Source organism: Rhinichthys klamathensis, unplaced genomic scaffold, assembly GCF_029890125.1.
Source record: "Rhinichthys klamathensis goyatoka isolate OS25496 unplaced genomic scaffold, OSU_Roscu_1.1 h1tg000748l_1, whole genome shotgun sequence".
Classification (NCBI taxonomy): domain Eukaryota; kingdom Metazoa; phylum Chordata; class Actinopteri; order Cypriniformes; family Leuciscidae; genus Rhinichthys; species Rhinichthys klamathensis.
This window is the reverse complement of record NW_026607157.1, coordinates 598,578-670,666: the sequence shown is the minus strand read 5'-3', so window position 1 is coordinate 670,666 and position 72,089 is coordinate 598,578. Positions and strand designations below refer to the sequence as shown.

General features: G+C 41.2%; 1 protein-coding gene across 2 annotated transcripts; it reads right to left on the bottom strand.

Annotated features, from left to right (window-relative positions):
• Nucleotides 1-15,227: 15,227 nt before the first annotated feature.
• Nucleotides 15,228-56,620, bottom strand: slco4a1 (solute carrier organic anion transporter family, member 4A1). Of its 2 annotated transcripts, none has more exons than XM_056242725.1 (12): nt 56,418-56,620; nt 27,906-28,497; nt 24,292-24,664; nt 22,762-22,852; nt 22,074-22,195; nt 21,876-21,987; nt 20,410-20,564; nt 20,046-20,298; nt 17,930-18,092; nt 17,391-17,566; nt 16,463-16,676; nt 15,228-15,469 (listed from the first exon to the last, which is right to left on the bottom strand). In XM_056242725.1, exons 2-12 carry the CDS (start codon nt 28,311-28,313, stop codon nt 15,290-15,292), a joined length of 2,247 nt encoding a protein of 748 aa, XP_056098700.1. In that variant the 5' UTR covers nt 28,314-28,497; nt 56,418-56,620; the 3' UTR covers nt 15,228-15,289. The 2 variants fall into 2 exon arrangements, with proteins under 2 accessions (XP_056098700.1, XP_056098701.1); XM_056242726.1 differs by lacking the exon at nt 56,418-56,620 and adding an exon at nt 45,361-45,492.
• Nucleotides 56,621-72,089: the final 15,469 nt, after the last annotated feature.

Genomic DNA, 72,089 nt, shown 5'->3' with positions numbered 1-72,089 from the left:
TATTTTCTTAAGGCGATAACGCTTCCGTCTACTTAATTCCTCAACGAATGCTTTGTTCATTGCCATTTTACATGACACCAAAAATCGCTTCAAATCAGGCAAAAACGTCTCTATTTGTGGTTTACGAGCTCCCTTAGTACTATCTAGAAAGTCACTGATTTGCTTTACTGTGTAGTACAATCTAGCGTCAAGCGACTCCGATCTCTCAGCATCATCTACGTCAGAAGGACTATCTATACTCTCAAGATCCTGATCTGAATCATTTTCAGAAATAGCATATCCTGAACTCACATTGGACATCTGGGTACAGCTTTCTTCCTCAGCTTCCTCTCTTTCGCCTTCTGTTTTATCATCTTCTATAACTGTTTGCCCTTTTTCTGATTGTTTGTCCTCTTCATTTACAATCAGAGTAGATTTTTCTACACTTGCTAGATTTACAATCTCCTCACCCGTATCCTGATTTTCTACGTCTCTTCCTACATCAGTGTTTTCTTTAGGTGCTGTTTCAACAGCAGGAACAAGAACATTATTTTGTTCAACGTGTTGCTCAATTATTTGCGGATTAGATGACTTATCTGTTTGTTTTTTTGGACATGTTTGCCTAACATGCCCGTGTTCCCCGCACGCAAAACACCGCAAGTGATCCGAGCTAATAAAGATTGTATAATCTTTGCCTTCGTTTTTGAGTTTCACTGCTAAATTGAGCGGATCTTGTTGCTCATTCAATATCATGTACGTAAAGCGTCTAAAAGACATAACGTGCTTGATATTCTGATTTTTCAGACCCAGCGGAATCATTTTTATAGGTGCTGTTAATTTGCCATATCTTTCAAGAACGCTTTGAATGGTTTCGTTCTTTATGAACGGAGGAACGTTCGATAATACGATTTTCTTAGATGGACTCGATAACGGCAGTACTGGCACAAACGTATCATTCATCGTAATTCCGCGTTCAACCAAACCATCAACCATCTGGACATCGGCAAGAAAAACAACAACAGCTTTGTTCATCCTTGAAGCTGACTTGATATTTAACCCACCAACCTGTCCGCTGACTGCAACCACCACATCTTCCACAGATATTGAATCATCAGGTGTGCATTTCAAACCGTGTCTAAGAGTCAAGCGTGAGAAATCTCCGCTTGACCCCATTTATCTAGGTTTGCCGACCTCAGTCGGCGTTCAAAAATAAGTTTGTTACATAAACTAAACTCTTTAACGAAATCTTATAAAAAGAAAACGAAAAACAAGATTAAAGTAAACAAACTCTCATGTGCTCCCGAACTCTAATTCTTCCCACTACCCACAATCCCTAGCGAGAGAGAGAGAGAGAGAGAGAGAGGAACTGACTGTCTTCTTGACCCTCTCTAATCTTGATCACTCAGTGACATATGGAGAGGTTGTTCTGTGTGAGATTGACATGAAAGACCTGACCTTCACAGTCAGCTTCACAGCCACCAGAGATATCTAATAACAAAAGCTGCTTTAACAGAGGCCATATGAAATGGGTGTGTGTGTATATATGCGTATCTTCAGCTTAATTGAATTTCATTGCATTTAACTACTTTATCTATCTATCCATCCTACTAGAAATGTGACAGAAATGTTAAGAACAAAACATTGATAATTGTATTTCACATTCCCATTTCAAGGAAGATTTGATTTCACCTGACGTCTTTCTTACAGTTAATAGATTTAAACAATTCTGCAGGGAAATTGGAAAACTCTCCTGCTTGTTTAAATGAAATAGTCTGCTGCTTCTCCGTTTGATGTTTACTATATATTCCATTCTATAAGTGCTGGCTAAAAAGCCTAATCGTGTTGAGGGAGAGGGGCTGATATCTGTTCAATCACCCCTGCTCTCCACTCTCCTCCAGCAACAGCAGGGACAGTTTACACAGTCGGTAAAACAGGTGGCTGAGTGAATTATCTATAAAAAAAAAGACTCCATTTTGTGAGGTGGCCAAGGGGTTAGGACAGTTAGATGTCAGTCCAACCATACTGCTTCAATCCCCTAACACACACAGAGAGATCTTATCTGATTGTGTGTGAGTGTGTGTTTGTGTAGCCTATGTGACTTTGTGACTTCAGGCTAATGTTTCAGCTCTATCATGACAGCTGACAGTGAGAAATGTTTCAGCTTCTCACATACTGTTCATTTATATTCTCATTTCTTCTAGATCTCCTTGTAGCTCTTGAATCTCCTTGTGTGATATCCATGGACACACTAAACACTACTGTTCAAATATTTAGAGTCAGTAAGATGTAAGATATTTATACTTTTATTCAGTTAGGATGCATTAAGTATAGATCAAAAATCACTTTCACGTTGTTACATATGCGCTGGTTTTTTTTACCTTTATAATCCTGAAAAACGTTTTCCACAAAAAGCAACAAAACTGTTTTCAACATTGATAATAATAAATGTTTCCTGAGCAGCAGATCAGCATATCAGAATGATTTCTGAAGGATCATGTGGCACTGAAAAAGCCAGACGATTCCATCGTCATATTCTTGTAAAATACAAATTTCTCAGTTTTGAAAACCTGATAATCCACACAAACCTGTGTTTGATGTATAAGATCTTCCATGAAAATGCTGCTCCTCCACTAAAAGAGTTCATATCTTTGGGCTCTGAAAAAACAGCTCGAGCCACAAGATCTACAGTGCGAGGCGAATGCAGGATCCCTAAACGCAGGACCGCATTTTGAAACTATGCTTTTTCTTGTGTGGCTGCTCGTCAGTGAAATATGTTGCCTATTAGAGCTGATAAGAACGTCTCAGGTTACGACTGTAACCTTTGTTCCCTGAGAACAGGGAACGAGACAATACGTCATCGACGCTATATGGGGAACGCCTCAGGCGTGACAGGTGTCTGAAATCACTATCAAATCACGTCAATCACATTGACCGGCGACAGCCGTGAATCATTAACGTGAATGATTAACGTGCGACCTGGAAGTATATAAGGGCGCCTTGCAAACATGACAAATCACCTTATCGTCTGAAGGGACTGTACGGTAGGCAAGCCCCGAGGCATGGCAGGGAGACGTATTGTCTCGTTCCCTGTTCTCAGGGAACAAAGGTTACAGTCGTAACCTGAGACGTTCCCTTTCGAAGGGAACTCAACAATACGTCATCGACGCTATGGGGAACGAAATACCCACTCCGCCATGCTGAGGGGAGTGCATGCCCTCAGGCAGTGACAACTGTCCGAACCAGCAAATTCAAATGAAATGCTAGAACCACTCACCCTCAGGTCACACTGGGCTGTCAGTGACACCATTCCCTACGGTCATAGCCCAAACTATAAGCCTCACAGGAAAACCTCCATAAACATAGTTAAATGAAAGGGCTACCTGGGCCTGCTCAAAGGCCTAGGACCACAACTTCAATTAGAAGGGATCCCTTCTAGGGAATGTGGCTAGGTAACCCGAAGGAACGCCAGCCAATCACTATTCAGGGGAACGTACTCACCCCGAAATGCCACCAGGACGGCCTGACCTGGCGTCAGAGCATAGACACTTAGTCTGGCCACTTCCTGTCTGTCCGAAGACAAAGCCTCTGGACAATTGCCTTAGGTAAGGCATCCAACCCGAGGGACTGCGAAGCTGGCAGTGAACCGCTCGGCCGCTCTCAGAGACGGGATATCCCGGAGAGTATGACTCAGCATAGTGCTTTCCAACCCTTGCTAGCGAGGGGAGTTTCTCTACTCGATCCACGGATCAACCCAGTGTCTGTGTTTCAAAACACTGAGGAGGCCTGTGAAGGCCTAAGGACTGATCTAACTGGGAGGGCTCGCGAGAGGCCTACGACCGTCTGACCAGACTCAGGAGTCCGCATGCTCACAGTGACCCTCAATGAGGGGAGCATATGGTCCCCCTGGTAGGCAAAACCAGGCTGTAGGCAGGAAAGAGGTTCCGAGAGGGAACCAGTAGCAGAGAATGAACACTTTAGTCGAGCCAGGGCGCAAGCTCGCCTTCAGCAGCTGCCTGATAAGGCCAGCTGAAATGATAGCAAGAGGCCACTAGCTTCCTGAACCCAGCACCGCTAGGGAACCACTCACAAGGAGGCCTGGTGAGGCCTACTACCTGATAGCAACATTATGTGGTCACCGACAGGGAGGCCTAGAGAGGCCTACTACCTGATAACGATAGTACGTGGGGAACTCACCGTCAGGGAGGCCTGGTGAGGCCTACTACCTTATAATCACAGCATGTGGGAACTCATCTTCATTCTATCAGAGAGAGACCAACTACTCTACCCTGAGGTGGCTAATAGCCCAAAGGCTAACATAGTTATCGTTCTGGCCACCTAACGGGGAACTTCAGGGCCCTGATAATCCAAAAAAGTTCTCTTACCTTATTACCTTGACATGGCCCCATAACTCTATACAGGGAACGAGGTCTGTAAAGAGAAACATATTATTTTTTAATCACAAAAATTACTCTTTGAAAGGCCAGCAGCTCACCTGCGGCGTGCGAAGTGAAGACTCACCAGACAGTTCTTCATGAACATGGGGTCTACCAGCCTCAGGCCTGATGTAAGAAGCGTCTGGGGAGTCGGGGAAGAGAGGAAAGGGCTAAGATATAATCACGCCCTCAGGGAGGATGATCCATGACCGACGCAACGTGCGTTTGTGCCGGATCACCTCCCTCAGATCCCTCTTCTTGCGGGAGTCGCGCCTCCTCTGCGACCTACTACTCCACGGAGGAGGCGCAGGAGAGGTGACACTGGCTCTCTGACCTCATCTAAGGTCCTTGGACCATGATAGGCCAGGCCCTCCCATCTGTCTGGGCGTGGACACGGATATCATCGGTATGTATGTCCTGGATACAGCTGAGCGCGCCTTCGCCTCTCTGAACTTTCCAACCACCGCCAACATGGAGGTGCCGAAAAGCTCAGAGGGCGAAACCAGCGAATCGAGGAGAAAGCCATTCTCTTTCTTCCCGATGTCGGCCAGGTTCAACCACAAATGTCTCTCTGTGGCCAGTTTCGTCGCCATCCCGGAGAGCTATATATATTTTTTTATTTTTTTATTTTTCATTTGCGGCGCAGCTCAGTAACCGCCTCAGGGGCCCCACCCCCTGGTCGAGATCCCCCAGCAGATCGGCCTGCTGTACCTGCAACACCGCCATGATGTGCAGGCTAGCCCCGGCCTGACCCGCTGACGTGTCTGCTCTGCCATTCAACTGGCAGGGTTTGAGCTCTCAGTGTCGATTGTTTTCCCATCGACGCATGCCCACGCTCTCCTATCCTCTAAACATCAGCGAGACTAGCCTGCTGATGTTGGTGGATACAGGCAGAGTATGGGTTCTTCCATGTCCTCTCGATCTCAGTATGAGATCAGGAAGAAATGAAAGGCTCACCTGAGCTGGTGGTTCTATGACCGGGGAAAAAACGCTCTCATCGCGAGCGATTTCTCCCCCAACGAGCAGCCACGGCAGCTGCAGCCTGCCCGCGGCGCGTTCTATAACACCAACCAGCTCAGCATACACGGGGCAGGGTGGCTGAGAAGATACAGGAAAATATCTTATTATTACCACCCTCATCAGCCATCTCCTGTTTGTCCGGGAGAGCGCTTGCTGCCGGACTAAGTTTTCCCTTTTTTTTTTTTTTGAAAAACTTCATCCAATTGCAGCTTCTCGTCAGCCGCCGTATCGTCTGAGAGCATTACACCCCTCTCAAGGCGATCGGCGAGCTTCATCTGTGACATCCAGACACTAAACCCTCTTCTCTCGAGAAGAGGGACAGGCACGATCACAATTTGTACAGGCAGTTCAGCGTCTTCCTTCCCAGACCAAAAAATGCACAGTTCGTGTGTGTCACCCGGCTTCAGATATCTTGAGCACGGGTCTGCACACTTCTGAAAGCATTTCATAATTACCTGATTTTCAAAGCAGTTACAGACAAAACAGTCCCTGAAGACGAAAAGATGATTTGTCATGTTTGCAAGGCGCCCTTATATACTTCCAGGCAGGCCCGTCGCCAAGGGGGGGCATTAGGGGGCCGTGCCCCCCCAGATGACACAACGTGCCCCCCTAATCATATGGTCATTGAGCAAACTTACTATTGAGAGCAAAAAAACGTATCCACGTATTCCATAACGAAATGTCGTCAGCAGCATTTAGCACACAGGTGCACTAATCTCTGTAATTTTAAATAACACATTAGTCTTCAGAAATATCAAAATTAGTCGGAGCGTGTAAGGCTCTGCGCAAGGCTTACCTTCCCCTGGCCGAGCGGGCTTGTCGAATTTTCTGATTCATTTGCCTGCTAAAAACAGCCTACTGTTTACACGTAAAAAAAGGTAATTCTTCTCAGAATTGCGTGATAAAAAATCAAAATGGCAAGTTATAAAGTCAGAGTTGAGTGATATACAGTCACATTTCCGTGTTATAAAGTCAGAATTGTGAGGAAAAACTCTGAATTGAGAGAAATGCATGTGAGAATTGTGAGATAAAAAGTCGCAATTATCTTTTAATTTTTTTAATTCCGTGGCGAAAACAAGCTTCCATATTAGCTACTTACTTCTGATTGCTTTTAGAGGGAAAAGCTGTCCATAAATGCTGGTCTAGGATCAGTTTTCTCCGTAATAAAAGAATATTGGCTAAACTCCGGTGTTTTGAGCGGTGAGTGGATTAGTTCTATGCGCGTGGAAATCCTCTCGTTATAATAATAGGCTATGCAAATAAGGCATTATTGTGTATCAGCTTTACTGATAGCCTAGGAACTTTGTGAGATCGCGATGAAGTTGTATAACCGCTTTTTAAAGATAATAAAATAGGCGCTCTTTGCGAGCTTTCTGCCATGTCAAATCCTGCATATAGCCTAGTAAATGTTTTTAAAGGGGAAGCGCATATCCTCATGGTGTTGGTTCACCCTCCGCCTATGATCAGATTCAGAAACTTAATATTTTGTGTTTTGGTGTTGTTTAAATATAGAATTTGGTCTATTTCAGTTATATTAGACTAAATAGAGGATGTTATTGTTTTTGTGACTGTCTGTTTTGTAGATCTCATCATAAAAAGTGTGCCCCCCCATGAAAATGAAATGCCCCCCCATTCTATATGTTCTGGCGACAGGTCACACGTTAATCATTCACGTTAATGATTCACGGGCTGTCGCCGGTCAATGTGATTGACGTGATTTGATAGTGATTTCAGACACCTGTCACGCCTGAGGCGTTCCCCATAGCGTCCATGACGTATTGTTGAGTTCCCTTCGAAAGGGAAGCACAAATTCTTATACGTTTTCACGTCTGGCAAAGAAATGGCTTTTGTCAAATCAAATCTGCACCCACATGTGACCGATGTTGTGCATGTGAAGACTTGATTCTTTTAATTTGGCAATATTTATTTGGTCAATGTAAATTTCATTATTCATGTATGCATTTTATTATAACATCAGCCTGCCCAGGGACTACGGGTGGAAATTAGCTCTTGAGCTAAAACCTGGTACTATGCATCTCTCCCCTTGAGGTTAATGTTTATTGTACGCTGTCCCTGTTTCTCTAAATAAAAAAAAATAAAAAAATCTGGAGTAATGATGCTGAAAATTAAAATTTGTCATCACAGGAATAAATTACATTTTAACAGGGACGTGCAGATAGTTCTTCAGGGGCAGGGGCTCAAATGTAAAAAACGGGCATATATATATATATATATATATATATATAATATATATATAGAGAGAGAGAGAGAGAGAGAGAGAGAGAGAGAGAGAGAGAGAGAGAGAGAGAGAGAGAGAGAGAGAGAGAGAGAGAGAGAGAGAGAGCTGGATATATATGCTTTGCATCACAGAAATAAATTATATTAAAAAGTATATTAAAATAGAAAACAATTTATTTTAAATTGTAATTTCTTTTCTGTATTTTTGATCAAATAAATGCAGGCTTGATGCGCATAAGGGACTTTAAAAACAATTTTTTGCTGCGGGTGAGTACTTGGTGACAGAATTTTCATTTTTGAGTGAACTAACTCTTTAAGCAACACCATTGTTAATTACATCTTTTGTTTTATTTTCAAGTTCGTGGTCTGAATCATGTCGTCTGCAATGTCGATTCATCCGTTAACATCCCTAGTAAAGAATGAAGCTTTAATGATTTGAAAGTAATGGATTATCAGCTCATCATGTATCCCTGTTGGTGCATTCAGAATCAGATTCAGGTGTAGTGCTTCTAACGTCAAAGTAAATGCAGTATCAAGTGTGAGAGTTAGGGCAAATACTGCCAACACCAGTCTGAAAAATAATGCATCCCCCCCTTGTGCTTGCAGGTTCATTCTGAGAATCAACCCTGGTACCAAACACCAAAGGCCCAGATCATATGGAAATCTGGAAAGGTCCAAAGAAAAGCATCAGCCCGAACCCCTCAGTGTTTTTCATCAGAGAGCTTTTCAACTTTGACTGGCAATTACTAAAATGTAACACAAACTGACTTTTACTGTATTCTATTTAGTAAAATGTATTGCTTTTCAGTGTGTGTGCGTTTTTGGCATAATGGTCCCCAGACGATTAATTCTAAGGACTTTGGTAATGATGCCTTTTCTTCTTCAGCTGGCTTCTAGAGGTCAAGATTTGTAATTTGTACTTCTAAAAAGAAAATGTTCAACAATTAAAAATATAAGGACAAATGTTCATGAGTGATTGTGATTTTTGGGGGGTGGGGTGTTTTTTTTTAAATAAATGAAAATAAACTCTGTACCTACTGCAAATGACAATACAGTAAAAATACTGTAAATTCAAGTACAATTTGTATGGTAAAGCGTATTTCTATGATATATTAGACATTGTCTGTTCATGAAACGGTTTTAATATATAGGAGATGGAGAAAAATGACGTGGAATATCTCGTGCTTTTCCGAATTAGCCTTCAAAGCATGCCCGGTTTGTAAATAATAACCTCTGCTACTTTAACTATAATACACTGCTCATAACTTTCTAAATCAGCAATTGGAATAATCAGATGTGGACTAGTTAAAGGATACAATCGAAGCAGAAGTTAAACTAAGGTAAGAAAAACACAAACGTGTTAGGTGTCCTCACAAATAAACACGTTGGGTAAACCATAGACATAATAAATACATAGACGCCCTATTGGCCGCTGGAGCGTACGTCAACGGCGCCGCCATGTTGGGGATGGCAACTTTCCCATACCTCTCATACCGGGAATTGAGAAAAATGCATGTTTTGTGCGCTGTTTGGGGCTGTACACATCGACACACAATTGAAAACAGCTTTCGAGGAATTACCTTTCACAAGCAAGACTGAACGTTTGTTTTTGGTTGTATTTGGTCATGATTTAATTAGTAATAGTAACGTTCAGAGGATACATTTAAAAATACTACTGTTATTGTGTCACGAAATGTAGTTTAAATAGTTTTTCAGTCGACAATGTAGTTGTTTAAAGCTCAAATATGTGGTTTGTTTATAAAGATAGCGCCTATTTAAAAATTTGATCTGACGTTTTCGGAGTTGTAAGATGCGCTCAGCGCTCGTCTACCCCGCCTGGAACAGCCGTACCTCGGCCAGTGCTTCTCAATTTTTGCCGCTGACTCGGATGTCTGTAGTCTAGTGGTTAAACATGAGATATAATTCGTCTTGTGTATATCTAACGGGCGATCTTTGGTCTCATTAATCTATAAATGGTTCCCTGGTAAATCGTTTTGGCTGAGGGCAAATTGAAGTTTCATAACTTTATATTTAGGCTATTTTAACGTTGTATCCTGTTTGATGAATGTTGAATGTTTGACTGAAGCTACTTCTGTTATACTGATCAATAAAACTGAAATTTAACAAAAAGAGTTAAATATTAAAGTCACTATTTAACTTATTTTTTATTGTGTATATTCTGCAATTGATATTTCTTATTCTATTGCTATTATTATAGTATTATTAATAAACTATGCTATTATCAATATTTTTATGATTGTATTATTGTACTTATGATATTATATAATTATACTAATCATTACAATTTTATTTGCTGTATACTATTTGTTTATTTTATTGACTAAACTATTTACTATTAATTCTCACTTTATGTTATATTTACTATTTGCATTGCACTGTAGTTGTAACGTATTATTATAAAGGATCCATCAGTTATCTTTGTTATTGCTAAAATCTGGTCAATCACAGAAAATGCTTTTTCCACAATAAGAAAACTTATATCTCAGTATGGGGGTCTTCACCATTCTTATCCAAGAATAAAAAGCCAGATACAAGCCTGAGTTAATTGACCATTCTTTATTAAAAAAAAAATATTTTACAAGTCTAACTATCGAGATTTTAAATAACTAGAGATGGAACTTTTTGTACACCACATACAAACCACTGAAATCGGTTGATAAATGTAAAAACAGTTTGTTTTTATCCAGAAAAAACGCAGCTCCCCCGTTTACTTACATTTGATTACAGTGCAGTCTTGCCCTCAGCAAAATGGCGGACCCGTTGACGTATCGCAGCAACGTTCCAAAGCGGCCAATAGGGCGTCTATGTTTTTATTATGTCTATGGGGTAAACGATCTCGCACTAGGATAGGTAAGGGATAATCCACGGCTAGCCATGCATTAAAGGATTTTAATGCACGACGTAGAGGCGAAGAACCACCCGACGCGAAGCGGAGGGTGGTTGCCTCTAGGTCGTGCATTAAAATCCTTTGATGCATGGCTAGCCGTGGATTATCCCGCTTATACCTCGGTTATTTGCCAAGTTAATAAGAAGTTAAAGCTGTAACTGATGTTTACAATGCAATTTTTTAACAGACGTGTAAAAATGACGGTTATTTTCTTAAGTTACGGCTCGTTAGTTCTAGCACTCCGTCCGCTTTAAATAAAGTAGAGCCATCGGATTGCTTTTATTTGAATGAATTATCACATTTATTTAAATTCATTATTAAAAGAGAGAGACAGAGAACTGAAAGAGAAGAAAGAGAGAGAGAGAGAGAGAGAGAGAGAGAGAGAGAGAGAGAGAGAGAGAGAGAGAGAGAGAGAGAGAGAGAGAGAGAGAGAGAGAGAGAGATGCGTGCGAAAGTTACCTATGAGCGTCTCTTCTTTAAAGTCTACAGTCCCCTCATTGCTTAAGCATAGGCCTATATAGCTAACTTAAAGTCCCCGTGAACCGGAAGTTGCGGACGACTTTTCTCCAGTGTTGTGACGTATTTCCGAGAGAAACGGAATACTAAATGAGGCAAAATGGTGGGCGTGGCTTTTTTTCCCAACTAGCACCTGATTGGATCTAGAAAAGTAGGTGTTTTCATTCAGCCTGTCTACTGTCAGTTGGAGGGGCATGATTACGGATGTTAAGAAGACACCCAAACCGTGAAACCTACGTCATCAGGCAAGGTCCTCCAACGCAGAGGGGAGGGGAAATTTCAGATTTTGACTAAAGATTACGAAGCCAAAAAATTTTTTTGTGTGGATTGACTTGCATGGATGAATTGTTCACCACAAAACGATCAATTTAGGCAAACAAAGTAAGTATGGTCAATTTTGAATTCATGGGGACTTTTAATGATTCATGGATTTATTAAAATTATTTATGAATAATAGGCAACACTGACAGTGACAAGGAAAGCTTTATTTGAACTAATCATGTCATTTATTTAAATGAATTAGCTGTATGTCAAACCAAACTTTTCTTACGCGGATGATGAACGCTGGTGTCTTTTCCATTTTTCCTGTAGCGCTTTAAAACTGATTTAAAGACGGCATTGCTTGACTTGAAGTCTTTATCCCTTATGATGTTGTATTTTGTAATGTGACGGTTTATACCTGCTCTGAGACGCATCAAACTTGCAACACTGTATTCGCGTCCAGCGGTAGACTGAACAGAGGCATAAAACTCCCGAAATGTCTCATTTAAAAGAGTAACGTTAGGTCTCGAAATCACAATTGTTCTGTCTTTGGTGCAACAAGTCACTGAAAGTGTTAACTGCCCATTTAGTTGTCTTTTTCGTATTGACCTAATCTTTGTCGTCTTCGATCTTATCTAGCTCTGTCTTTTCCCTCAAAAAAAAAAAAAAGCCTAAAACGTATCTAAGTAATATACAGTAGGCTAGTAGGCTATTTCGTTGTCACCCTGCCTCTCCAAATGCATAACTAATGCAATAATGCAGTAACAGCTGAAAAAGTACTTGGGTGTGTGTTTTATTTTATATTTACCGGTCAATAATGCAATCGCTGCTGTCTGTCCCATAAGAACATGACAGCCCGCGTATGTTGTGGAACTTGGGGCTTACATGAACCACGTGACAGCCGTTACCAATGTTTATAGTAGCGGATTAATTTCGAACTGTAATCAAACTGACTGGAACTACCTGTGCATTAAACGGTTTTACTGCACACCTTCCAGCCAATCAGAATCGAGTATTTGAACAGGCCGTGGAACGCGTTAACACACAACCCATAGCAACGCGTTATAGTAACAACGACACCTCAGACTGACAAGAAACGTAGCCTACAAATAAACGTGAATTTAGGCTACTTTAGTTTTGTACACATTGTCATGTTAATTATAATCAAATGCATTTTGTTTTATTGACCACCATATTATCATTGATATTTGTTTCTAATTTTATTTTACAGTATGAGGATCCATGACAAAGCCTGTATCTTCTGATTTGATGCCATTCGTCCATTAGAATGTCAATTCAAACCTGCCTGTTGCTAATAATAAACAAGTTTTTCTCAACTGCCACAAAACCTCTCTATCCCCTTTGACATCACCTGCAAAAATACTTACTGTATAATATGTATCATTACAAAAATATTTACTTAATAGTATGGAAGGCCATTTCCGCCGCATAAAAAAAAAATCAGTTTGTTCATATAATATATTCCACTCTAAATGATTATCTTTTGCTTTAACATTTTGATTTACGTTTTACAACTCGAATCAAGATATAAATTGTAGATTTGATAATCTGCTAAGATAATTCCAGACACATATCCTGTGACATTTCACAATGACATTTTCCAGCAGAAATCCTTACGTTTTGAACATATCTTCAGAGCATAATGTTAAAGTGTCTTTAACAGTGTGATGATGCATGCTGCTGAACTAACCATATCTTGTATTATTATTACTACTATCTCTTTTTTTTTCTAAGAATGGCTTCTTGTCATTTCAGTTGCATTTACAATGTACAGCCAGTGACATCTAGTGGCACCAACAAATAATACAATGGCCAGACGCATAGGAGTAAAAAAGTGATCTTTGCTATTTGTTCAATTAAATGAGCAGAAGCAACGCAATTCTTGAACATTTTGTATTTTCATTATGTTCAATCTACTTTATATAAACTTTCATTTTACAAATGTATCCTTTGTGTTTGGACTACGTGAATATGTTTTATTATCATACATGCACAGCTCTTACAAGCGTTTTAAAAACGAGGTTTAAAAAAGGTTTTTAAAAGCAAATGATTGTATTGAGTTTTTTAAAACACAGAAATGTTATGATTGTGCACTTTCAGATTTCTAGTTCACTAATCAAATAAGAATATTTGTGTCATTTGTGCATGAGACTTTGCATAGAATATGTGTGCATATACAGGTATAGACAGAAATAAAATATTACAGTTTGCTTTTTTTGGTAGTTACTCAAAACTTTTATCGAAACTTCAGCTTAAAAAGTACTTGACAAAGAAAGTACCAAAACTAATTACATTGCAAGTGATTAGAAACACAGTGGTAAAAAAAGAAAATCAAATAAATATCAATGAAGACAAAAACAGCCCCACACACAAACTCCTTTTGTGACAAGACACATTTCTTTCGGTCATTGATATAAAAAATACACATGAACCAACACAAATTCAATACAAATATCATGTTACTCTTTGTTGTTGCATGTTTAGTTTCATTGTGCAAATCTTACATTTTTGAGTGCATCATTGTCATTCAGGGTTTGCCATCAGAGTCAATGTAATCCATCAAAATCCAACACATCAGGGAAAGAATAATAATAATAATAATAATAGATTTTGAGAGTTCTGATACATGAATCCTTACAAATTCATTTAATAACAAATAAAAACCTCAACATATAGTATCATTGGTGAGATGTCTTTAATAGCACTTGATATAAGCAAATTAGATATTAGTTATGCTTCTTATATTTGGATTTAAGCAGCTTGTGGTACTTCAATGTTCAACCAGAAAAAAATCCGACATACAAAGAGAGAAAAAAAATCCTGCTTGTTCTGTTACATTATGGACAACCAAGAAATTGTCTTTTAATGTTTGACAATATGTCATCCAGAAAATCAGTGCAAGAATCATTTTTAGTGTAATCTCAAAGTGAAGTGCTTTTCAGGAATATCCCATCTCGGGTGGTATTTCGCAACATGGCATTCAGTTGCAAAAAGTTCATTTTGTAAACCTGCTCCCCCTTCAACTCTCACTTGCATCTCTGTGACCTCACACTTCGAAGCCTCCCTGTCCTGCGCTACAGTATTTTGGCACATTTTAAAATGGTAAAAATATTCAGAATATATGAATACAAGAATCACAAGTTTCACATGCGTTACTTTGGACTAGAACTGCGTAAAATGGTGTTGCAGGACAACACTTGGTTTAATAACACTACTGTAAATGGTTCTGTCAGTGAAGGTAGTTTAAAGTGCAATTTAGAGAGATTTCAGGGTTTGTGAGTAGGGCATTTTTTATTTTTCTGCAATATCTTTCTAACTGTGCTGAATTATGCAAAACACTTTAAAGGCACAGTTTGTAACTAATTGTCAGTTTTTCTTAATGTATAACTGAGCAGCATTTCAATACACTATCTTTAGTACATATAACAGCTTAACACTTTGTCGTCATTTCTCCACATTTGCTGTAATTCTCTCTTACCGTTACATTTATATTAAGTGCTCTTTTCATATATTGTCCATGGCTTTTTCCTTGCAAAAAGGCTCTAATTTTTATACTTAAATTATATAAATAATTCTAGTTTATATGCATAATCTATTCTCAAATCAAGATTATGTTTGCTTTTGGTAGGTTCTGTTTATGTAACTCATACTGTATGCTCTGATTTCAGCTCTGACCTTTGGTCGTTCATTGTGACATAGATGCTTTCAGTTCTCAGGAGTTTTAGGCTGGTGGGCAATAAGAGTATATGAGAATATATCATAGATGCATGTTGGGAACAATGTACTCCCGGAGGGACGGGGCACAGTGAACAGTGATGGTGTTGACCTTATACACACACACACACACACACACACACACAGAAGCATACACGCACAATTTGAGGTGAGGTGTTTTTTGTAGACTCGACTGAGGTCATAATTTGGCATGCGGGTTTGAGATGATCTCAGGGGGGATGTCTTTGATTGGCAGGTCTCTGTTCTTCCCCCCACTGTCATGGCCTCCCACATCTGTGCTCTCACAGCTGCTCTGGGGAGACTCGGGGGGCGGCTGGTAGAGCATGCTGGCCATCAAGAAGAAAAAAGTGCCTAAAACCTGAGAAAAAGAGAGATAAGAGTTAAGATTAGATTGCCGTTAGGTTCATTTGAAAAGGTTTATGCGATTGATGTGAACCTGATCTAAAAGTCAACGGCTATTGATTATAAACAATAGGCTTCAATGGTGAGGCCGCATTCAAAATCTGGGATTAAAAATCTGAAAATGAAAATATTTATGAGACAGTAACATTTAAAATGATACAAAGATTTTTATTTCAAATAAATGCTGGTCTTTTTGAACTTAGTTTCTATACATCTATTTACAACATTGATAATAATCAAAAATGTTTATTGAGCAGCAAATCAGCATATTAGAATGATTTCTGAAGGATCATGCGACACTGAAGACTGGAGTAATGATGATGAAAATTCAGGGTAGGAATAAATAGCTTTTTAAAAAAAAAATTTTTTTATAAATGCACTGGTGAGAATACGACACTTCTTTCAAAAACATTTCAAAATCTTACCGACCCCAAACTTTTGAACGGTAGTTTACTGCATATATAGTTGTTTTTTAAACGCATTTTTTTCTAGAACACTTCTATGTCACAAAAATGGCGACAGATATTAAGACATTATGGCATTTATGTTAATTTTTCAATTCAACCTTTCACTCAAATTGTTCAGCTGATAATATAATTTGTAAAGATTCGAAAATATTTGTATTAAATTAGAAAAATGCAAAATGGAAGCATTTTCTCTTGTGGTCTCCGACTAAATGGCCTCCGGTAGAACATTGACGAGACTAAGAGTTTTGTAAAAGCTAAAGTATAACACATCAAGTGGGGACCAAAAATCTCTTTGTCTCTTCAATGTACCACTGAAGGCCATTTAGTGCTGCAAAATAAATGGCCTCCTGTGGTACACTGAAAAGTCAGTTTTAAGAGTTTCATACAAGCTAAAGTGTATTTAATATGGAATGAATCAGCACTGGTTTCTCATGGAACCTTATTTGCATAATTTCCACATATTTTCAAGTGTTTTTCTCTACCTTGTAGATGATGCCTGCAATGAGCGAGTACTGGCTCATGGCTGAGTTGTGGTACAGATAACAGGAGCCGTATTCCCCACACTGCTCTTCCCACAGCAGACAGGAGATGTCAATCACGGAGCCGAACGCTATGGGGCCTGGGATCCCACCGAGAGTCCTTACTACGATCCACTGGATCCCAAGCCCAAACGATCTCTGACTGTCAGGAACACACCTGCAGGAGAAGACAGTTACATTACAACATCTAGATTATAATGTATGCCAGATTAGAGATCCAACTATCTATTAGGAATGAAAAACTAGCTTACTACTTACTAGCTATTACTTATAATGATTTTTTTTCCAAATGTAACGTGAAAGAGTAGGCATTATTGCACAATACATTTGAAACAGTAGTATGCTGCATTGTGGCCACATGACCTAATAACGTTTATTTTGCATTTTTAATCTAAACTACTGTTGAAAAGCCAATAAATTTTTTTTTTCTTATGCTCACCAAGGTGGCATTTACTTGATAAAAATAAAGTAAAAACAGTAATATTGTGAAATATTATTACATTTTAATATAACGGTTTTCTATAATGTGAATATATTTTAAAATGCAATTTATTCCTGTGATCAAAGCTGGATTTTCAGCATCATGACTCCAGTCTTCAGTGTCACATGATCCTTCAGAAATCATTCTAATATGATGATTTGATGCTCAAGAAACATTTATTATCATCAATGTTGAAAACAGTTGTGCAGCTTCATATTTTTGTGGAAGCCGTGATATATTTTTTCAGGATTCTTTGTATAACAACATTTATTTGAAATTGAAATATTCTGTAACATTTAAGGCATCCTTGCTTAATAAAAGTATTTCATACAAAAAAATCTTACTGACCCCAAACTTTTGAATGGTAGTACTGTATATGCATTGTCATACCTGAGTGTGGCAGTAAGTGCAGGGATGCTGCAGAGGAAAGTGAAGAAGATGACGACGAAGAGGAACGTGAGGAAGGCTGGCATGTGATTGCAGGACGACACACACCTCCCTTCTTCAGCAAAACCTTGTTCTCCCCATGATATATTCCCTACCACACAGCTGCACCCAGAGAACACCTACAAATGTGTAAACACACACACACCAACAGGGACAAATTCATAATCAAGAATAAGACTCATTTTTATTCTGAGATCCTCTTATATGTAAAAAAAATGTTGTGCCAAATCTAGTTATCGTGACTAATTTTTATCTAAGAGTAAAACACATTTTTGCATCTTAGTTTTAACACTTCAGTTCAGTGTTATGTTCTGAAACTTACAGTATTCCTTCATTGTACAAGGTCATATTTGGGAGGATAAGACCCCTTTAATTAAATTACCTTACAAAATGTATGCAGTTATGTCGAGTTAATTGACTGATCGTGTTGTTAAATGCATGTACGTGACACTGAGAGAGTGTAGAACGTGAGGTTTGTGTACCTGTCTGCCTCTGGGGCTGTTCGTGTGGTTGAGGGAGCTGCAGCCGGCATGGCAGGGAGAGAAATACATCACTCCATTCGCACCACACACAGGGTTAAACAACTCCTTAACACAGTGACATCCAATGTTACAGCTTACGGTCAGATTGCCCAGATCCGAGAAGCTGAAGGGAGAGAGAAAATGTTTAGTTATACATTTTGTTTCACCTCAACCAATCAATAAAACACTGTCAGTCAATCCCCTCTTTCCTGCTCTGGATATTAATTTACACCATTATGCGTGTAATAAATCACTCACATGGCATATCAGACTTGATTGAAAAGGTTAATACCTACAGGCAGGGCTGCATGATAATAGTAAAACTGACAATCATGATTATTGTGCTAAAAATTATAATCATGAATATTGTCATTTTAGCAGTTTAGAAGATTATTGCACTTTTACATTAGCACAAATCAAGAAAATGTCAACCTGCATAGTACCATGTTGGCCAATAAATTAACACACTCTTTACTGTACATTATACAAAGTGGTACAACAAGAAGCTTCTCTTAAAAGCTAATCCAGTGAAATTCCTAATAAAAACGGTTTGATTATTCAGTGATTTATTACAGTTAATCACTGAGATTTGATCACAGATTTAGTCACAGCAAACAGCACAAATGACCATGTAACGACCATGTATATTTCTTGGTTGACCACCCACTTTCATTTGAGCAAAATATTGGCTATTTTAGAAGGAGGGACTTATGCTGCCATACTGCACGTTGCACTTTCTCTCATTCATAGTAATACAAGTGCAAAGTCTTGGTATATCTAAAGTCTTTAAAGGTGTAGTAAGCAGTTTTTGAAAAACGCTCTTGAAAGTGCATCGGACCATGCACAACAACAAACTTGTCAAACAAGCATGTCCACTAATGATGGGAGAAGAGAGAGAGCTAAGCAAGAGGGAGATTTGAAGAAAAGAGAGATGGCTGAGAGACATTACAAAAGAGAAAAGATGAGAGGAATATCACTGGAAATAGAAGGGGATATGGTCAGGGAAGAGCTTTAGGACCCGCGTTAATATTAGAAACTCTTTCCAGCACTGAAGAAACCGAATTGGGTAGGCCTGAAATCGGACACCAAGGTTGCGTTGTTTCTGCTCCATATGCGAGTAACATTGGCTTTGAGTGTGTGCTGCTGGCGACTAACAACGGACTCTTGCTTGTATATACTCTTGTGTACTGTATGTTCATTTTTTGTGCTTCCTTATCGTTCGTTTGACATCTTCGCTTTATTTTTCGCAAAGCATTATTTTGCTTTGCTTCTGCTGATAAAAGAGAAACTCTTGCATTGCGTGTTCATGCATTTGGGGGGCGGAGCAATGAAAGGAGGGGTGTGTTTGTTTGGGTTGATTTCAAATATCAACAGTGTTCAACAAGGATTTTGAAAAATCGCATACTGCACCTTTAAGCTTTGTTGCCAATGCAAGATAACACAAATGTCAAATGAAACGTCTTCAGGGTATATATAACCAACGGGTCAAATATTGCAGACGATTATTCTTAATTAATCTAGAGAAGCAGAAATCGTGATAACGATTAAAATATGATTTACTATGTAGCCCTACCTAGGTAACTAAAAGTTGAATTAATTAATAATAATAAAAAGATTGTCATTATTAATATCATAGAGACGTAACTCTTTTTTTGTTTTTCTTTTCTAAGATCATCTTTTTCTTTCTTTGTATTGTATTATTAATCTGACATTTCCAGACTTGCCTCAACAAATCAATAATAACATATCTGTCTAGCCCCTTTATCTTTATTGATAAAAACGGAATAAATCATGACAAAAACCTCCTGATGGGAAAAAGTCTCTATAGAATTTCCCAGTATTGAGGGAGAAGAAAAAACATAAATGTTTATTCAAAAACAAAGATGTATATTTCACATCAATTCATTAATTTAATTTTCCCCTCTTCACTTAATAGGAGAGTAGACCGCAGTCAGGAAAGCAGGACTAATGGGAAACAGGACAGAGTGCATTTTTTCATTAAATAATAAATGTGCTTGATTAGCAATGAAGTAGTTAATTTTGTTGATGCATTTCATGAGTTCAAAGTGTTCAGTACCTGCTTTTGTGGATTTCTGTCTGCAGGTAGGGGGCGCTGTAGTTGTTGTGTGTGAAGTTGCTGTAGTATGGGGTAGTTACTCCTGCCATGGGCACATTAGGACAGTGTACCAAAAATATGAAGATAGCCGTTAGGCTGACCAGTGCACACAGCATGCAGAAACGGATGATCCCACGGCAACGAAGGTTCAGCTTCTTTACAATGAAGCCGCCCAGGAAGGTGCCACCTCCACCAGCTGGTACCACCATATACCCTGGAATGAGAAGATGGAGTTAAAAACAACTCAGTGTATGTAGTTGTTTGTTATATTCTAAGAGTAATTTGAGCAAGAGGGTATGGCATTGCGTTTAATTGTGATTTTTACCAAACCAGGTTGCTGCCTCTGAAGCACTCAGACTAAACTGAGACTCCAGAAATTTGGGGCCAAACGTGGACATCCCAGCTATGAGTGTGGCCTCTGTGGCACCAGCAAGACACAAAAAGATGAAGGTAGGGTTTTTCAAAAGAAACAGCATTGACCTATAGAAAAAAAGAGGGAGAGAGAAAAATTACTCCTCTACACATTCAGTTGTCACAGTTCACCATGGTGTTACGATGCTCTCTACTTTTTATAGATGGATTTTATAGGTAAAGAAGGAATGGGATAGAAACATGACACAAGTGGACATCAGCAAGACGAGTCAAAAGAATATTCAAATCCCTCTTGTTGGATCCCAGGGACAGATAGATTTGAGTGTCATTAAGAAACACAGTATCTCTTTGCAATGTTTCAAATATAGACCCTAAAGGAAGCACACACGAGGAGAATAAAATCGCACCAAGAACGGAGCCTCGAGGGACACCACAAGTGAGAAGAGCTGCACCCAAAGAGAATTCATCACCAGTATAAAAAAATGTACATTAATATTTAAATAAGACTGAAACTATTTAAGAGCATTCCCCTGAATGCCCACACAATGCTCCTAACATGGGATAAGAACAGCGAAGCCAAATGTGTCAAATGCTGCACTACTGCACACAGTAGACTTGCCGAAATCAACAGGCAATAGTATGCCGTTTGAAACTTTTACCAATGACGTTACCATGGAGCGGTATTTTCTAAAACCTTTTTTTCATTCAAGCCCAAAATATACTTCAGCCGTCTGCGTGACGTAATTTTTGTAATCAGGAGGGTCCGCGAGCAGCCCAATTTTTGTGACCGCATGGATAGTGCGGCGCATGTGCGAGTGACTTGAGCGCTTTAAAAACAAAATCCACTAGATAGTGCTAATAAATAGTGTAGCAAATACACATTATTTCAATTCTGTGGATGACCATTTATGGATAACATACAACAGCATCAATTGATAGCATTGATTTGTGCTTTTGTCTTTTATTTCTTTCGAAAGACTCATTGGTGCAATTGTCTTTCAATGGCCTTTGAAAACTGAATGGAGGACAGGATAACAACTGAAGGAGGTTTTAATGATAACTAGTGGAAACTTGTGGCCAAATAAAAACCAGCAAACCAAGTGAAAAACGACAGCCCGATAACTTGTATGTGGCAGTTTGTTGGCTCTTTAAGGGTAAAGTCACAGTGAAAAGTGCTAATTTGAAAAAGTGCTAAATCCTCAATCTCAAGAAAATTATCTAGGGACCCATCGCCCATCTGAATTCGCTGAACTCGGCAAACTAGAAAACTACAGCCTCAGCTCCTTCCCATCAACCAAGTTTCTAAATATAAACATGGCAGTACACTTATGCTAAAAGGTGGTGAAATTTGTACGATTGTAAAACCACCAGGGGAAACCACTTTTAGCTCACTTCCTCTCTCCTGTCATGCGTTCATACCTGGGCATGTCCTTTACTGTTTTTCCAAACTGAGGATCAGATGCAGTGACTTGACTGCCATCCTTCAGCTGGTGGGCCTCTGAGACACGCATGGCCACATATCGCTGAGAGCCTGCAAGATAAAGGAAGTGAGACAGTTTTTCACACTAATACTATAATGTACTGCAGTCACTTGACTTCTGCGCTTATGGGTAGCACCTGGTAGCTGCCGTGGGTAACCCAGTATAGGCAGAGCGATAACCAGAGCCGCTGCTCCTCCTGCCAGGAAACCAATCCACCAAGCTCCCACCCACAGTGGGTTTTCAGGAGTCAGCTCTGTCCTGAGGGAAAGAGAGAGATTTTAGCATTAGAAAGTTTTACTGCTAATAAGACTGTAGAAAAATATTTTTGTTTTTTTCATGCAAGATTTCAGTTTGTATTGTGCATCATGGAAGTCATAAGATCCAAATCAATCCTAGTCTGTTGAAGAAATGTAAATTTAATTCTCACTAAACCTTTTTTTGCTTGCCTATCTAATATAATCTTAAAATCATTTTTTTTTCAAACTTCCAAATGAATATCCAATTTTCATTCACTACACACATACATTATACATTTGTGATGCCTAAATTCATTTGTAGCATTTAAAAAAGATTGATTTTAGTTTCTAGCTTTTTATTTTATTAGACAAAATAGTATACAGTTTTAATATTGAACAGTTATCAGCCATGGCATGAAAATTAACAGCCTTTTGGCCTTCGGTCCAAAAATATAATATAGGTGCCCTCTACATCGAATTGATGATAAATATAAAATCACTGGGGGGGGGGGGGGTTCTACTAGAAAGTCATGAGGATGAGTAAATTATGAATTTCTTTTCTGGGTGAACTACGACTTAGCCACTTACGTTTGGTCAATCTCTGTGTAAATGTTGAGAAAGAATCCACCCAGCAAGTATCCGGCCGCAGGTCCTACAATGGCGGCTGTGTAGAAGATCCCTGAGAAAACAAAAGCAGCACATCAAGTCTCTGTGGCTCTCTCCATTGCCCCTTGAGTCATTTAAAAGCTGGTCTGAGTTCACAGACTTCACACTGATTTATGTTTGTTTTCAATCAAAAGGCACAGTAAGATGCAGTTTGAAAGTTCCAGTGCCTATGTCTGGAGTGGGGGGCAAGCAGGGTAGCGATTGTCCTCAATGCAATGGCCTTTGATAACTGGACGGTGGGGAGAAAAACAATGGAAGGAGGTTTTATTTATGTCTGAGGTGGAAACTAGTGAGGCTCACTGATAACGACAAAAGAAAAGTGAGTAGGTGTGTCAAAGCCTGAGTTAGACAAAATGACAGGGTTCAGTGAGGGCAAATATGAATTATTGAGTGTTTTTCCATGTAAACTATAAGACAATTGATTTTTTGTGTTTTTTTCTCTTTTTTTAAAGAATATCGATCTGAGTGGTTGAATACATTTAGCTACACATTTACAAACACACCCTCTGATGAAATCATGTCCAATCAATTAATGGGCATGCACCAATATTAGAACCCTGAGAAATCTTTATTACATGTGAGCAAATTCGGTGTTATTTCTTTCCAAATTCTGATTTCCATTGTAATTTTTCTGAATCTCTGGATTCCGCTTTAATGCTTTTATTTAATTTTAAATAAACAAAAAGCATGTCTAATCAACTGATTTAATAATTGTATTACAATTTTAAAAACAATAGTGCCCTATGAAATCTGTTGTACAGTGTTTGTCCCAAACGCTATTTTAATTTTTCCTAATTTATCATCAAAAATGTTATTAACAACAAGTACAACTAAACATTTCACATGAAGTGTTGCACAACAGAGGTGTACTGTAATTTTGTAAATTCTGTTGATTGTGTGACTTTTCTAAAATATTTTAATAATTGTTTTATTTTTATTATTACTTTAAGTATATTTTACAAAACGATAGTAATATATTTGTCATAATTTCTTTATAGGGTTATTTTTATTTATTTATTAATTGTACAGACCTACTTTTTATTTATGTATCCAAATTTCCCCAAATTTCATTTTAATAATATAACAAATATATATAGGGCCCTACAGTAATACAATGCTGCACTATTCTGTCTAAAAAAAAATAAAAAAATAAGTAAATAAAAAAGTTAAAATACTGAAAACTAAAATAAATTGACTTAAATGCTAAAAGTAAATTTAGGCATCACAGCAGCGCAATGTACAGTATGAAAATGTATATTCCTTTGGAGAATTGCTAAAGATTACATTTAACAGTGTTTTAAAATTTTGTTATAAGTGAATTTTAGATGACAGAAAAGGGTAAACTAAATTTCAAAATAGGGGAAATGGGCAAACAGAATAAAATATCTAATATCAGTATATATATATATATATATATATGTTTTATGTTTTTCATGGCATCATCACACTCACCTATGTATACAGGTGCGTAGTTTGACTTGACATTCTCATCGAGGTAGGTGACCCCGAGGGTGTACAAAGGGGTTGCCCCGACCCCATGAAGAAACTGGCCCAGCATAAAGACGTAGCGGTACGCTGACAGCCCACCTTCCTCGCCTACACATGCCTCTGTGTGATTGGCCGAGCACAATCCCATGCGCTGCGGTACTCTCACCTCATAGGGTGGTGTGGTGAAATGGGGCAGGGCAAAGACCAGAGACCCCAGTGCCATGATGAGCACACCCCAGCCCAGCCAACGAGGCTTATGACCCGTACCACCAAAGTAGCTCACGAATGTCAGGCACACACAAGCAGCAATGTCGTAGGAGCTCGCGATGAGTCCCGCCTACAATGGCAAAACAAATAACACATTGTGTTATTAATAATGCTGCGATATACACTTTCAATCTAGCAATGGATAACAAGGCTGAATCACAATTTGAATACAATCTATTCTACAACGTGTCTTTTGGGCCATGCATACTTTTTGAACTATTATTACCTACAACCCATTGCGATATGCAAGATGATTGGTTTGCAATACTTCTATGATTTAGTATGAAATTTTAAGAATACATACATTACTGCTCAAAAGTTTGGGGTTTGTTGTAATATATATATATATTTAAAAAAAACAAGGGAAAAAAATAAATAAAGCAAGAATGCACTAAATTGATAAAAAATGACAGTAAATACTGTTCTTTTGAACTTTCTATTCATCAAATAATTCTGAAAAAAATATTACACTGTTTCCACAAAAATATTAAGCACCACAACTGTTGATAATGATAATAAGAAATGTTTCTTGAGCACTAAATCAGCATATTGGAATGATTTCTGAAGGATCATGTGACCCTGAAGAAGACTGGAGTAACGATGCTGACATTGAATTCAGCTTGCATTACAGGAATACATTCCATTTTAAAATAGATTAAAATTAGGGCTGCACGATTTGGGGAAAATGTCATATTGCGATTAATGAGGTCAATATTGCGATTGCGATATGCGATTGCGATATAATAAACAAATGGTTTCATGAGTCAACTTGCTTGGTTCTAAAGTAAAATGCACACACAGATTAGTGATCATTCTGTCTATTAATGTGTATTTCTCAACTCAAACTAGCAACAACAACTAAATGATTGATAACACCTATAATGATCAATAAACCATTGATGTCTGGATAAAAATGACGACACCCCCCACATTTTAAACGTTAATTATAGCCATCCAACATTACAGTAATTCCATCAATACAATTGAAAGCTATCAACTTTTAAAATATTTATTAGGCTTAAAAAATAATAATAACAGCTTTTAAATTAAGTGAACTTCAAACAATCCTCACATAAACCCATAATAAATGCCATATTTACCTGTGCCCTTCCTGTCTTAACAGGTAGGATGGAGGATTTATATACAGATTTATATACAGAAATTGAATAAAGTTATCAAACAGTCTGCGCTGCATGAATTATAAATTATATATAGACTAATCCTTATTAAAGCTACAAAACTTCTTTAGTCAAGAGCAGTGAGTAATTTTCTGTTCCCTTTGTTATTTGATTAACTTTCCCGACTGAATGCTTTATTCGCCGGTGTTCTGACGATTCATGCTACCCATCGAGATTTGCTACTTACTGGTTATGCGCATGTGCAGACTTTTTTAACAAAAGGTACATTTTCATGTGTTATAAAGTAATTTCCCTTTAAAAAATGATAACTACCATATGAATATTTGTACGGTCAGCCAGCTGAACAAGAATAACTGAAAGTTTCAGTTACTAAGGAAAGGTGTGCTTTGACCATAGACAGTATAAGAAATGGACAGAGCCATCTCATTGGAACTCAGTTGAGACAGTTGAAGCCCATTTTTAGCGATTTCTGAGCACTTCCGTTCCTGACGCGCAGACTCAAACCGACTCAAACTAAGCTTGATGACGTGAGCAACCTGTCTGACAGACGTTAATCTTCTAGTAGCTGTGCGTGAAAATTGCCAACGTTAATCTTGCAGAGACGGGGAACTTGAGCAAAGAGTTATTTGGCGTGAGTGAGCAGGAGTAAGTATTCCGTTGCCTTTATGGACTCATTATCTATGGGCTTCTCCCTTGACGGGACGTCCCCCCGATTGCCTGCGAGCTTCTCCTCCTGTCTGTACGGTAATTTCTGTACAGCGCGACAGAGAGTCGAGTGGTTATGACGCAATCGTTAGCCTATTTTTACTAAAACTGTTTCTACGGGGCCATAATGTAACATAGAAGGTAATGGAGCACTTTATACATTGTCGTGTTTCTTTAGAAATAAATAATGGACAAATGGAGTCTTTAAACGCCTCAGATGTAAAGTTATTCGCTGTCAAAGTGACGCCAAAATGAATGGGAGTCAATGGAAATGCTAACGCAAGTGAAGTTCTGCTACAACATGGCGGCTCCCGGCCGGCTTCAACTTCCGGTCGATGGATTACCCCCTTGGCTTTGACAAGTCAATATTTGATGATAATTTTTACTTTTCACACCGTTTTAAAAATAAAAACAGTAGTCTACAGTATACAGTAGCTACTCATAACTTACAATTGTATTGTATTATAATTGTATTTCATATAATATTAATCGACATTCTGTGATCGATTCGCACTACGGTAGCATTTTTCGACAAGGCAGCACAAATCGTCAGAACACCGGCCCTTTAAGAGCAGCCGTTGCTGAGACGCGGATCTCACACGCGCCTCATTCTCTCACAAGCACAACTCTTTCGTTCATCATAAGACTGCTCTTATGTTATGAAGATAATCGACAAAACGACATTTTGGCATAATTGTGTGTGTTATTGTTCGTTCAAGCTCGAAAGAGAACTGTATTCTGGCGCTGTCTGTGCATGCGCATTATACTGGCGCGCGTTTTTCTGTGAGTCACATTCAGGACATTCACAGGCAGCACGCTCTCTTTTGACTTCTTGTCGTGCACAATTGTTTTAAGGCATTTGCACGAATAAGAGCGGGATCATGTAACACTAGTCAAAGGATGACAAAAAAGAAGAGATGCTGTGTTCATATAAAATCGCGGCATTTTGCGTTATATAATCGCATAGGTTTGACATCGCGATTACGATTCGATTAATCGTGCAGCACTAATTAAAATAGAAACCAGTTACCAGTTATTTTAAATTGTAATAATGTTTCACAATATTACTGTTTTCACTGTATATTTTTGATCAAATAAATGCAAGACTTCTTAAAATCTAAAATTCTTACCAACCCCAGACTTTTGAACGGCAGTTCACTTGATCATCATTAGCACAATTAGTAGAAGTATGAAATTGGGATTTGACCTAAGGTTAAGCAATGTTTTTCATCTAGAAAGTACTATACTACAAAAGTGTTGCGTGTCAAATCAATATATTTAAATGTTGACTGAACATCCTTTAAAACAGTGAATGGCCAAGAGAACAGTAACATTTCATAGTTGATAAATATTCAATATTCAATCAATCGATACTAATACATTTAAAAATCTCATGCATAGAAACTTATATGGCACCAATATTTTATGCCACACTAACTTGACATTTATATTTACAAACAAATTGACCTGGTAGCTGCGCAGATCAAAACGTCTCTCGATGGAGGTGATGACGGTGTTGATGAAGCCGTTGATGATCATGCCCTGGAGGAAGGAGGCCACACAGAGGAAGAAGAGAAACCAGCGTGGGGTGTTGAAGGTCTGGATACACTGTGGGCTCAGTGCTCCCCATCCACACAGATTCTCGGAGTCCGTTGGGACAAACTTCAGCCCAATGGGTGGCTCTGTGAGCTCAAGCCCCAGTTTGCCTGTATTGTGGAACACAGTGAGTGCATCTCCAGATGGGCTACCAGGCACAGAGTCCCGGGACTCCACGGGGCTGGGATTGTCTGGACCGGGTCCCAGTGGACTGTCATGTAGGACCAAAAGCTCTTGCTTGGAGCTGAAGGAAGTGTCATTGTTTAACAGGTGGGGCATGGCCCCAAAAAGGGGGCGCTGTGACAGACTTTGTGAAGAATAAGAAAACTAAACTTTTCCACAGGAAACACTGTTTCTATTCTATGTGTAGTTGTACAGTGTTACGACGGCAGTGTTTGGACAATAATTCCTTTACAGAGTTTCTTAGAGTGGTGAAGTCATACAGATCTTGGAAAGCTTAATTCTGCAAAGAAGAGGGAGAAAGAGACACTCAATACGTTTGTAGTCAACTTCAGTAAATCCTCAGTAAATCATCAACTTGTTAAGCTCCAAAAACAAATCGAAAGTGATCAAATTTAAGACTTTTCTCTTTATTCAGTGAAGTCAAGTCCAAACGGACCCCAAAAAACTCTAATGAGCTGGGATTAGTTCTGCATGCCATCCTTGTTCCACAAAACACTCTTTTGGGGACAAACACCCAACATGCCAGACTCACACTGCACTCCTGTTTTTTGGCAGAGCCTTTCCTTCACCTTCTTCAGAGTGCAATGACCTACAGTAGCCCTCAGGACCGTTAGGAGATTTTGAATATTCCTTATTCAGACTTGAGCTGAGTAGAACTATGCAAACTAGAGAAGTAAAGCCTTCAGCGTGAGACCCACGCAATTGACACAATTTTAACACCACACATCCATATTCTCACGCAGTGAAAAAACTTTGCGGATACAAGATGACACAAGATAGAGCATGTTACTTTTGATATGAAACAAAGTCTCAAATTCTGTCAATTGTATGATGAAATAAAGAAAAATGCCGTTTTGTGTCTATAATGTGGCGTGACAGAACGCCTCAGTTCAAGCGGCATGTAAACCGATCATCTCTTCCTCTTTACTACCAGTTCACGAAACAAACCTGAATGAACATTAGAAGGTATGTTGAAAGATACAGTAAAACTTACTGAAATGTAGCCTATTATGTCTCATGTAATCACTCAATCAGTGTTTCAGCCGAGATAAGACATCCTTAAAACAGCTTGTAAACAATAGCTGTGTCACATAACGTTACATTTACCTCAGGTTAATCGATTCTTGGGCTCACAATTAGATTAAAATAATTTCTTGGTGTCACGATTCAATAAAAAATCGATTCTGGGGGCCGTGATTCAATAAAATTCATTTCTTGGGGTCACAATTTGATTAAAAAATCGTTTCTTGGGGTCACGATTCGATTAAAATCTATTCTTGTGATCACAATTCAATAAAAATCGATTCTTGGGGCCACCATTCGATAAAAAATAAAAAAATAAAAAAAAAATTTGGGGGGGGGGGGGGGGGACACGATTTCATTAAAAATAGTTTCTTAGCGTCACTATTCGATAAAATATCGAATTTCCGGTTTGAAAAATTTCGATTTGATTCTAAACTTGTTCTTTAACTTTATTTAATTTATTGTCCTTGAAGCCCCCTCCTTATACTGTATATAAGAAAACCTGTGCCACAAATTGATTGATATTAAATACAACTCATAGATGCAATTCAACTTTAAAGTTGTTGAATTATTATTTTTCAATCAACTTATAATATCTGAATATTTTATATTGAACTATTTTATTCATAATAATTACATTTTCTGCCTTTTAATTTTTCAGGAAATTGGTAATACTAGCTATATTGTTTAGATTTGTTCCCCTGGTACAGTTTTGCCATGTGTTTATTATATTGCATTTTTAAGTGTCACACTGACTTGCCTTGATTATCCACAACAATGAGGCTTGACACAGATAAACAATGAAATAACATTTAATAAACACTAGGAGCCAAACAAAGATACATACCAGAATGAAATGTTAACACATTAGAACAGAAGATAACTGAGGGTTTAAATACACAGTAGCAACAAGGGACAGGTGAGACTCTTATCAATTAAACAATTAGCTGTGTCTGAAATCGCTCCCTATCCACTATATAGTGCACTATATAGGGTGTCGGCCATTTTGGAGTGGTGTCCGAATTCTGAGTGAACGACATCATTGATCATTCCCTACATTCGTTCACTACTTTTACCCACAATCCTCTCTGATTTTGAGTGTACATCCGATGTACACTTGCTGAAGCACTATTTCCCAGAATCCAATGCGTAGAGGACTGAGCATGCTGAAAGTGCAAACCAGAGATTACTTTACAGCTTTTTTTCTACCTTTTTTTTATTTTTATTAATCATTACTTGAATAAAACATTAAAATATTGAGAAAATATTATATAGATGAATGTTAAAATTAAAATGAACTGATATTAATAGGGTAAATTATATTGGTATGTTTTTCTTTTTTTTTAAAATATATTATTTAGGCATTAGGCCTAACTCAATTTAATGTGTTTTACTATAAGCCAGGTGTTTTAATAATTTGTGGAATTGTTGTTAATTCGTTAAACTGTAAGAAAGGGATGACAATTTGGTGGATGATTTAAAAATATTCGTTAATCATCTGTTCATTCGAATGTAATCATAAAGGTCGCCTGAGGGCGCTCAACGACCGTCATGTGTGAGCTTGAGTTTCTAACAATTTCAATTGATGAAACTACAAAGCTGGCACGGAGGTATATATAATTACAAAATAAAGTCATTATAATTGTTATTGTTGTTAATATTATTTTATAAAGTAAGTAACGTAAGATAAAAGGAGTTTTATCACTACGTGTGACGAAGCCGTTTCTGCTACAGCTCCAGCTCTCTGACGCACAGTGAAATGAAGTGAGTGAATTCGGACGCTGACGGTTACATTCACTCCTTGCAGATATAGTGCACTCAAATGCTATACACTATATAGCTGTAAGAGACCGTGTGCGTCTGAGGCTGATTATGGATTGCTCGTCAACTGAGTCTTCCTCGATCAGAAGGAATAGGCAAATCCAATGATGCAGTTTTAGTATTTATTGAGGAGAAGTCAGGTACATGGAGATGATGATGGTTTACAGGTATCAATATGACAAAATAGGTGTGTTTGTAGGTGTGTGTGTGTGTATGTGTGTGGTTATCTGAAACAGAAAATACAATAAAATGTATATTAATAAACATGTAGGCTATGGTTACATATAGTTGCATAAAGAAATGACCCGCAGTAAGACCAAAATCCACTAGTGGGAGCTCTAACACTATAAATTAACTTGCATAGATGCCATAAATCTCCACATGGTGAAAAGTGCCAAAATAGGCGAACTATACATTAAATATAATATTTACGGTTATTTACAAGGCAATAACTAAAGTATATACAGTAAATGGCTACTTTATGAGCGCATATGGAGCGCCGTAGCGCATATGGAGCGCCGTAACGGCAACAGCCGTATAGCAGTAGTGAATAACACGAGTATAACAACTTCGCCATCTGGGCTAATAACTCTGCAATAAACGAGTCATTCATGCAAAATCCGTACTTACATCTTAAGGACGCACACAGCACTCATACACACAAGATTCGCGCAGGATAAACAAAGGATGGCAATTCTCTGCATCGTGAATACTGCTCCCATAGCACTGACTGGACTACACCAAAGTGAAAGCGCCTAGCGTAACCACGAGCGATCGGAACTACAACGAACGCATGCATTATGGGTAACGTAGTCTATGTCAGGGCACAGACTTTTAACAGCCGCCCCTGTATTTGACTAGCAAATACACTCATTCAAAAGTCAACTAGTTTGAAGGAATGCCGCTTGAATCCTCAGGCATTTCAGGGAGTTCCACTAGTTTGGTTACCGGGCGAATGTAGATACTGTCTTTAACCTTCACCTCCGCAGCTCGAACAACACCATCTGTCCCTGGGAAAACCTTGGTGATGGTCCCAACAAGCCAAAGTCCTCTGGGAAGGTTGGAGTCAATGATCATCACAATTTGTCCCACAGTAGCATTATTAGTGGATTTCCTCCATTTATGTCTCAGCTGAAGCCCTGGGAGGTAGTTCTGGACAAAGCGTTTCCAGAAATGATCACTGATCACCTGACTGTGTTTCCATCTTCTGTTGGAAAGAGCATCATGAGGGCCGTATACTGCCTGTGGTAAGGCAGCGTCGCGCCGCCCCATTAGCAGCAGGTTTGGCGTGATGGGGTCCGGGTCAGCCACATCAGATGAAGCATATCCGAGTGGTTTAGAATTAAGGAGTCCTTCAACTTCTATGAGAGCTGTTAGGAGCACTTCCTCTGCCACAACTTGGTCTTTCAGGACACCTTGCAAGGCTGACTTAACGGATCGGATTTCCCTCTCCCAAGCTCCCCCGAAATGAGGAGAGTACGGTGGGTTGAAGTGGAAGTTGATAGTCTGATTAGCCAGTTGCTGTTGCAACTTTGGTGCCATGCTCTCAAAGGCACTCTGTAGTTCTTTATGGCCGCCCCTGAAATTGGTGCCCCGGTCAGACCACAGCTCGTACGGCTTTCCCCGGCGTGCAATAAACCTGCGTAATGACATTAAGAAAGAGTCAGTATCAAGGCTAGGGATGAGATCTAAGTGAATGCATCTAGTGGTGAGGCATTTGTAGATGATTCCCCAGCGTTTCTCTCTCCTACGCCCAATCTTAATCAGGTATGGTCCGAAACAGTCTACGCCTGTAGACCAGAAGGGCGGTTTGTAGAGTCTCAACCGAGATAAGGGAAGGTCAGCCATCTTTGGTGTGGAGGGTGAGGCACGCCATCTCCTGCAGTCCACACACCGGTACTGATGTTTCTTAATGGCCTGGCGACCTCTGAGGATCCAGTAGATGCGGCGTAACTCTGCATAGAGTCTCTCTGTACCGGGGTGAAACAGCTGAATATCATAGTGCTTTATAATGAGCTGAGTCAGAGGGTGATCGGGTGATAACACAACTGGGTGGATGCTGTCAGGATCTACATCTGTAGCTTGACGCAGGCGGCCTCCCACTCTGACTAGTCCACTGAGGCTGTCATACTCAGGGGAAAGGGCGCTGAGACGACTGCTCGAGCGAACAGCGTTACCTGCTTGTAAGGCTTGGAACTCCTCTGGGAAGCTGTCCTTCTGCGCAGATTGAAGCAGCTGGGTCTCTGCCTTCAGGCGCTCACTTGCAGTGTAGGAGGTGGTAGCCGCCCCTTGCAGGGATTGGTGAGTGGCCAGAATCAAATCATCTAAAGATGTGTACTGTGTTGGATCTGGCAGACTTGATGATACATTTGTAAGGCCACAGAAGGCAGTCTTTCTGAGTTCTTCACTGCTACATTCTGGGAACTCTGTCGGGGACTTCGGCCAGGTGTCAGGAGTCTGTGTGAGAAAGTGTGGGCCCTGTGACCATCGGCTGGAGACCGTGAGCTCTGACAGTGGTTTCCCTCTTGTGATGTCATCGGCTGGATTATCATCAGAGTTCACATACCCCCACTGTTCCGGAGAGGTCAGCTCCTGTATCTCACAGATCCGAGTCCCCACAAAAACTTTGTACCTGCAGGAACTGGACTGGATCCACTGAAGCACTGTCGTGGAATCTGTCCACAGGTAGACTGAGTGAAGGGGTAGTGAAAGCTCAGTTTGGAGTACCTTGGCCAGTTGGGCTCCAGTGAGCGCAGCACACAGCTCCAGTCGGGGTATCGACACCTGCTTACGGGGCGCTACTCTGGAGCGTGACATGATGAAGGAGGTGGAGATGTGAGCCTGCTGCTCTATGACTCTGAGATAGGCCACAGCTCCATACGCCTTCTCTGAGGCGTCACAGAAGATGTGAGCCTCATATGTCGCACTGTTGCTGTTGTGAGGAGGAGCGTAACATCGGGGAATGGTGATATACTGGAGATAAGACAATTCCTTTTCCCATTCGAGCCAGGACCGAAGCAGGTTTCCTTCTATGGGCTCATCCCATCCTCTCTCTGTGCTCCACAGAGCCTGCACAATGAGCTTTGCTCTTGTCGTGTAGGGGCAGATATAACCCAATGGGTCATACTGACTGGCCAGTACTTTGTAAACATTGCGCAGCGTCACAGTTGTGTAGGAGACAGGGCGGTGCTTGTATCCCAGGATGTCAGTAGTGCAGTGCCAGCTGAGACCCAGTGTTGACTCCTGAGGATCAAGGCTTTTAAGGTTTAGCCATAGTTCACAACTATCTGACCTGGCCGTACCTGGCAGATGAGCGACCACCTCAGGGATGTTGCTTGCCCACTGGCGTATCTCAAATCCACCTTGGATAAGCAGCTCTCTCATTCTGTCAATGAGCAACTTGGCCTCTTGTGGGTCAAAAAGGGACTGCAGACAGTTGTCCACGTAGAAAGCTGTGTGGACAGAGTCGTAGACGTCTTTATAGGTGTCTCGGTGCCCCCTTACGTGGCTCTGAAGGGCAAAGGTAGCACAGCAGGGGCTACACGTTGTCCCAAAGGGCAGGACTCTCCACTCATATACATCTGGGGGCCTCTCTGTTTCACAGTCTCTCCATAAGAACCGCAGCAGTGGGCAGTCTTCAGGGAGCAGGCGGATCTGATGAAACATGGCCTTTATGTCTCCGCTCACTGCTACAGGATACTGGCGGAAACGCAGGAGTACACCCAGCAATGTAGGCCCCATGGTAGGTCCCGGCAGGAGGTACTGGTTAAGAACGGTCCCCTGGAACTCAAAGGAGCAGTTAAAGACCACCCGAGCTTTGTTGTTATGATGTACAATGTGGTGTGGTACATACCAAGATTCAGCAGAGCTATGAATCTCTTCGGGAGTCAGTTTTACAACATAACCAGAATCTATCAACCTCTTGATCTCTTGGTTATATGTGAGTGCCAGGTCAGGATTCCTAGTTAGCTTACGCTCAGTGGACCTCAGAAGGCCTTTAACTACTTCAGATGAGACATGCATCTGTGGGAAGTCCTTCTTCCTGAGCAGAGGGGTGGCATATCGCTCTACACCATCCACAGGTACTCTGATGGTCTTTGCCTCTAACATGGCTATGGCCTCTTTGTCCTCCTTTGAGCGTGTGACCTCCTTCCCAGGTCTATGAAGGGGAGCATCTAGTTGCCATAGACGCTGTACATCCTGTTGAAGGGCAATGGCAGGAGAAAGGCATGATATGTTCAGGCAGTGCGCCTCCCCCTGCTGTGTAGGCATACTGCAGCTCGGACCCTGGATGGCCCACCCGAGCTTGGTGAAGACAGCGACAGGTCCTTGGGCTGAGCCTCGCAGGATAGAACCTACAGGAGTTATGAGGTGGGCATTGTCAGAGCCGATTAACACAAGTGGCTGTATCTGATTGAATCCTTCAAGCTGCACTCGTTGTAGGTGATGATACTTCTCCTTTAAGAGCTCCACTGGGCATGACTGTTCAGCTAAGCTGAGCTGTTGGGCGGTGAAGGCACGCTTGATCTTATAACGTATTTCTGGCTTGGCCTTTGGGGACACGTGGAAAGAAACATAGCCTCCTTTAATATGGATCACATCTTGACGAATAGTACGCAGAGACAGAGTTTCTTCCTCCTGGATTAAACCTAACGACTTGACAGCAGCAGGGAGTATAATGGTTTTCTCTGAGCCATCATCAAGAAGAGCATATGTGTCCAGAGATTTCCTTTGATAGTGTAACTGGATAGGCACAACCTTAAGCATTACACGGCCAGAGTGACTGATAGGATCCAAAAACACTCGGCTGGTGCTCACTGTTAGGATATTCGGGTCCCTCCTCTTCGCTTCAGACAGGTCATGAAGCACTAATAAGTGCTGTTCTCCACAGGTGCTACACATCTTCTTCAGAGTGCACTGCTCGGGGGTATGTTTACGGCCACAGCGCCAACATTTGGATTTTTCCTTTATCCAAGAAGCTACAGCTTTGAGGTCTAGCTTCTTAAAATCTACACAGCCGCTGAGGTAGTGCTCAGTCCCTTCACAGTATGGGCAGTATGGCTTAAACGGCTTCTTCTTAGAGGAGGGATTAGGATTAGTCATGAGTGCTTTAGTGTCTATCTTTGGCGGTGTTTGAGCGGGATCAGAGCCATAATATATGGATGTAGACTTACACTGTGCCCTGGACCCTGCAGAGGCTCTGGGGTTGCCCCTCTCTGGGCGTGGTCTGTCTGAGGGCTGTGGCTGAATGGCTTGCCGTGATAACTGTAGAACTTGGGACTTGCGCTCGAGCCAACCGGAGAAGTCGTACATATTGTAGGTGCGACTGCTGCCAGTGCGTATGATGCCACGTGTGATGCAGTACTCAATGAAACTGTCTCTGTAGCTAGGCGGAAGCTTAGTGAGTAACCTATCTACGTGTGAACCACACTGGAGCTCACTGGCTGCTACATCGTCCATAGTACTGAGGAGGCCCACTAGGCTGGACACTGCCAGGGAGAAATCTTCAAAGGCTTGAGGTTCACCTGCTTTAATAGGAGAGCAGTTAAGTATAGCACTCAGTTCACTCTGGACTAATTGCCTGGGTTGCCCATATCTCTGCTCTAAAGCTTTCATTGCACTAGTGTAGGGAGTGCGGTCATGAATATAGCGTCTGGCCACTTGTAACGCACATGGATGCTCTAACTGATCTATCAGAATGTGATATTTATACTCCTCTGTGAGATGAGCATGTGGCCCAAGTAGGCTGTCCAGTCCTTTCTTCAGTAACACAAAGTCACTATCTCTACCTGATTTGAATGTCCTTAGTCTAGGTTTTGGGATGCCATATGAAGATGCTAAGAGCATCTCCATCAGGTTTGGCTGGGTGACTTCAGCTGCAGGAGGTACTGCGTCTTGTGCAGTACATGCAGCAGGCAGTGAAGGATAGGCAGAGACTGATGGATAGGCAGCAGAGTAGTAGCTGGCAGAATCAGGAGGAGGAGCTGCATAAAACTGGCTATAAGTCTGCTGTGCTGATATCCCTGGTGGTGGCTGATACAGTGACGCTGAGACTACAGGGAAGTCGTGGGATTGTGCAGAGAGTACCTGGGTGGAGCTGCCTGGAGGCTGTGAGTGTTGGTACCTCTGACTGTATAAGGGCTCAGCCTGACGTGGTTCAAGCCTCCTAAACTGTACTGATTGGGCTACTTGATTGACAGGTTGTAGAGCAGGCTGAATCACATGACTCATTCTGGGGGGCGGAGCAAGTAGCGGTGCCGGCTGAATACCTGGATGGGTCACAGGGATTCTCAACTGGGGAGCAGGCTGTGGCACGGACCAGGGTGTAGACTGACCTGCAGGCTGAAATGCAGTATTCACCCTGGGCTGCAGTACAGGCGGTGTCACTGTCGGTTGCTGAAGCACAGGTTGAGGTACTAGCACTGCGCCTGGTTGCTGTGTAGGTTGAGCTACAGGATTCGGTGACAGCGGGCCTGGCTGAATATTTGAAATAGGTTGAATAATAGGGCTTAAAGGTAGTGGAGCTGAATTTTGCAGTGGTGAAGATGCAATGTGTTCTACTGGCCTTAACAGGTTCACAGGCGTTCTAATGTCCTGCCTCACTGCTGGTGCCAGTACGTGTAGCTGATCAGTAGTATGGATGTTGCTCATGCTCGCACTGCTATGCTGTGGTGTTTGGAGTAGAGCAGGAAGTGAAGCGGCTCTATCTTGCTGTTGAGCATCACTCTGAGTAGGTAGAGGACTGCATGACACACATGATCGCTCCAGTTGTTCCACACGCTTTGTTAATGCACCACTGGTCTCCTTCATAGTGATTTGCATCTCATTCATCGTTTTCAGTACACTGCCCCAAGCTGCCTCCATTCTCTTCCACTTTTTCATCTCCTTCTTCTCCTTATAAGGTTCCTCTGAACTGCTGCTGCTTGAAGACTCTGTCTCCTCTGGATCAGGTAGGTCGTGCTCATACTCCGCCAGATGTCCCGGAAGCTTTCTGCTCCTTCTTGGACGGGAACTATGCTTTGGACTCTTCTCCTGAGGAAATTCATCTTGTGAAGTTGCCATCTTGTTGACTCAGCCAATAAACATCCGGCTCGAAGGACCACTTGTAAGAGACCGTGTGCGTCTGAGGCTGATTATGGATTGCTCGTCAACTGAGTCTTCCTCGATCAGAAGGAATAGGCAAATCCAATGATGCAGTTTTAGTATTTATTGAGGAGAAGTCAGGTACATGGAGATGATGATGGTTTACAGGTATCAATATGACAAAATAGGTGTGTTTGTAGGTGTGTGTGTGTGTATGTGTGTGGTTATCTGAAACAGAAAATACAATAAAATGTATATTAATAAACATGTAGGCTATGGTTACATATAGTTGCATAAAGAAATGACCCGCAGTAAGACCAAAATCCACTAGTGGGAGCTCTAACACTATAAATTAACTTGCATAGATGCCATAAATCTCCACATGGTGAAAAGTGCCAAAATAGGCGAACTATACATTAAATATAATATTTACGGTTATTTACAAGGCAATAACTAAAGTATATACAGTAAATGGCTACTTTATGAGCGCATATGGAGCGCCGTAGCGCATATGGAGCGCCGTAACGGCAACAGCCGTATAGCAGTAGTGAATAACACGAGTATAACAACTTCGCCATCTGGGCTAATAACTCTGCAATAAACGAGTCATTCATGCAAAATCCGTACTTACATCTTAAGGACGCACACAGCACTCATACACACAAGATTCGCGCAGGATAAACAAAGGATGGCAATTCTCTGCATCGTGAATACTGCTCCCATAGCACTGACTGGACTACACCAAAGTGAAAGCGCCTAGCGTAACCACGAGCGATCGGAACTACAACGAACGCATGCATTATGGGTAACGTAGTCTATGTCAGGGCACAGACTTTTAACAATAGCATACCTGTCAAGTTTTGGATTTGAAAATAAGGGAAATTTTCCGGCGCCCACCGCGAGCAGTCCCACCACCCCAACCAAGCTCCAGTATCCCTTACATTTTAAGACAGGTGTTATAGCCTAAATGAAAACACACACACACACACATATATATATACATATATATATATATATATATATATATATATATATGTATGGTATATATAGGGTATATATTAAGAGCATTTATTTAAAGGCTTATTTGCATATTTTCTGTTCATTTAACATTGCTTGTCTTTACATTTACATTTTATTTTCATTCCAGACATTATTTTCATTTCATATTGCTTTTCTTTTACAGTTTTTCTTTTCATTTGCAGTTTTTCTTTTCATTTCACATAACTTTTCTTTACTCTTTTAGTGAGTTATTGAACAAATTTGTTGCAGACTTTGTATTAACTGTTTTGGAAGGAGTGTATTTGTGGGCTGGGCCAGAGTGGTTAATTTTACATGGGAGTAGAGCAAACAGTTCTGTTGTCTAACGTCATCCTATTCTCTGTCACAATCTTTCGTACCATGCTAAACACCCTGTCTCGTGCTGACATACATCATTCCTTCCCCGTGTGAGATGCTAAAGTCGCAGTTACAAAACTTACAAAACGCGTGACTGTCCCCCACCCTGCTCCTCTTCAGAAAAGTAAATTCGCTATCCCATTCATCACGGTATTTAGTGAGGGTTTTGGTTTTTTGGCAGGAGTGCCTTGCTCTGTCATAGCGTCCATCATCCGACTCTGTTTTTGTTTGTTTTCCCCGCGTTGTCACTCATCATCTGACCTCACACACTAACCTCGCGACAACTGCCACCTACAGTACCTGTAGTTATCGCGAGGCTATAGTGACAGAGCTCAGATTGGGAATGTTTGTTTTTTTTACTGTTTTTTTGTATTATTATTTTTCAATAACGCAGGTTAAAATACGGGAGATTTACGGGAAAATCCTAATACGGGAGGGCGGCGGGAAAGAAGGGTAAAATACGGGACTTTCCCGGCCAAAACGGGATACTTGACAGGTATGCTATTGTGGTGGAAAATTTAAACTGAATATTAAGCTAAACATGTTTAACATTTGACCTTGTTTAACCTGCTAAATCTCTAAAACAATGTTCTAAGACGTTCTGTATTTTACATGAATGTATGTGTGTCGAACCCCTGACTGTGTGTATAAATAACAAATATGGGAAATTAAACTAGACAGATGACTAAGTTAGAACTTGTGATCAATGAAGTAATCGTTAAAACAAATTCTTCTCTACCCAGTAACAGAAGAGACTGTAAATGAATAACCAATCAAATTAATGTCATTATGCCATACCTCCCTATTGTATAAAAACTGTTGTTTCCGTGTTTTCGGTGGGATTCTCAATGGAAATTGTCTGAGATCCTCCGGCCTTGTTTATTCTTGGGAGATTCTCTGAGAAATGCTCGAGAACTCCTGGCCGTAATAAAGAACATTTAAAGGACAATTACTCAAGTCTGTCTGTCATTTAAGCTGCGCAGAAATAGAACAAGTAAGTTAGAAATATCGACTCAGTAGTAGTCGTCTGAAGACACTCTGGAGTATAGTATTTAGACTCGGCAGTAGTCGTCTGGAGACACGTCGGAGTATAGTAAGGGACAAAAAGGCTGTAGTCGTCTGGAGACACGCCGAAGGGTTAATGTAGCCAACGTCAAAAATACATAGACGTGCTAGCGTATAAGTTATACTAGAATAGCCAGTCTTAGGGAGACAAATCTAAAATAGTTACGTTTGAGGATAGAAAAATCCATCACACTATATAGGGATTAGTGAATGAGTGAACGAGTGAGGGGTTTCGGACACAGCCTCAGAGTCCCAAAATGCATAGACCAAAACAGTGACATTAAGCGGTTTGTTTAGCCTTTTTTTTGTGATATTTGGCAACCCTTCACCTGGAGCTATACACAAATCCAGCGAAACACGGAAGTAAAGCAGCGCCGCCATTACTGCGTGCCTTTGCTGCTAAGGAAGTAGCGGAAGTAGCGTTGGTCCCGTAGGCGGCTGTAGCAGATTTTAGCTGTACGAAATGTTATTTCTATGTAGTTTTTTTTAGTACGTATGCTGCCCAGTGATGCCGGGAAGAGAGGAAATAGTTCAGAAGAGAGTAGAAGGGGAGCAGCAGTATGCAAACTGAACAGCAGCTACTATTAGTGGAGTTATTTAATAAGGTATTTAAAATTATACACACCTTGTAACCACATTAGGGTAACATAGGTAACAAGATGAACCCCCCCCCCGCAGCTGCCATTTTGAAATCGAAAGCGAGGCTCCGGTGGGAAGAACCCTGGAAGTACAGATAGACAACAATGCCTTGGACTACCAACCTGAAGCTGCTGCTGTGATTTACACTATTGGATGTTAATATCCAATATAGGATATGTATATAGTTCGTTCCTGCTTCTTTTTTTACGTTCTGAATTATATATAAAAAATTATTTTCTTTATAAATGAATTTCACTGTATATGGGCCATTCTACAGAATTGGTGCAAACTGCTGTCCCTCATCCAAAAAACACATTTGAAAAGCATTTAATTATTTTTCCATTCTTGTTTTAAAAAATAAAAATATATATATTTTTTTTTTAAATGAAGTTAAAAAAAATATTTATTTTATATTTTATTTTTAAATCATGAAACTTTATCTAAAAAAAACGTGTCCTGCATTTTCATGTCACTACCAAAACAGTGAATGTTGTAGTCCATTGGCTGAGACTGATTTTAACCACACCCCTACATTTTTGATCAGGAAATATTCCTGTGTCCCTCTCTCTCATGTGCTATATGGTGAGTAGATTGATCCCATCATTTTGAGGTAAATGTGTTCTAAAGTCTAAAAATCTGTGTGTAACTTTAAGGAATGTCACTACCAAACTAATTTTTTCTGCTATTGAGAAACCTTTTTTGGATGTTATTCCATAAAATTTAGTTGTGTTCAACTGTTCTGACCAGTGATTGCTAACCATGGCCTGTTTAGCATCTTCGAGCTAGGCTCAAAAGTATCTAAAATTATCACTACCAAAACAGTCACAACCGAAACATGTCTTGAAGTTTCGGTTGTGACATTATTGTTTTGGTAGTGACAAAAGGGAACACATAATCCTTTTTTTGGAGGAATAAACTACATTTTAGTACAGTTATGCAAATAATTTCTACTGTACAGTAGTAATTAATTATGAATACAGTTATGCAAATAATTACTACTAACCATGTGCTGTAGTAATTGAAACTTCAAGACATGTTTCGGTTGTGACTGTTTTGGTAGTGACAATTTTTTTAGTAGTGTTTTAGTATGCAAGATTCTGTTAAAATTCTGTAATTTGACGAGGTTACAATTACTTAAGGTTGCAGTCCATGATACTAGCTTAGGTGTAAGGTTGTTGTCAGTAATGTTAATTTCTATGATTAACTTGACAGGGAGAATGAAATAAAACACCTACATGGCTAAAATAAATAGAAAAACTACGACAGAGAGAATTATTCTGAAATTAATGTTTTATACACACACACACACACTTCAGTGGTTCTGGAGATTTATCTGAATGACTCATAAACAAAATTTTGAAAATGTGAAAATAAAACAAAGTGGTTCTGAAACAGTCTACATTGTAAGTTGTTGTTTTTTAGGAATAAAAATCTATGAGCATACCTCTTCTCACTTGCACCTCAAGACCCAAAGTATAGAATAGCTCTAGGTGTTCTTATAAGATATTTACTGTCAGATGTGTGTCTGCTATATGTACTGACTGCATATGTGCATCATAGTTATTTATTTATATTAACATAAAATGTGGACAGTCTGATTCAGCATGGCAAACTAAGTATTGTGGGTCACTCCCAAAACATTACTGTCACTACCAAAAATGTGCAGTCACTACCGTAACATGGGTAGTGTTTTGTCAAAAATAAAGTAAATTCAATTATCAACTAAGATGTTATGATAGTGTTTGGTTCAATGTATATTCAAACTAATGAATCCTTAACTTTGAAATCAGTACGATAAACTTTATGCCTTCTACAAAGAAAGATTGGGTTCAAAATACAACAAATCTCATAAATTACACTTAAAATATTATTAAAATTATAATCTTTATTGATTTAAAAATATTTTTAAAAAATAGAAAAAATATGTATTTATAAGGTAGATGTAAACAAAATCTTAATAGGTCATTATAAGCCTTCTTAATAAATTATTTAATATTGTGTTTCGGTAGTGACAAATTTGGGGAGAAGGAAAATATTCCAGCATTTTCTGAAAATACAATATGAGAATTAACTGCACAATTACTAGAAAAGCGTACCTTGGATATTATACAATTTGCATACATGCAAAATTTGTGGGAAAAAAACAAAAAATTTCAAGATGTTTCCAACTCTGACTTTGCACCAATTCTGTAGAATGGCCCATATAGTCTAAAAAGTATGAAAGAAATGTATGTACATTTTTAGAATAACTAATTTCTACATTAAACACAACAATACGCCATCGCATTCGCGACTCTCCTATGATTAAAAGCAACACTTCCGGTTTTCTTCCCACCGGAGCGATTTCAAAATGGTGGCTGCGTGAAATCAGCATATAGGTAAGAGAGGCAATAGGGAGTCCTACAACTGTTAACATAGTATATTTGCAAATATGGGTTGACCCCCCCACACACACCTTAATTGTTTTCTCCTGACCATAGATGGCACAAAATCTCACCTCAGCACTTTTGATGAAAGGCTACACTATTTTTAATTGTGTCATTTCAGCTGAATATCAACATTTGTGGGATTTAGTCAAAACAGTTTTGAGGTTAACTGATCTAATTTTGTGTCTCTGGAAAATAGTGATTTATGAAATTGTATTATGTTGAATATCAAAGTTTTTTGTGTCTATTTGTAAATGAGGTATTTGTGGACACATCAATGTTTTTGTTTTGTTTGTTTACAGATAAGGATGCAACTGAAAGGCGCAAGTTATGCGCTGAAGAAAACATGTCTCAAATGCATTAACCTGTATGCTTATAAATCCATTTGTTCCACTTAGCTGCAATTTTCTCACAGCAGCTAACCTTCATTATTTTTCAGATGCATTCGCAACATTAAAGAAAATCTATAAACTGTATTGTCCCAACCTAGGGGGGGAATTACGTTCAAATTACGTTCTACGCATGCAGTGGTACACGTGTGCTGCATTCATTATGCCGAACCAAAAGACCCGTACCAAATATTCATATGATTGGGCATTTTCAGTTCATTCTTTAATACAGCAGAGTTGCACATTCACAGAAGGGATTATGGAATGGACACCTAACCTAAGTGGTTCTAAAAAATCAAGAAATGCTCTCATTTGCTTGCAAAAGATAGCATTTTTTAAATCTGAGAATCATGCATATATATGATACAAAAACTTTAACATGTGAAAAAGTATGTGGAAGGACACCACAAGCTCAAATTTGGCCTTGTTGTCTTTAAGAGCCAGACTTAAAAGTTCAAATTAAAATCTAATTACACCAACTCAATATCATTATCCTTATCCTTGGCTCAAGTGTTAACAAAAGAAACGACGCTGAGAATGCAACAGTGCCATTAAAAAGCGCAGGCGTACAAACGTAATGTGTGCTATTTTAGGCAAGTTTTACCTGCGTAAAACCATTAAGAGATTTTCAATCTTCTTTGTCTTTAACCCTAAGCTCAATTTAAGTTAATAATCTCATCCTGATTCTTAAAATGCTTTAAATTCACGCAAACACACACTACTATACAAGTATATATTATTTTACAATGTATTTCATACCACATTAGTCAAATTTAGATCTAGACCTGCCTGTGTGTTGGTTATAGTATATGTACGCAGCATTCCATTAGACACTGTATTTTTTGTATTATTATAATACAACAGGTCTAAATAAAATGTTATATTGTAATGTATTAACATTTTAGTTTTGCCTAGATAATGTGAACAATGCATTGACAAAAAAGTTCCTGTAAGTGCAAATGAACCTGGCCAGTCTACTCAGATTCAGATTTGATATAATTACCTGCAGCTTTGTGTTCAAGCAATGACATTGTAAAATGATTGCACAAAGATCACTCTAGTCTATAGAATTGCATTCGTGCACAAAGAGAGAGAGAAATGCAAACTTGGCAGACACTTTTATCTAAAGTACGTTCCAGAGCAATAAAGTTTTATCAGTACCTGCATTCCCTGGAAATAAAACTCATGACCTGAATGTTAAAAAACATGAGATTTGTTCACAAATGTATCACATATTACAGCCCAGAACTGCATTACAATTGTCACACTGAAATAATAACAAAAAAAAGTCACTTTGCCTACCTCTGTGCCTCAGATCACACTTCATTGGTCTAAAAGGGTCTGAGAGTTTGATTGTGCAAGAGAGAATAAAAGAGAAGAGAACAAGGAGCACAAGAGACTAGGAGCAAGCAAGACAGTCCCAAATGGGCGTTACTCCAGCCTCTCACTCCTTCACATCTATGACTGAAGGAGCACTGGCACTGTCCTGTCCACTGCATCTACCTGACATGATGATCAGCACCTCAAGCATCACAGATGTCTCTTCTTAACTCATTACACTTCATTCACTGCATGAATGTGTTTGTCCAGCATGGCAAAAGATCAGGACCAGTAGGCCCGGCCCCGGACAAATTTGTACTTGCTTTGCTAACACTGTAACTTGCCCTACCACAAATATAATCATTTGTCTTACGTTTCAGGTGATTGGCTAAAAAAAACACACAACCAAACTGAGCGTCCATGAGTCCTGTGCCAGCCGAGAATATAGGTGAATGGGAAAGCTACAGCCTTGATACATTCAGGGTTTTTTCCAATAACACTCTCCACATATAGAGAGGCATTGCAATTATTGATACAATGAGATCAGAGTTTGTTAACTGCACAAGCTCTTCATATAAGGCCTTGTCCATTTGAAAACGCATGTTTTTCTCTTCGTATTGGCCTTCCGTCCACATTGAGATGGCGTTTTGGTCAACGAAGACTGAGCTTTTTGAAAATGCTCTCCCAAGTGGATACATTTGATAAACGCCATTTTCGTGTTGTAGTGTGGACTATGAAAACGGAGGTATTTGAAAACGATGACGCATGTTTAGTCATGTGACACATATTGTACCAATAGATATCTATGGTTACACCGGCATTGTTGTGCCTGGTATATACTTTCATAGTGTTGCTATAGAGAAATGTCCATTTGTACAGTCTTCATATTGCATTCATGCAAAGATAACTGAAAGTTTACTCGCAACTGCTGTCCTGTGGCAAAACATGATGACGATTGCGTTTTAGACCATGCGATTTTGAGTGCAACCTGGACGCAACACTGAGTGGTGTGATATTTTGCTAATAAAATGCGAACTTTTAGTATGTTTTACACATTAAAGTGATTCCAGCATTTTCAGATGTTTCAATGGGGATGAGCAACTTCTGAAATATGCTTTAAAACGCTAGTGTGGACAGGGAGCGTTTTAAGATGAAAACACCGTTTTCAAATGTCTCCGGATTGATGTAGACTTAGCCTAAATCATACAGTGAAGCCAAACATTAGAATGGGGCAGATGGGTGTCATCACGGTTTATTGTTTAAGCTTTCAGTTAGTTTAGAAATCTTCAAGTTTAACATAAGAAAAACGAATGACCATGTCATTGCAATCCCTGATTTTCATATCTGACTCTGACTCATTTGCATGCATCTATGAATAATGAACACATGGTTGAAAAGTTGTGGTGTGGCTTTAGCATGATTAAGAGTATTGGTGGTGCAGCTGAGGCTGTGTGAGTGAATCATTTCTCAGCTGTCTTCAAAAGAGCTCTGTAGTTCATGCTTTGTTACAATGAGATTAATAAAAAAAGCGTAATTATTTGTTATCGTGTTCTATGAACTCTTTCATTTCTAATTTTAAACGTGTGATCAAACAGAGGGAAGGATAACATCAGTGAGAGTCTCAGGGTGGGAACATGTGTTTGTTGTGGAGTGCAGGTTCCTTCCCTTTTCTTTGAACCATGCTGAATGGTCATATGGTGAGATATAAATTACAGAAAAAGAAAAAAAACAAGGAAACAAAGCAAGACCACGAGAACGCCACTTTGACTAAGGATTTCGGGGAAGGAAGCGGTATCTGTAAAGCATTCACACAAACATCTATTTTTATAAGTTGTGTAATGGGTGATTCAGGTGCTGGGTGTAAGGGTTATGTTTAGTTTCATTGTGTTTTGGTTCGGTTTTCAGCAATGTTGTTTTCGTCAACGATGACGATAACGAAATGATTTCGTTGATGCACTTATTTTTTATGACGATAACGCGACGATGACTAGCTAAAAATGGCTCTAATTTGACTAAAACATGACGAGACGTTTTCGAGTTTTCGTTGACAAGACGAGACGGAACGAAAATGACTATAAGTCTGACGTTCACAATGCATGTCATTTCTGCCTATTTTGCGTGAAATCTGTCTTGAGCTAAAAAAGTATCAGCAATGCTGCCGCTTCCTATCATTGTTTTGGGTACCCATGCCGCGCGCGCACCAGATTCCACACAACAACACAGCTTAATAGCGAATAGTTCTGCGGCTAGTCACTCACCACACATCTTCGAAGGACCATGGCGGCGAAGCCAATAAACGGGCTTGGTGGTCGGAAACGACGAGATGATTTATGGACATACTTTCAGTTTCAGTATAATCCAGCAGCGGTTCTCAAAGTGTGGGGCGCGCCCCACTGCCGTGACAGGTCTCCTCCAAAACGGGAGGAAATTTTCCGTTTTATGCCTTTTTATCTTTATTCGTTCATGGCGAGTCCGCATCGTCAAATTCATCTTTGCAGTGACACCGAAAACACCAGTTTATTAATAAACAATTAAATGTCTCCTTGCTATTTTTTTACACATTCATAATCACTACTTTTGCCGGTTCTTTGTGGCAAGCTTTATGCGTGCGGTCGTGCACTTGAGTGCGGCTATAACGCTCAATATCCCGTATAGCCTATTTAAGTAATTAAATTAATATAAAGGGGCGATTTGTCCACTAATGGCTTAAATGAAGAACTACTAGTCGACTAGAATACAAACTTTAGTCGGAGGCAGCTCTTATTCCACATATTCTCGAACCAGCAGGCCATTCTGTGTTGAGCGCGCGACCCTGAGCTGAATGAGCGAGCGGAGGAATATTCAGAAATGCGCTCTTCGCTCACATGCTCTGATCGGAACAAAGGAATATTAAAGTAATTAATCATTAGTTCATATCTTATACACTGCCCATACACTACCCATCATTTTAATCCCATATCAAACACAGTATGTTATGTCTATTTTATCTATTTAAAAAAAAAAAAAAATATATATATATATATATATATATATATATATATATATATATATCACGTTTTTAAGTAGGCTAAAGGCAGAGAGCTGTGTGCATTCTTCTTCCCTTTGCCACATCATATCTCTGTGAGATGGGCTTTTCAGCTGTTTCAGTTTCACTGAAAACAAAGTACAGATCTCAGCTGAACATTGAGCATGACTTTTGAGAAATTGTGCAATTCAAAACAGGCTCATTGCAGCCACTAATGCAGGGATAAATAGACCTGTCTTGCCAAATGGATTTCTATTCTTTTCTTTTTTTAACAGATTGCAAAGTGGCACTTTTATTTCTTTTCTATTTTTGAACTTGATACCAATTTTGACACAGCCGCATTTTATTTTCTCTATTTTTTAAAGACTATTTATTTTTTACTAAAATTGACTAAAACTTGATTAAAACCTTTTTGCGTTTTCGGCGACTAAAACTTGACTAAAAACTTTTTTTGTTTTCGTCGACTAAAACTTGACTAAAACTATGACGTTTTTAAGTGACTAAAATGTGACTAAAACTAAAAAGCATTTTCGTCCAAAAGACTAAGACTAAGACTAAAACAAAAAGGGCTGCCAAAAACAACACTGGTTTTCAGCTGTGTTCCTAGTTAGTCTTCATGGTTGTTAATTTTGTACCACACCTGTTCTGTTTTCCCTTGATTACGCCCTTGTATATATACACGCCTTCAGTTCATTCTGTTCTTGGCCCGACATCGTTTGTGTTTGCATCTATGTTAAACTTGGTTGTGTTTATTTCCCCCAATAAAGACGGTTTATTATATTCTCCAATCGTCATGCGCTTTATTGCAGCGCTTTATGTGCATGCATGTAGGCTACAAATCATCAGATTCATCAAGGTTGCTTTAGATTAACAGCAGCAAACCATGAACCCTATAGTAGACAGTACAGTATAGTGCAAGAAAATTGTGATTTAAACTTATGATAATCATTATGATAAACATTTTTGAAAACAGTGAATTAAGAATATGACAATCACAAACCTGATAACTGAAATAGCAAGCATGTTTTCTCCAGCGAATAAAGCTCCATACAACAGGTTCATCTCTCTGAAATGATGGCAAAGCAGGTCAACCTATCAGAGTTGCTGTAATCCAGAACTATCACTGGCTGGAAAGCTATAAAAACCAGCCCATACCGAGGCTCAATACAAAACTCAATATCAGTAAGGAGATGATAGTTAAACAGCCTACAGCAGTGGTTCCCAACCTTTTTTTGTCTGAGACCCCCTTTTTCTCAAGAAAATATTTTAAGGCCCCCCTTCACATTTAATAATTATCGCTCTTGTAAGCTTGCAGCAAGGATGACAAAATATGTTGTTTTCAAACAAACGGTATGTATATACACAAATAATAGCCTATAATATTGAAAATACAATAACAAAAACATCAGCAGGCATTTTGTAATTTAAAAACGTAAGCCTAGGAGAAGCCTATAAATTGGCCCTATTTGAAATGCAAAAACAAAAATATTCACACTGGTGTGTAGGTAAAAAAAAAGAAAGAATATAGGCTATTACTAAATGACTGCTGTCTGGGGCCTCAATACTTGCATGTTATTTGTGAGGCTTTATCAATGTGAGGCTTTATTTTTTACGTTTTTGGCGCTATAGCGAGCGATAATAAACTTGCGTTTATTAACAGAATAATTCGTCTTTCGGAAGAACATTGTAGCCGGAACTACTTCTCTCTGTGTACGTCTATGACGAGTCACGCAGGTACTGGGCTACTCCGCAGCGGCAGCGATCCGAACCAGTGTAAAATGGTCCCAATGTAAACACTTATTATAGTTGTACCATAGTGGTTCAGGATAAGACAAAAACACGGATTGGAAAATGGATTCATGATGAACTCGCTCATTATATAAATTTTGTAAATTTTGAACAGAAAAAAGTTAAGGACTTTTATTTAATGCTCATTGCTCAAACCTTTCAAAATATGAAGCGACCCCCCACAGAGCTCGCTGAGGCCCCCTTGTGGGCCGCGACCCCCCTGTTGGGAACTGATGGCCTGCCCTACAGAATCAGATGCTAGAAAAACAAGTGGAAGTTTTGTAAGTTAGCCAGCCCAACAACTTAACCAAAATGTGGTTTTCTAGAAATCAGCCACCAAGTCAATATGCCCCCTTTTTTTCTCCATCTTTTTCCATAATCTTTCTAGCTTTCACTGAGCCCTGTCTCACCAGGGCTTTGCTGCATTGCCTTGTGGGATGAAGTGATGCGATAGGGCCAGACAAGGGAAGCCTCTGACCCAGCAGTGACTGCTGATCTCACTACATCCTGCATAGATAAGGGTTCCATTTATTTCATACATTGACCGCAATTGCAAATATAAAATCATGCATGCAAACCAGGAAACAATGTTAAATTATTAGCTACAAAACCATATCACCTGACCTGAACCTGTTTGGTTGGTTGGATAGATACATGATTTTCATTTACTACATGTGTGTTGTATATGTTGTTCTTTTAGTATCATGTGTGCAGCAGACTAAATGTCCCATATCTCCAGGGGCTTGTCTAATCATTTAGCTGTAAACCTGTAGGTGTAACCAAGTGGAATGAATGACCTACAGTAGCAGCCAATCAGCTTCTCTGCACTCCAGGTTTCGCCTCTGGCACTGGGCAATGTGGGTTAACAGACTGTCATAACAATACAGTAACAACATTTGCTTAGATTACCATGTGACCACATTCATTTCCAGCCTTTGACCCGGACTGTAACATAAAGGTCTACTCTGGAAAATTACATTTTTTTATTTATTTAAATTTTTAATACAGAAATATTTACTTGTTTTTTTTCTTCCTAGTAGAAATTATATATATATATATAAATATATATATATATATATATACACAGTACACAGTAGTATCGGTTTTCTCTATCAGTGTTTTGTAAGTAGGTTTTAAACAACCAATTTAAACACTAAATTTATTTAGTGTTATTTTAGTATCATTGAGATACTGTTATAGTTTAATATTTTTTTGTTTTGTTTTTTCATTTGAATTTTACTTAAATGTTTAGTAATTTAGTAATTTTTGATTTTATATAGATATATATATATAGTGTGTGTGTGTGTGTGTGTGTGTGTGTGTGTGTGTGTGTGTGTGTGTGTGTGTGTGTGTGTTTAGTAAAAGAAATACAACACCAGGTTTGATGTGCTTGTTTGTAGGGATGCACAATTTGCTTATATTTTTTATTATAATAATTTGAGCTTATAAACTAATATGACTAATAATAATTATTGTGATTATTATTATTATTATTGCTAAATAAAAATATTAAACAAAATACTTTCATTATAAAAAATAAAAAATAGAGTATTTAAGAATATAACAATATAATAATAATAATAATAATAATAATATTTTTATTTTAGAAAACTTATTTTTATGAAAAACTGCAGGGTTACCTGTTAACATGCAGGCAGCCTATGACTATAAATCATTAGAAAGGTCTGGAGGTATGCAAAATTCACGTCCCATGTTTTTAATATGAAATATGAGCCTCTTATGCATCCACTGTTGGAAAAAAAACTCCTGTACACTTCTGTACACTGGAGAAAAACATTTTTATACATTATCATATAATTTATAATATACATTTCTTTGGAGAGAATTATTGTTTTACCCATAATAGGGTGGAGTGAGCATATTAGACATAATAGAGAGTAGACGCCCTATCGACCGCTACTGCCTACTGGCGCGGGCGAGCCGTGGGGCCGCCATCTTAGACCGGTCACCCGCTCCGCTAAGTGGAATCTGTTTGGCAGGTGCAATGAGCTGTCAGCGCATTTAATTAATCATATCTCACTGAACACCGAACTGTTTTTCACGCTGTTTTTTTTTTGCTGCAAAGACTCATACATGTACTAGCTATGATACAGGACACATGGTACAAATTCACAAAATACAACCAATAGTGCGGTAATGTTAAATCTTACTTGTAAAAAGTAAATGGTCCGCCGATTTGAGCAGGAATACGCTGCACAGTGCTCTGGCATCTTAACTGCTGCTATGCAACGCAATTAGGAGTATGACCGGTTAAAGATGGCGGCCGCATTTCTTTATGCATTGAGCTCATTTTTTGTAAATTTGGAGTGCTGTCAGTACAGATAACAACGACAGAAACCGGTGTTGCCTACATTTACATTTACATTTATTCATTTAGCTGTGACGCTTTTATCCAAAGCGACTTACAATTGCTATATATGTCAGAGGTCGCACGCCTCTGGAGCAACTAGGGGTTAAGTGTCTTGCTCAGGGACACATTGGTGTCTCACAGTGGATTCAAACCCGGGTCTCTCACACCAAAGGCATGTGTCTTATCCACTGCGCCATCACCACCGCCTACACCGTGTTATCCTCTTTTTAAAATTTGCACCCTGTTGACTTAAACGGGAAAAGTTTTAAACCAGCTTTTAGCCTCTTAACAACCTTAATGTGTCATTACAAGTGCACAGCCATGTGAGTGAACACGGTGAATCTGACTGCAGTAAATGTGAAAGATATGAATAAAAATGATGTTTATTTAGCCAGCTCACATACCTGTATTTTCTTCCTGTTTTCGGTCGAAGTCCACAGTAGGCGATTGTCGAGTGCGCGCGCGCGATCATTGGTAACTAGCAGCTAAGCAGCAGTGGAGACTCAGACTGTCAGCTGTCAGCCGATGACGGTGCTGTGTGGTGTTCTGAGAATATCAGCTCAAATGGATAGTTCATCCGAATCAGATGTTGAACACACGGAGGAGGTTTGATCGCGCTCGCGCGAACTCGACAATCAACTACTGTGGACTTCGGCTGAAAACAGGAAGAAAATACGGGTATGTGAACCGGCTGAATAAAGAGATTATTCCTGCCTTCGTGAAAGCTCGGATCACAGTTGAGACTGATATATCAGCCCAGGCATCCACGATCCATTGGCAGATAGTGGTGTTAGTCGCCCGGCGCTGTCTCCCCGTCTTGGTGAACGTGTTCATCATCCATATATAAGGCGCTCCGGATTATAAGGCGCACTGTCGTTTTTTGATAAAATTAAAGGCTTTTAAGTGCGCCTTATAGTGCGGAAAATACGGTATGCCTAACAGAAGGTTTTTTTGTTTTGTTTTTGCCTCACAGAAGTCAAATAATTTATGACATTTCAGGAAATCCCCAAAGTGGAGGCAAAGCCTTCTCGTGTATTTTCATAATAATAAAATGTATTTATAATGCAAACGCATTGCTAAAAAAAAAAACCTTAGCCTTCGCTATTTCATAATCGCACTGAGCCAACTCGTGATTTCGGTTTAATTTCGATTAATCATGCAGCCCTACTTATAATGCACATATTAATGCCTTATTCGGCATGACCATATTCTACATCCCTTAACCTGAACTATTAAACGTAACCCCCACAACAACTAATTTACTTACTATATCAATAAGCAATAATTAGGAATTTATTGAGGGAAAAGAAAACCCCTAGTTAATAGTGAATATGTGTTCATCATCTAATAAGCAGTAATTAGTTGTTTATTGAGGGAAATCCCCTAGTTAATAGTGAATACTGTATGTGTTCCCTCATCTAATGTGTTAATCTAAAGTTTCCATTCATCACCACTATAGAAATGTACCATGCATCTATGATGACTCCTACTTCTTTGATCCCTGGAAAGTTGTGGAAACGTGTTGACAGTGTCTTTTCATAATGACTAAAAGGCTGAAAGTTAAAAGCTGATTACCAGTGGTCATAATATACAGTCTAAACTGGCTTACAGATTAGCAGAGGAGGTAGTATAGTGGGAGGAGGAGGGGCACAGAGAGTCAATAGGGATTTCAAATTAATTTAATATTTTAGTTGCATCACATTAGCAATATGTCAGGCGATTCATATTTCACTTAATCATTACTGTTGGATGGTCTCTGGAGGAGAAGAGTGTGTTCAAGGCTTAGCCACAAGGAGTGACTGTGATAAAGGGTAATCATATAACTGATTATGAACTATTTATCAACTATTTATCAAACATCGATAATGTACCAGCTAACATTAGTTCCCAGAACATTCTAGGAACATTCGTTTTTGGTTACAAAAAGACCACAGAAAACATTCTTAGAATGTTATTATTTTGGTTTCCCAAAAATTACCAAATAGGAACCCCTATGTTGACAATAAGAGAAAGTTTACCCCAAAATGAAAATTCTGTCATCATTTACTCACCCTCAAGTTGTTTTAAACATGTATGAGTTTCTTTGTTCAGTTGCTGGTCCCCATTGACTTCCATAGTATAGAAAAAAATACTATGGAAGTCAATGGGGAACATAAACTGGTTGGTTACCAATATATTCTTCAAAATATTTTATTTTGTGTTCAACAGAAGAAAAAAACTCATACATGTTTAAAACAACTTGAGGGTGAGTAAATTATGACATAATTTTGTATTTTTGGGTGAACTGTTCCTTTAAGTGAATGTTCTGTGTTTACGGTGTAGATAAAATCATGCAGGGTTCCCACTTCTCACTCTTTTTCAGTTATCATTTTCCAAGACTTTTCCAGGACATTTTCAATTTCACTACGTTGGGAATAAAAGACAAGGATAGCCATATATATTCCTCTCTCCATTCAATGTTTTAAATACATACAGTTAGTGGCCATTACTATTATTAACCATTAACTATATCAGAATCAGAATCAGAATCAGAAAGAGCTTTATTGCCAAGTGTGCTTGCACACACAAGGAATTTGTTTTGGTACTGAGGCTTCCAGTGGACATATACAAATACAAATACAACAAGAAACATAATACTACAAATTCAATACTACAAATTCAATAATACTATAAAATCAGTTTATTAATATGAGCCCTTTAAATGGGCTAGTTTATTTAACTATAATATGAAAATAAAAATATTAAATAAAGCCAATGAATTATTAATGCTAATAATAGTTAATAAGTATAAGTAAGTATAATACAATATAATATTATCATGTAGCCTTTTTTAAAAAAAAGACTACTAGTGCAGAAAGATTGGTTATTGTAATAATAATAATAATTTTCAGTATCGACTTGGTACCAAATTACCGGTAGTTTTCTCATTTCCCATGTGTTTTCCGGGACTGGAAAATAAGTGGATTTGAATACTTAGCTTAATCCCAATTACAAGTCATTCATGTAACACAGTACTGCGCTAGAGTGTGTTATGTCGTTTTAATTTCACAAATATAACCCATAACACGGAGGTTTTCACGTTGCATCGTTGTTCGAGAACACAAGACAGCATAATTATTTTAGTGCACAGTGATGGTGGGAATTCCGGCTCAACTCGGCGAATCGATTCTTTCGAACAGTTCGTTTCAAAAACGATTTAACGGGCTATACGTCACCAACGTAGTCCAGTTTAAGCGAGCCAAGATTCGACATAAAATAACGTTTTGTTCGTGATTCGGACATCGCAAAATGTTGTCCTCAAATATCTGAGCATGGTTGCGCTGTTCAGAGGAACAACGGTTAGAAATACATTGTGTACAGTGGCGCGCCCTTCGTAAAGCTTGTTGATCATTAAACATCACGCTATTAATATAGACAATTTGCCATTCACTGTAGGTTTCGACATAACACTTCAGAAATCACCGCTGGTCGATTGCAAAAAATATATATACTGTTAAACGCTATAACAATAATAGCTATATTTTAGGATGCCCATATGTGTCATCATGAGGTGACCTGCGGTTTGTGTTTATATGATCATGTGCCTCCGCACTGGCATAGCACTGGAAACATGTGGAGGAAATACGCAGTCCAGGCTCATTTACGAGTCTTTGTCGTCTGCACTGCACTAAGTCTGAGCGTTTAGTCCAGCACACATAAGTGAGCGTTTTATCAACCATATGGCTCGCTGTGGTTTGGGATACTGTCTGGCCAGTGCTGCTTTACTGTATCCTATATACCCAGTTATCATTACTCTCACATGGTGTTGTTCATTCATCCCTGTCTCAACATGGAAATGTCATGAAAGCTACTCACGTTAAAACGCTACTGAGGATTTAGACGACTTCTCCATTTCAGACAGATCGGTCAGTGCATTTCACGTTCGCGAGCATTGTTTCTCCCTCCGTAAATCCACGAATAAACGCTTAGGTTGAAGATGTTATAAAATGTTCAGCTCTCGGATTAAGCAGCTTTCACCCAATGAGAATCCGCCCCCCATGGCGTTATGCTGCTGGACCAATAGGTGTCATCCGCCCAAACGACTGCTCGTCTGACAACTGTCTTTACCGCGCTTAAGCAGCAGCATCCTCGGTTAACCAACCAGCAGGTTTGGTTTGACTCTGAGGCACGCAGTTCCCATGTCATTCGTGTTTTTAAATGTTGAATTAAAAAGGTTTTAACACTAAAAAAATAAAAAGGTAGAGGAGACAAATATGACATTAGCTATGCATATAGGCATTAGAATTTATAAATCGTTATGCCAATTTGCTATTTAGTGTATGATGATTTATTATATTTTTTATTTATTTATTATACTTATATTTTATATTTAAGGTGTGATTTAAATTTTACATTCAAGTCAATGTTTTTTGTGTCTTTATTGTGTTGCATTATTATTGGCTGCAGTTTATGGATATTTGAACTGTATTCAAACCATCTGCTGTAGCTACATATTTGAAAGGCTCCTTAAAATATATTGTTCAAAATGTTTTTGCATCCTCATTTGAAAAGTATGCTAATCTACACCATTTAATGATTGTATTCATTTATTACTTTGCAGTATAGCAAATTAATTGCCTGTTACCATTGTCATATGATGCAAGAGTATAATTATTTTCCACTTGTTTCACATCGGTGTTCTCTCATTACTGTTAATTTGAGTGTTGAACTCAAAATGTTGTTGCTTATTTTCTTAGGGTTATGGCCTGTTTATGTCTAACCGTGACATCTCTTTAGTGGTTTCACTGCTTCTGTCTCTTGCTTTCTTCAGGAAGTGAGCTATTGCAGTGTTTATATAACGGTGTGACTTGATGCAAGCAGGTGCAGGTTTGACTGGTTGGAGAATGTTGAGTTTTTCCATCAATATCTAGTTTGCATTGCAGAGGGGGAAAAAGAATGTAAGGGATTTTCGTTTTATTAGCAATTGCTATTGCATTGTACCACTGACACTGACAGGCAGGGGTGCAAAATACAAATACAGGATTTGCAAATTGTTATCTGAAAGGCATATGGACCCATGACCATTAACATTAATATAATCAAACAAACCAAAACTAAAACCAAAGAGCATAGTGCACCCCCGCTGATAGGACAACTAAAATAATGGGTTTATATGTGGCTGAAAAATCCAAAATATATGCACAATATACTGTATATGTTGACAAAAAGAGCTGAAATGTTTGATTTTGATAGTTTCGTCCAGCATGAATCGCATCCTTCGAAGGTTGCATTCAAAGCCGATTGCGTCACACCAGCGGGACGAAGGCTGTCCCATTTCGAAGGCTCCTTCAAAGGCGGCCGCGAAATGCGTCCTTTGTTTCCCGAGCATTGAAGGATACAACCGATGGATCCTTCACAGCCTTGCAAACCCCATGAATTCATTGCGTGCCAGTAACAACAGGAATTTTTTTGGAGAGAAATTGCCAGATTACACTTTTAAACGCAAGTACTGGGTTTCAACTTACTCGAATATCTAACGATACAAATTTAAAAATAAATATAGCTGCAAGCATCAATTATCAGGGTTCAGGTGCTTTAAGGCCTTTAAGCACGTGCATAAAAAAGGTTTTATGTTTTATTTAGCAAGCTTGTAAGCACCTAGATCAGAGATGGAAAAGACCATGCCAATACAGGCAATTTGCTATGGAACATCTGTTTTTTAAAGCTTTTTGACAGTTAGCCTATATTGTCAGATCTCCATAAAGTTTGCATGCTTGTGTAGAATCATGTTGCATATCATATAAAAATCACGGCTAGGAAAAAGTTTTGTAATCTCAGCTATAAGAGCGTTGAATTCCATCCATCCAAGACTCGCGGGGGCAGCAGCCCAAACTTTTCTTTCCCGAGCCACATTAACCAGCTCTGACTGGGGAATCCCGAGGCGTTCCCAGGCCAGTGTGGAGATATAATCTCTCCACCTATTCCTGGGTCTTCCCCGAGGTCTCCTCCCAGCTGGACGTGCCTGAAACACCTCCCTAGGGAGGCGTCCAGGAGGCATCCTTACCAGATGCCCAAACCACCTCAACTGGCTCCTTTCGACGCAAAGGAGCAGCGGCTCTGCTCTGATTGCTGAGCCACTAGGCTGCTAGAGCCGCGCATAAACTGAACGTGCATAGACAAGCCACTAGGCTGCGCAAAGCAGGCCCCCTAAGGACCGTTTAGCCGGCGATGGCGCGAGGCGAATTATTCAAGCTGAGACAATCACCAGATAGATAAAGCATACACCACCACCAGTAATTGCATAGGAATTTACCTGAATCGTTACTGCAATGCTTGCTGAGCTTCGAGAATGATCTTTAGATCGGATCTTATAAAACTCTAATGCAGAGGAAGACAATCTGCCCAGGATCTTAATATCTGAAGTGGAAAGCCACGATCAGCTGCTGTAGTGGCTTCCCAGATCCTGAAGGGATGACCAGTATATTGGGAGGGAGTTAGACTGCAGCTATTGAGGCAGAACTGACGAATCCTGAACCAGGTTAAAGAGTAGTGCTCCGTTAGTTATGATAAATAGAAATTTGATCATAGATGAGAAGGGACAGATTTTAATCCCAATTTATAAATTGATAATGTGATGCAAAGCCTTTATAGTCATTCTTAGAAGGAATTAGATAAGGAACGTAATTAGAAAAGACCATGGGGAAATCGGAGTATTTAGCTCCTGGAGTGAATCCCCTGGATGCATGAGCCATGACGCTGTAACAGACAGCTACAATCTGAATACCAATAGAAAAGAGACCATTGCAGACAGGAAGTAATAAAAAGGGGGTTGGATGAATTTTGCTTTTCTAACTTACTTAGTGTGAAATGTTGCCGTATAAGCATAACCAACATCTTCAAGGTTACAACACTCAAAGTTCAAGCAATGGGAGAAATTCATTTAAGAATTGCTTTTTAAAGACTACAACAGCGCTGAGAGGAGCTAACGAAATTCCTCCTGGGTTAGTGCATCACAACCTAAATTACATGAATCCTGCCCACGGGACATGATTTAAAGAAAATCGAGACAGAATAAGCTAATTAGTGACTAGAGACAGCTACGATGAGCTACGTAATTCATCAACGACCATCCGGAATGTTGTCTATATGTTGACACTTGAGTCTCTCCATCTTGAATGATCCCGGTTGAACAAAGCGAAAAGTTTAAAATTGTTGGTGAGAGGTAATCGGAGCTGCAAAACGAGCTGTTGAAACTCCGACCCCTGTGCTGGGAGTAGCAGCCCTGCCACATCCAGAGGGATAGACAAAACGATATGCTTAATCACTTCGAAATGACCATTCCAACATGCTATTCAAAATTATCTGTGGGCATTCCGAGCCAAACCCCATATACACACCGGAGACCCACCACATATTTTGCTGTTTTACTTTTCTTATTTGTGTGTTCTGTAAAGCACTTTGGTCTGTCTAAGCGGCTGTATAAATGTGCTATATAAATAAATGAACTTGAACACATATCCTGCGAAAAGGGCACAATTATACACATTTTTATCTTTGTGATACAAAGTGATTGGCAGGCGTTTATCGGAGGTTTACTACAGGTCTTGGCTATGCCTTAAGTAGCAAACAAAGAGAAGATATGGTGAACAGAGTTGGATAATTAGTATTAAAATACTTGCGTGAATTTGAATGCCTGCGAGCAAACTATGAATGGAAGAAATATTAAATTACGATTTCGTAATTGTAGACGAGGAAGGAACAATCGGCCGTGATGATGAGGATGTGAAAACAGGAATCTGAAAAGAAAAGCAAAACATTACTAATTTAACATAAACTCTGTTAGAAGAGGGCAGGGTGATGGATCCGGGTTGCTGAACGGCAAAAGCCGTCTGAAAGCCTGTAACAAGAATGAAAGCGCGTAGCTATGGCTTTGCATTGGCAGGAATAAGCACGACCTTAATTATGAGATTAAAGACGATTGATAGCCAAATTAACGTCTCAGGAATGGCATGATCGCCTAACAATAAGATCTGCCTTGATGACAACCATGCTTTGTTAGCACAACGATAATATATTTTGCGACCACGTCATATCTCTAAGGATGCTAACGACCGCTATAGAATGATTTTGTGAAGAGCGGACGAAACGAACCTTGAGTAAGCTTAGAAGATTCATCTAGCCTTTACTGATCTAGATATCTGAATCTGAGATTGGACGTGCACCCTTTGTCTAGTAGTGTGTGTTTTTTAATTTTATTTATTAAATTCTTAAACCGGCTAAATCTGACTTCTTAATACGGTACTTACCTGAAGTAAGGTGACGGCGTCCTGTCAAGAAGCTACTATCATTACCTAAATGATACTTGATCTGTTGTCTTGAGCGTAGAATCCTTTTCTCAGATGTGCAGCATATGCCTGACATGGCTCCCAAGTAGCTCTTTGCAGAAATAGCCCCATTCTTCGCTGGCCACAACAATAGTTGAGACTCTTGAATAGAAAGATACATGAACATGTAAATCATACAGTTGAGTTGAGCAAAGACAATGCCACTCGAGGCTCCTTCACTGATTAGTTCTGTTTGATTGGTTTGACTTGATAAAACTAATATGACTGTTAGTTCTACTGAGTTAACAGTTTTTGCTAAGGATATGTGGCCTTTGACAGGAGCATCCTTAGTTTGCATTTTTCTGTACATTAATGTGGAAATACCCATCACATAAAATATTTCTATCACACATATCAGTGGATTAAGTAGTCACCAGGAAGGTTGAATATTACAGCAATTGTACACATTTCCAATATTGTAGATCTAATTTCCATTAGGGGACTAATAATATGATTTTAAAGTAGCCTATGTTGAAAATAGTTGTTTGTGAAATTACCACACTTATGTAAATATGTAATTAACTGCCATTGTAGAGATATCCACTACAGAATGCATAACAGCCAATGAACAACTTGCTCTCTTTAGCTCAGGTTTATTTATTTATTTATTTATTTATTTTTAAACCAGTTACTCAGTTGTTAGTGGGTATTTGCAAACGGTATCGACAACGCTGATATTATTAGATCACTGTAGCCTACTGTGGAATATCGGTGACGCGAAACTGGTTTACACTTGCTATGAACATTTTCCCTTTAAGGCGAGCTATCGGGCCCCGTTGCAGTCTGCAGATCAGTAGTAATTATGAACACGTACGCCACCGTGGACTCCAATTTGAATTCTGCCGCTGGTGTAGGAAGCAACGGAGAAATACTTACCTGGATGAAGTTAAATCATGATAGAGGGGACATATTAACAGTGGCTGGTGGAAGCGCCTACCAAAACTGAAAAACCGACTTGAAAGCCTTGGAAGTGGAGCTTGAACTTGAACCAGCGAGAGAAGATCGCCTCTCGTGGCTTGCAGAGTTGATGATTCATGTCGGTGGATCGGTGATCTGCGGGATAATGCACCCGTGCAGACAGCGAGGTTCTTTTGCTGGACAAGTTGTTGAGGATGACATAGATCTCTTCCTGCCGGATTATCCTGGCTGAGCTGACGCTGTTGAGGCTTTTGATGACGGAAAATGGAAACTGGCTACCCAGGGTGTTTTAGGCCTAGAGAGCAGAACTTCTCATGAGAGACCTTGGCTGATCAAAAAACTCTCCGAAGACCACTGTGCATACGGGGAGATGCGGCACTAAACCATACTAAACGCGGGAACTTCGACGTGTAGCAGGAGATATGGCGGGACATATCCATCGTCTGAACTCAATAATAGTAAACAATATGCGTGTCCTGAAACATGTTGGCTGGCGACTCAACGAGAGCATGAATGAACGCGACTGAACGAGAGCATGAATGTAAGCGTCAGCATCTGCGAACTCAGACATGTGTAAGTACCCATCTTTTATACCACAATGTTAGACGCAATTGGATAGATGAGAAGGTAATGAATGACGTAACAATTGAGTCTTCCCGGCAGAACTTGCGCTAAAGCTTTCATTTCGTGAAGTTTTTAGTTTTCGTTAAGTTTTTAGTTTTCGTTTAAGATTTATAGGTTTTTGGTTATATTTTGCCACACCCATTTTTAAATGACTGTGTTATAGCAAAGGCTAAAGTTCAAATTTTTTTGATAATTATTGACCTAGAGAGTCAATAATTGTACTGCAGTGGTTTTATTGAGGTTGAGTGAAAAACCTATGACTATAGTCCTCAAAAGATAATAAAAAAATAATTGCAAATATCTAACAAAGATTCGATTGACAGCAGTGGTCCTAGAGGCAAAGTTGTTCAGAATGAGGAGTTCTAATCTATGGTATGAATATCGGCCCAGAAAACAAGGGACGTCCACCGGACGTTGCGATCGTCCACATTTGGTCCGTTTTATAACGTTCGCTGGCATGGATTGAAGTTATTCCTTAAAAACATCCCTTAAAGTAACTTTGATAATGGATTTTATGCAGAAACCACGTTTTTTTCTTTTTGCTGATTGACATTATTATGATTTTAGTGCAAATAAACCATGAAAAATAATAAATGGATACTATGAACAAATATTATTTTTCTTAATATTGGTTTAGAAACTACTCAATATTCTGTTAAACATGGCCTTTATAATGATCCTTTACTGATTATATTACAAAGATCCAATTAAATCTGCTTAGATTTGTACTATAATAATTGTATTGTAGCCTATTTAAAATGAATAAAAAGATCTGAAACCTTGTAATTGTTTTCATTAAATCATTTCCCCCCACCATTACTATTACTTTAAAATATTATCAATTTAATGTGTGCTTCATATTCTAAATCACAGTGCACATATTCATGCAATAGTGAAAGAATCCACCATTGTGCAGTTATATATTAAATTTGAATTAATATATGACAATGCTTATAAGTGGTTATTTTTCATGCAGAGTCTTTGAATACTCCCATATATAAAGTACTGTGAAATAAATAATTGTCGCATAACAAATCTCCACACAAGAACATTAAATCAAGGAAAAACAAACTTGACTGTACAACTACAGCCCAAATGGCAAACTCTTTTATTATTACTAAGGGTTCAAAATGTAAGCAATGTCAGTTGCTAAATCAGATGAAAGCAATGACTTCCTAACAGCAAGTGCAGGAGAGGCCAAAAAGGATGGAAACGAGTCCAATTGCTGAAATTGCTGGAAAACAAAAACAAAAAAAGATACAGGTAAGACATACATTCTCATGTAAACTTGGGCTATCACTACAACCATTATTTAAACTGACAAACTGTTGGTCAGGTTTCCCCCCCCCCCCCCCCCCCAAAAAAAATCAATCATAAAGAACAACAGTTTCATGCATCATAATGGATGGAAATATAATAATATTCCAATAAAAAAAATTCAGAATAATCTGTAAACCCAAAAATGATTTCCATTACACGAGAGTAGATGTTAAAACGTACTCGGTTACTAACGTAACCTCGGTTCTCTCTAGAAGAGGGAACGAGTACTGCGTAATATATTACGCTAGGGGAAAACCTCTTTTCCACAAGATATTGAAGCCAAAAATTATCCTTAATTTTTAATGAATGTAAAACGCGTTCCGGCAGCATGCAGACATAGGCAAGGCGGCTCGCGTGCCTATTGGCTGTCCTGCGGCAACTGCAGCAGCCCATCGAGAGAGGCCCTTTGGTGACGGTCCAATGGGGGCGCTTTGCGCCCACTGCGTCACCTTCCCGCCGAAGCGGGCGTGGCCTAGCCCTATAAATATAGCTCGATGGGCTGATATAACTGGTTTTTCATCGCCGAAGCGAACCAGAGCGTGTTGCAGGCACGGCAAGATACGCAGTACTCGTTCCCTCTTCTAGAGAGAACCGAGGTTACGTTAGTAACCGAGTACGTTCTCTTACGAGAGGTTCTCTTGTACTGCGTAATATCTTACGCTAGGGGAACACAGTGTAAAACGCCGTGCGTGCTGGGATCCAACACCCAAGTCCCAAGGGCAGGTGCCCTGCTCATATAGTGCACAATCACCAGGGACTCACATAGAGTCTGAGAAGAGAGGCTAGCAGCGTCATTCCCAAGAAGTTAGCATCCCAAAGGAGCTAATCACTGTCACAGTGTTACACACAGTCAGGGTGAAACCGTTCGGCCTGAACTGTGTAACAGTATGGGTCTTACTTTTGCCCATGGGGAAATTTTATTGGTCAGCGAGCGGTGCTCAAGCGATTGTAGTATTCTGCACCGAAGCAGCAGGGCAGACAATACTCGATTTTATACCGACAGTAGTTTAACCTGTAAGGCGGGAACCTCTAGGTTATAAAACCTTATAAATGTAGACGGGGAGGCCCAGCCTGCCGCCATACAGATATCCTGTAAGGTAATCCCGCTAGACCAAGCCCACGACGAGGCCATGCCTATTGTGGAGTGCGCTCTAACACCTAAAGGGCACTTAAGGTCCTTTGACGTGTATGCCAGCGCTATGGCGTCAACTATCCATCTGGATAGGCTCTGTTTCGATGCGGCTAGTCCCTTAGACCGGTGAACGAAACGAAAAGCTGCTCAGTCTGTCTGAAAACGGACGAGTGAGACACATAAGCTCTTAATGCCCCGACTGGGCAAAGGAAACTCGCGTCCATCTCCTCGTTATAAACCGGCAGGGCGGACAGGGAAATAACCTGGGCCCTGAACGGCGTGTTGAGGGATTTAGGCACATATCCGTGTCTTGGTTTGAGTATGACTTTTGAGTCATTTGGCCCAAATTCCAAACACGTCGCACTCACCGAGAGCGCTTGCAAATCCCCTATGCGCTTTACTGAAGCGAGAGCCATAAGAAACACTGTCTTGAACGACAGGTGTTTCATGTCTGACAGATGGATTGGCTCAAACGGGGCACCTTTCATGGCTTCCAGAACCGTGGAAAGGTCCCACATGGGGATTGAGGGGGGTCTGGGAGGATTCAGCCTCTTAGCTCCTTTTAGGAAGCGGATGACCAGGTAATTTTTCCCCAGTGACTGGCCAGTCGCGGGTTTTGTAAACGCAGCTATGGCAGCCACATAAACTTTGAGCATGGATGGGGTTCTGCCCTTATCCAGCAGCTCTTGAAGGAAGGAGAGCACTTCCGTAACCCCGCAGTCTAGGGGTGAAAAGCCTCTGGCTTTGCACCAGCCAGCAAACACCGACCATTTTGAGGCATAGAGTCGTCTAGTAGACGGCACTCTAGCCTGCGTGATCGTGTTTAGCACTCCCTCGGGGAGATTTGCGGGTACCCGTTGATGGCCCATGCGTGCAGGGACAACAGCTCCGGGCAAGGATGCCAAATCGAGCCCTCGGCCTGAGAGAGGAGGTCTTTCCTCATCGGTATTGGCCATGGGGCAGTGCTCGTCAGCTGCATCAGGACTGGGAACCAAGCTTGGTTTGTCCAGAGCAGAGCCACAAGAAGCACTGAGCATCCGTTTTCCCTGATTCGTTCCAACACCTGAGGCAGGAGTGAAACTGGGGGAAAAGCATAGAGCGGGCAGCGGGGCCAGACGTTCTAGACAGTTTATGTGTAGGAGCTTCTCTCGTTCTGACCATTGGCAGAAGAACGGTCTGCCCTCGTGCAGCGCTCCCCATCCCGAGGTGGAGGCGTCCGTGGACACCACCTGCACACTCGAGGAAGTCCCCAGGTTTACACCTGACTGGTACCAGTCGGTTGCTCTCGAAGGTTTCAGAGCTGTGACGCATTTCTGATCGACCTTGAGGCGAAACAGACCGGAGGCCCAAGCTCGAGGCAGTACTCGTGCTTTTAGCCATAACTGCAGTGGGCGCATGCGAAGCAGACCCAGCTGCAGTACTGATGATGCTGAGGCCATGAGACCCAGCATTTTCTGAAACCTCTTGAGTGGGACTATGACGTAGTGGAGTGGCAAGGTGGCTTGCCGAGGGAAAGACACACGCTCAAGAGAGGCTTACAGTGGAAATACACATGTGGGGGTTACTCAGAGGAGGAACCATGCACACGGAGGCACCTAGCCGACGCACAGGCAATAGACACTGGCGCCAGCGTCAACAGTGCTGGAGGAACTCAGGGCTTCAGAGGGGAAGGCTCACCTGAGGAAATATCGCACGTATCCAGTCCATGGAGTGGAATGGCGAGCAAGCGAGACACCTAACAGCTCCCATGTTAGCTTGAAAAAGACAGTACATGGGCGGAGACTGGCTCCACTCGGAGATTGTAGAATCTGGCGAATGTGTTAGGTGTCGCCCAGCCTGCAGCTCTGCAGATGTCTGTTAGCGAGGCGCCACGCGCTAAAGCCCAAGAGGACGCCACACTCCGGGTGGAGTGGGCGGTCACACCAAGGGGGCATGGTCGAGGCAGTACTCGTGCTTTTAGCCATAACTGCAGTGGGCGCATGCGAAGCAGACCCAGCTGCAGTACTGATGATGCTGAGGCCATGAGAGCCAGCATTTTCTGAAACCTCTTGAGTGGGACTATGCTGCCGTGCAAAGGCAAAAGACCGTAACTTCGTGTTTGGTCGAAAATTAGTTTTTTATATTTTTGGCACATTCAAGACCCCCTTTATCATGTGGATAAGTATCTTGAGTCAATTCCGTCGTTTTTTCGAGAAAATAATGGGTTGTCTTAACAGTAACTTCCAAAAGCCCGTGAGAAACCAAGGCAGAACACCGTAACGTCTCGGTTACGGATGTAACCCTCGTTCCCTGAGTAGGGAACGGAGACGTTACGTCGGATGACGGAGAATGGGGGTTTCGCTAGAAAGCCAATCCTCTTCGAGTATTAAAAAACGAGCCAATGGCAAAGAAATGCCATGGGTCTGCGGAATTTGCATAATGTATCTCCGCCTCACCGCGTGAGTATTTAAGGAGAGACACCTGCAACAGCAGATCATGTCTTCGCTGAGGAGCCGAGACTGAACTCAGGCGTCTACCCAGCGGTACAGCGGAAGTGGCAGGGAGACGTAACGTCTCCGTTCCCTACTCAGGGAACGAGGGTTACATCCGTAACCGAGACGTTCCCTTTCGTAGTCACTCCGAGTTACGTCGGATGACGGAGAATGGGGGTCCCCGTGTAATCACGCCACCTTCACAGCTGTCTTCCAGTGCCCTGCGAAGTCTGACCTCCCTGTCGTGATATAGGCACGGACGAAGGAGTCCTACTTAACACAGGAATACCAAGGTACACTGGGAAGCATATCTCAGGGGAGATATGCCGCAGCATGCCTACCCGTAGGGAGGACTTAAGAATACACATATGGCCCAAGGGGGCTACATATGGAGGAACACTGGAGTGACCAGCCCGTGGGGTGGCATCTACTTTCAACTCCAGGAGTGGCAAGGTGGCTTGCCGAGGGAAAGACACACGCTCAAGAGAGGCTTACAGTGGAAATACACATGTGGGGGTTACTCAGAGGAGGAACCATGCACACGGAGGCACCTAGCCGACGCACAGGCAATAGACACTGGCGCCAGCGTCAACAGTGCTGGAGGAACCTCAGGGCTTCAGAGGGGAAGGCTCACCTGAGGAAATATCGCACGTATCCAGTCCATGGAGTGGAATGGCGAGCAAGCGAGACACCTAACAGCTCCCATGTTAGCTTGAAAAAGACAGTACATGGGCGGAGACTGGCTCCACTCGGAGATTGTAGAATCTGGCGAATGTGTTAGGTGTCGCCCAGCCTGCAGCTCTGCAGATGTCTGTTAGCGAGGCGCCACGCGCTAAAGCCCAAGAGGACGCCACACTCCGGGTGGAGTGGGCGGTCACACCAAGGGGGCATGGTCGACCTTGCTGCTGGTATGCCAAAGCAATGGCGTCCACTATCCAGTGAGACAACCTTTGTTTGGAGAGAGCCTTTCCCTTCAGCTTCCCACCATAACAGACAAAGAGCTGGTCTGAGGTCCTGAAACACTGCGTCCTGTCTACGTAAGCACGGAGTGCGCGTACTGGACAGAGCAGTGCCAAGGCTGGGTCTGCCTCCTCCCGGGGCAGCGCTTGCAGGTTCACCACCTGGTCCCGGAAGGGAGTGGTGGGAACCTTGGGCACATATCCAGGCCGGGGTCTCAGGATCACGTGAGAGTGACCGGGCCCGAACTCCAGGCACGCTTCGTCAACGGAGAATTTCGTGCAGGTCCCCTACCCGCCTGATGGAGGCCAACGCAACCAGGAGCGCTGTCTTCATTGACAGGATCTTAAGCTCAGCTGATTGCAGAGGCTCAAAGGGAGCCCTCTGCAGGGCATTTAAGACCACTGAGAGGTCCCAAGAGGGAACGAGAGGAGGGCGAGGAGGATTCAGTCTCCTTGCTCCTCTCAGGAACCTGATGATCAGGTCGTGTTTTCCAAGAGACTTACCTTCAACTGCTTCGTGATATGCGGTGATAGCGGCCACATACACCATCAGGGTGGAGGGAGACAGCCTTCGCTCCAACCCATCTTGCAGGAAGGAAAGCACAACACTGATCGAGCATCTCCTGGGGTCTTCTCGGCGAGAAGAGCACCAGTTAACAAAGAGGTTCCACTTCAACGCATAGACATGTCTCGTGGACGATGCTCTAGCGGAAGTGATGGTAGCCGCCACCGCTGGTGGCAGGGTACTCAAACCTGCCTCGTCCCGTCCAGGAGCCACACGTGGAGTCTCCAAAGATCGGGACGAGGGTGCCATAGGGTGCCCCGTCTCTGAGAAAGGAGGTCCTTCCTCAGAGGAATTGGCCAAGGAGGTGCTGTCGCGAGGAGTATCAGTTCGGAGAACCAGGTCTTGGTGGGCCAGTATGGGGCGACCAATATGACCTGCTCCTCGTCCTCCTTGATCTTGCACAGAGTCCGTGCGAGAAGGCTCACTGGGGGAAACGCATATTTGCGTAGGCCCTGCGGCCAGCTGTGCGCCAGTGCATCCGTGCCGAGCGTGCCCTCGGACAGGGAGTAATACAGGGCGCAATGGGATGAGTCGTGGGAGGCAAACAGATCTATCTGTGCGTCCCCGAACTGGTCCCATATCAGCTGGACCGACTGGGGATGGAGTTGCCATTCGCCAGAGGTTGGCCGGAGCCGTGACAGCTCGTCGGCTGCAAGGTTCCGCACTCCTGGAATGTAAATAGCACGAAGGGACCTCAGGTGCTTCTGACTCCATAAGAGGAGGTGGCGTGCGAGTTGCGACATACGGCGAGGGCGTAGACCACCCTGACGGTTGATGTACGCTACAGTCGCGGTATTGTCCGAGCGGACAAGTACGTGTTGACCCAGGAGCAACGCGTGGAAGCGGTGCAGGGCAAGGCGTACTGCCAGCAACTCGAGGCAATTGACATGCATGAGGCGCTGGGGTCCTGTCCAGGAGCCCGCGGCTGCATGTCCATTGCACATGGCGCCCCAGGCCGTGGCAGAGGCATCTGTGGAGACGACAACATGCCTGGAAACTCGTTCTAGGGGAACTCCGGCCCGTAGAAAGCTGAGGTTCCGCCACAAGGTGAAGGTCTGACGGCAGGTCGGAGTTATTGGAACTCTGAGCGTACCGCGATGCCATGCCCACCTCGGGACCCGATCGCGAAGCCACAGCTGAAGCGGTCTCATATGAAGCAATCCGAGTGGCGTTGCCACGGCTGCGGATGCCATATGCCCCAGGAGCCTCTGAAAAAGTTTCAGTGGGACCGCACTCTTGCCCTCGAACTGTCGAAGACAAGTCAGCAGTGAGTGTGCGCGCTCGCTCGTAAGCTGCGCGGACATGGCGACCGAGTCTATCTCCATACCGAGAAAAGAGATCCTCTGCACGGGGCAAAGTTTGCTCTTCTCCCAGTTGACCCGAAGGCCCAGACGGGCTAGGTGCCGGAGCACAAGGTCTCTGTGTTCGCAAACCTGATCTCGAGAGTGAGCTAATATTAGCCAGTCGTCGAGAATTCAGGATGCGAACCCCGTGTTCGCGTAGGGGAACAAGGGCTGCCTCGACGACCTTCGTAAAGACGCGAGGAGACAGAGCCAACCCGAATGGGAGAACCGCGTACTGGTATGCCTGCCCCTCGAAAGCAAACCGAAGAAACGGTCTGTGTCGAGGTAAAATGGAGACATGAAAGTAGGCGTCCTTCAGGTCTATCGCTGCAAACCAATCCTGTGGCCGCACGCATTCGAAAATGCGTTTGGCCGTGAGCATCTTGAACGGCAGCCTGTGAAGGGAGCGGTTCAAGACGCGCAAGTCCAGGATTGGCCGTAACCCACCGGTTTTCTTGGGGACAATGAAGTAGGGGCTGTAGAACCCTGACCTCATCTCGGCTGGAGGGACAGCCTCGATTGCACCCTTCGCCAGCAGGGTAGCAACCTCCGCTCTCATGACCGGGGCATTGCCACCGACCATAGTAAAGCGGACTCCCCTGAAGCGGGGAGGAGACCGTGCGAACTGAATCGCATAGCCGAGCCTGATAGTTCGGGCGACCCAACGGGACAGATTGGGGAGCTCTAACCAAGCCCCCAAAAACTGATCCAGCGGAATCATCCGAGCCACAGGCGTCCCCCCGGAGGGGCAGCGAAGCGGAGTGACCGGCACAGGCAAGGGTGGCATAGCGGCCCTGAGCGTGTGCACGGCCAAGCTCCGCGCCCTGACAGAGGAGACCAGGGACGGACCAGCGTTCCATGGGGGTCTGCTCTGCCAGGGGTCTGGCGATAGAGGGGGATGAGAGTGGTGTGGTCCGGGGACGGCACGCACTGTCATCCTCGCCCTCAGAGACAGAGGAGGACGAGAGTGGCGAGGCACGGGGGCGTCGCGCACTGTCATCCGGCTCTGTGTGCTCAGTGATGGACATTTCGGTTCTTTCTTTAACCACATTAGGGTGCTGCCCACCCGTGGGTGAGCAGCGGGGAGTGGAGAACAAAAGATTCTCCCCCGGCCCTCCACCGGGGGAAGGAGGGGGCCTGCAACCGCCTCCTGGGAAAAAACCGACACCATCACTGAGCAGCCCGTCTCAGGAGCGCCGCTTGGCCTGGCGTTTAGCAGGGCGCGGGGCCTGAGGGGGCTGGGGCGCCTTCCTGCGGCTTCCTCCACGACGCGGCCCGGGTGAAGGCTGCTGCTGGGGCCGTGCGGGAGGGGCGGGAGCCGCAGGAGGGCGCCCTCGGCGGCGAGCAGGCTGAGGCGTCTGTGCCGACGGCTGGGTGGAGGCAGCAGCTGGCCGTCGGGGCAGAATATGTTTAATCGCCTCAGACTGCTTCTGTGCGGTTGAAAACTGCTGGGCGAAGTCTTCAACCGCTCCGCCGAAGAGGCCGGCCTGGGATATGGGGGCGTCGAGCAGACGAGTCCGCTCAACGTCCCGCATATCGGCCAGGTTCAGCCAAAGGTGACGCTCCTGGACCACATTAGTGGCCATCACCTGACCCAGGGAGCGTGAGGCCACTTTCGTCGCCCGGAGAGCGAGGTCAGTAGCGGCACGCAGTTCGTCGAACGTCCCTGGGTCAGTCCTGCCCTCGTGCATGTCTCTGAGCAGCTGGGCCTGGTAGACCTGCAAGGTGCTCATAGCATGCAAAGCAGCAGCCGCCTGTCCTGCAGCTCTGTGAGACCTCGCCACCATAGATGACGAGAATCTACAGGCCTTGGACGGGTGCTTAGGATTACC

Excerpts from the sequence above, each read along its gene's own strand:
- slco4a1 (XM_056242725.1), bottom strand. The coding sequence starts at position 28,313 with ATGCCCCACCTGTTAAACAATGACACTTCCTTCAGCTCCAAGCAAGAG. Across the intron at positions 22,853-24,291 it reads CTACGCACCTGTATACATAG|GGATCTTCTACACAGCCGCC; the intron begins GTGAGTGTGATG and ends TTGTTTTCTCAG. Across the intron at positions 20,565-21,875 it reads ACAGTAAAGGACATGCCCAG|GTCAATGCTGTTTCTTTTGA; the intron begins GTATGAACGCAT and ends TTTTTTCTATAG.